General features: G+C 41.7%; 1 protein-coding gene and 1 pseudogene across 1 annotated transcript; one reads left to right on the plus strand and one right to left on the minus strand.

The window, feature by feature from the left end:
- Window positions 1–5,716: 5,716 nt before the first annotated feature.
- LOC147458467 (lysophospholipid acyltransferase LPEAT1-like) lies at window positions 5,717–38,249 on the minus strand. The gene is made up of 10 exons (XM_086513095.1): window positions 37,993–38,249; window positions 37,056–37,836; window positions 15,855–15,971; window positions 15,728–15,765; window positions 15,578–15,642; window positions 6,646–6,714; window positions 6,428–6,561; window positions 6,219–6,359; window positions 6,074–6,137; window positions 5,717–5,975 (listed from the first exon to the last, which is right to left on the minus strand). The coding sequence occupies exons 2-10, from the start codon at window positions 37,698–37,700 to the stop codon at window positions 5,947–5,949; spliced, it is 1,302 nt and encodes a 433-aa protein (XP_086369221.1). The 5' UTR covers window positions 37,701–37,836; window positions 37,993–38,249; the 3' UTR covers window positions 5,717–5,946.
- Window positions 21,975–23,185, plus strand: LOC147458468 (uncharacterized; annotated as a pseudogene).
- Window positions 38,250–72,089: the final 33,840 nt, after the last annotated feature.

A 72,089-nucleotide genomic window follows, 5' to 3' on the forward strand; every position in this document is an offset into this window, starting at 1 on the left:
CTATGAGCCTGTAAACCTCTAGGGAGAATCTCAATCTAACCACAAATGTCCCAAAATATTCCCCACCACCTCATTCAAACGACAAATGAACAAAAATTTACTCTTCTGCACGATGTCATTTTTATATTACATGTCCTGACCTGGACGCCTCTTGAATTTGAAGTCGTCTTGCATTCCAAGCTCACTAATACGAGCATCAATATCAGTAAAATGGGGCAATAATTCCACATGAACATTGCATTTCTCACTCGGTTTTACTCTTTCCATGCTAGCTTGAGCGAAATCACACAAGCTAGTGTTATGAGATCATCATCAGCAATGCAATCCTAATTCTGCGTATCTGCTATACACACAGAGACAGAGAGATGATGATGATGATATATTAACGTCTACAAAAGGCCAAAATGACCTATGAGACTAACTGATTACAATGATGAGTCTAGTACCAAGTCTGGGTACAAACAAAGAAAACTACAAACAAAGAACTGAGATAGGAGTGCTACCGACTCCTATGGGTGGCTGGTAGGCTGAGCAATGGTATCATGCCAAAAAGGTACAAAATGGGGATAAGTGTCACCATGGTATAATAAAGCAATAGCATGGAGCCTATCCTGGTCGACACTCTGTGTGTCGTGCTAGAATCCTGTGGATCCTCTGCCGCAATCTCCGCCGGTGCTGCGTGGCTCCCCTCCTCAGTCGTCGTCGTCTCGATCTCCCCAACTCTATAGCTCGGTCAATGAGAGTACCGCTGGTGTGTGTATGGGTGGGAACCGAGTTCTGTGATGGTGGTGTCCCCTTTGCTTCTGTGGTACTCAGACTGAAGAAATCTGAGATGCGTCTTTGGGACTATCTCTGTCTTTGCCCTCTCAATAGAGCGTCTCTATGTCTTTGTATCTCAAGTAGAAATAATCCGAGACACCTTTGATCCTGATATCTCATGACTCTATCTAATGAGTCAAAACCATCTCTTAATAAACAATGAAAGCGTCCCCGTATCTCATAGTAGACTGTGCAGTGACATATGTAGTGAAACTCTGTCTCTGGCTCAGCATGGCATAACTGACAAATCCTATTGTCTGCTGGTATGCCTCTCAATCTACCTGTCTCAATCCCAAGCTGGTGTGAAGATGTGCGAATCTGGCCTATGGCACATCGTAACCCATGAGATAGATGTGTGTCCATGTAGCTAGGCCGTGTGACAAATCCATCTGTCGTGAGTTGGAGAAGATGCTCTCTATAGAAAGCCCTCTTCGTACCCAACTCCTGTGATGGCTCTATCCATGTCCTCTTGTTATCAAGCTGGATAAGATCCTGTCGAATGAGTCTAGCACTCTCCATCCGTGTAAGAGCCAAAGATGGTGCATCAAGAGAATACTGGAAAGGGGGCAGCCTGTCCATGCTGAAACCATGCCTCTGAAACCATGAGCTCATCTGTGCATACCAACATGATGTATCTCCCTGCAATGCCAGCTGTCTGGATAACTCAAGAGCAAGCCTAGCATACCTGTCCCTGGTGGTGTCCCATAAGCTGTGTACAAATGATACTGATCTGGTGAGTGCCCAACCTCCATAGGTGGGGCAGCCAGCTCCGCTCGTATGATGTCATGTGGAACTGAGGCCTTGGGCTCTAATCAACCTAGAAATCATAAGTATCAAGGGTCTCTCCATATTACTCCATCCAACACTATCAACAGACGGTCCCCAAACCTGAACCCCGTAGTGCATAACTAGAGCGACCAAAGTGTCGAAGAGCTAGAGCTTTGTTCAAGGTTCTTGGAACTGAACCTGCGAACAAATCCTCTCCAAACCGCCTAGGGCTGACATAGGCACGAGTCAATCTAGTGTCTGCTGCCCCTTTCAGTGTGAACCTCGGTCCACTAAAGACCACCCCAAGATATGTGTATGCATCAGTGTACTCCATACTGTCCTGCCCATATGTGAATGTAGGTGCTGATCTCCTAACCCACTGTGGCGTGGTATTAAATACCATGACCTTGGTTTTACCAAGGTTGACAGACAATCGACTATCCGCTGCAAAATTATGCAATGCATCCAAATGTCTCTGCATACACTCTGGTGAGTCTGATATCAACACGATATCGTCAGCATACAATAATAGAGGGATCCATGTCCCCGCAAGCTGAGCACCTCTATCTCCTCCTCTGTCAATATAATCAGAGACCTCATCAACATACATACCAAATAAAGTAGAGGACAATGGGCATCCCTGTTTCACTCCGATAGTCGAGTGAACTATGTCAGATATCCCCTCTGATGTGCGTACATGACCCATCACTGAACTGTACAATGCCATAATCCCCCATATCAGCTCTGTGGGTACCCCCAATTCCATAAGTCGGCGCATCAATCTGGCCCTCGGTACCGTGTCAAAAGCTTTGTGGAAGTCTACAAAGCTGCAATAAATCCGTCTACCATGTGCTCGACCCTCCTCAATGATAGCTCTGAGTGTAAAGACATGATCTAGTGTGGAGAAACCCCTCCTGAAACCAGCCTGCCCAGGTGCCCATATGCCCATAATCTCTGCCCAACTGCTCAGCCTATGTTCAAGGATGGATGCATACAACCGTGCCAATGTGTGTCCTACCATGATAGTACGGTAATTCCCCGGCACTGTGGGGTCTCCTGTCTTGAAGATAGGTACAATAGTAGATAATCTCCAAGACTCAGGAAAGCCCTCACACATGACACGGTTGAATAACCGTACAAGCATCTCTGCCAACAAATCCCCAGCATGTATAATGTGCTCTGCTACCAAACCCTCATGATCCTCTGCCCGTCTGGTCTTCATCCTGTCAATGGCCTCCTTTACCATCTCAATGGTAAAGAAGGTGCTCGCAGCCAGACATGGTTGTGGTGGATCTGGTAGTGGTGTCTGTCCAGGTACAATGTATAAGGATGCTGCATACTGCCCCCATATCTCTGTAGAAGTAATCACTGGTGGGGGAGACTGCTCATGGAATAGACGCCAAGCCTCTCCTGAATCTCTACTAAGGAAGAGCTGATATAAATCTTGCTCCATCTGGACAAAGAAAGCTCGCTTCTTCCGTCGCACTAGTCGTCATGTAGCAATACGAGACTGTCTATAGGTGATCACTCCCAATGCAAGCTCCCGCAGTATCTGAGCTCTCCTCTGTCGACACTCCTCATCATACCAGCTGTTCTGAGGCATGTGCCCAGAACGACGTCTCTGACCAGGCTGAGTGTGTGGGTATGCCTCTGTCGCTGCCCCATGCAATGTCACTGTCAGCATAGATATGATCTCCTCCACTGTGTATACTGGCTCTGATGTGCATAAAAGCCTACGTATCTCCTCTGCATAGACTGAGTCAGTCTCTGGTGTAAAAGTATAGCGTGGATGTCTACCACCCCGTGAGGCCTGAGATGTATTGTAGTCAAAGGATACTGATAATGTCAAAAGTGCATGATCTACTGCAATCCCAATAGGCCTCGGCCTCACTGTGAAATCCTGAATGTGAGAGATAAAGCTCGGATGTGTCAGAACATAGTCTACAGTACTGGACCCATGTCTGTGTGGAAAACAAGTAAAACCTGTAGAAGATGGGAAAGGCGGTAAGCCATTCAGTATGGCTAAACTGTGAGTAGTCGTCATCTCCCTCAGGTATCTCCCATCTGTCGTGTGAGCATCTCTCAAGCCCCATCTCCTCTGGCTCTAGCTCTTTGAGCATCTCCTCTGAGGTGTCATAGAAAACCGTCTGTGAGTTGCCTGTACGGGCATTGAAATCTCCCAAAAGTATGATGTCTCCATCCCTGGAGAACTCCCAGATATCATCATCAAGTACAGAGTAAGGAGATTGTCCTCTGGGTGAAGCATATACTGAAGTGCTGGGAGGAAAATAGCATATGGCAATGTACAAGAAACATCCAGTCTCTGCCCTCAGCCTCACCCACAAGTATCTGGCCTGATCATCTCTCTGAACTATGTGCAGTAGTGGTTGGAGCTCCTCTCTGAAAAGAACTGCTACACCTCCTGATCCTCTAGTCCCATGCGCAGATCTGGTGTATGTCCGGCAAGCTGTCTCCCATCTGTATCCTGATATATGCGGCATCAACTGTCCTGGAGCCTGATGAGTCTCTGAGTAGAAAACAATGTCTCTGTCTCTGAAGTTGTCCTCAAAGGCCCCCACATCAAGTCTATACGAACCATTACAGTTCCAAACCGCCATCCTGAGAGTGGTCCCATAGGTCTTGCACCGTCATGTAGAGCGGTGCTCTGTAATCACTACTCGTCCATTTCTGTAGAAGGCTAACTTTCCCTTCTCCCTTGCTGCTATAATCTCCGGATGACCTCTCTCATATGTGCAAGCTGTGAGAGCGTAAGATCATCTCCTAAAAAGATACCTGTTTTCTTGAGGGTTTGCCTCTTCTTTAAAAAGTCTTTCTTTTCTTCCATGGAGGGAAAGCGCAAAATGAGAGCCCGTTCTTTTGAACTCTCCCCATTACCTTCACTCTTCTTGCCCACTCTCCAAGCTTATGTGTGCGAGGGCTTCTCCACCCCCATCGTTGACATGAGGCTCATCACCTCTTGGTCCACCTTATCTGAATCTTTTAGGCCGGTCACTCTCACGTGTAGAGCGCGTACCCTTCTTCGTTGTTCCTCTTCTAGTGTCTTGTTGATGATGTCGGGTGTAGTCGGAGTGTCCTTGCCCTTTCCCTTCTTGACAACTTCAATCCACTTTTCAGCCTCTTCCATCTTCTTTTGCGTGTGGATAGAACCTCCACCCACGAGGTCTTCTTTTCTCCTTCCTCCTTTATTTCTTTGACTTGTGCTCGTATATGATTCAACTCATCTATCATTGATGGTTGAATTTCTCCATCTTCAAGGCGTCCTCCCTCTTTGGTTTCGTCGAGTTCCTTCCTAAGGGTTGAGATAGCAACCTTTTAGAGCTTGAATTTCATCCCGGAACTCCTTGCGCTCTAGTTCCCTCGCCTGTTCCTCCCTCTTTTTCCATTCAAGAATTAACTTCTTCTCTTTCTTCCACTCATCCATGTGAGCCCTGCATTCTTTCAACTCCCTTTCAATGGCTGTCATCCTCTTGCTTGTGACCATGTAGTGCGCCGCCATCTTTTTCTTGCCTTATTTGTTTCACTTTCTAAGAGAGAGGAGAGACCAAACTACATTCACCGCATTATGCATACATGTGTTTCCACACTAAGCCTACATGGCATACATTGTCAATTTTGCAATTTCTGTGAGTTCTGCAGTTTCCAATTTTCTTGTAAATTCCCTGTAAAAATCCCTGTGAAATTCTGAAGTTTTTGTAATTTTGCACTCTCTGTTTTCAAATTCTTGAAGGGCTGAGTCAAAGGCTGTAAATTCCCTGCACCCGAGGGGGTGGGGTGGGGGGGGGGTGGCGGCGTGAGAAGACAGCGCGCAGAGAAATTGAAATGAAATGTTATATTAACGTCTTCAAAAGGCCATAGTGACCTATGAGACCAGAAAGTTACAAGGTAGTGGATCTGATACAAAGTCAGAGTAACAAAATAACCTAATCAACAGTACAAAACAAAGAGAGAGAGAGAGAGAGAGAGAGAGAGAGAGAGAGAGAGAGAGGCTATCTATGTCTCCTATTTGTGGCATTGTGGCTACCTCGCTGCTTCCTTGGAAACAGATTTTAAACACAATATCTGGCATACATGCAGAATAACATTAAACGATACATTATGTGCTATAATAAGTGATAAACAGACAACTTTTAAGCCTTGATTTCTTTATTGTCAACACAAAATGTGCTAGATATCAGCTTTGTTATGTATTAAAATTACAGAGAGCTGAAAATGTCAAGGGCACAAGAGGGGTTCAGAGCAAAATTGGTTCATGGGAAAGATCCTTGCCCACTATTCACATCCGAAATAGAACCTGTACAGTTCGTTCAAAGCCAGATCGATTTAGAGCAGTCAAATACTTTACTGAGAAACTCTGGAAGCCAAGTAATCTGCACGAGGCACCGCACCAAAACTTGTAAGGAATCATGAATTATACTTTTACCACAATTACGTGAGTGTGTCAAAACAATATATTGACTTTTATAACCATTTAAAAAAGAATGGTAAATTCGCTTTTCTTGCAATCCAATCTCCACTTGTGTTAGATGTCCCTGCAAAAAGTTAAGAATGATGTCACTCTATGAATTACAGTAGTTAGTGAAAAAAAGTCCAGAGAAACAGAAACAGAGTACCTCGGAAGCCATCAACATTCTGACATTGTTGGCATACAATCGTGGATCAGACTTCTCCTTCTCTGATGGAACATAAATGGGTAGCCAGACAACTTCCAAATGGTTTATGAACTGGCAGAGAAGTAAAATCACATGCCTCACCTGCAAAACTTTGCTCCTTAAGACAAACCCATCAAGCACAAAAGCCTAAATATGAGTGAAGTACTTACACCCGAAATTGTGTCCCAGGCAGGACTAAAACGACTGTAGGGATATTTTAAAATGACTGGCTGAACAGGAGTCCCTGCAACAAATGCCCCAGTCTTGAAAGGAAGAAGATAGTTACCATTTGTGGTAGTTCCTTCTGCTCAAGACACATATCAATCAGCCCAAGATTTGTGCATGATGAAAGATAAACATCAGAATGAGCAAGCTCACTGCACAATACCAGGGAAAAGCATCATCATTGGTGCCATTTTATTGTTAGCTGCAGTGCGCAACCTTTCACAAATAATCCCTGAAAACGAAACAGCAACCACTGGAGTTTTTTGTAAACAAGATAACACTTTCAAAAAGATGCACTCATCTGACATCTGAGCGATTTCATGTCGTGACTGGTTCTTCCACCCGTCTAGGTGATGAGCTTTAGTAAGATAGCCCATTTCTCTCGGACAATCTCAATCGTGCAGCCCATGCGTGAGGCAACAATGCGCAAACGAAATGATTGATTCAACACAAGAAAGGTAGCCACTACACACATGAAAGTGAAGAATGCAAGAAACTAAGAAGGTTGCACGTATTTTGTTGCTTCATCCTCCCCGGAACCGACAAGAAGTCTTCAAGCAAATAACTTTTCAAAGGGTGTTATGATGTAATTGCCACATAACGACTTGCCCTCAGCTTGAAATGTCATCTTGAGATCAAAAAAGCTTCCAGGCAATCATACAAATTGAACACCCCATTGGCATTTTCAGGTCGCCTTGAATGAGCACTCATAGACAGATTTTTTCACCTTAAGGTAACCCCAAGTCTGCCCCCCTTTTTCCTTCCCTTTCCACGGCTTTTGCCTATTGTCTGGAGGGGAACTCTAGTCTCCATCTTTCCCAGTGTCTACTGTTGGTGTTCTTCAAGCTCTAAGTACTAGTTCTGCAAATTACTCCGTAATTGGAGGCCTCTACAGTTGTGTCTGTTCTGCTCGTCCACCCTCAATCTCTAAGTGGTGGGATGACACCCTGAGCTGGCCAATAGCCGCTCAAACATTGAGTGGCATATATGAATTCGTTAAGTGATCCGGTGGTTGGGACAATTAGTAAATCATTTGTAATTAAGGTTGGCCAAGCCAGCCAAGAAAACCCAAGAACTGGGTGTCTTGAGGCCCAGCCTGAGGTTAAATCGTCTGTGGAGACCTGCCAAGCTTTAAAAGAAGCACATGAGATGGACGTACATATTGTCGCAGTTTCATTGCAAATGCCTTGTCTCGCGAGCCCAGATATCCGTTGTTAAATCAGTGCATCATCAGAACTTTGATGCAATGCGGAAGCACTCCAAGATTTTGATAGGGTACAATGTTACAAGCTTGGATGCCCGAGCACGAAATCAATAGCAACACACCAACAGAAACTGCAAAAACTGAACTTGAATAGAAGAAGAAGAAGAAGGAGAATTTTAACGTCATAGGAAGACCTTAAAGATTTACCTGACAAGAGGAGAGTTGAACTCAAGACCTGTTATTCAAGAGGGAAATGGTATAACCAATCTACCACACTTGGGTGATAGAGAGAGAGGGAGAGAGAAGAAGAAGAAGAAGAAGAAGAAGAGAATTTTAACGTCGTAGGAAACTATTCCAAGAGACCTCAAAGATCTATCCAACGAGGAAAGTTGAACTCAAGAGAAGAGGAGAGCTGACACGAAGTGACGGAGTTCCGCTTCGAGATGCATTGGCCCCAAAGTCTGGCACCCCTTCCATTATTTCTTTCTTTTTATTGCTTCACAAAGTACAACTTGCACAAGAGTCCTCTCTACAACTCTGCTCCCCTGCTACGTCTGTCAAAGAGTGACCCGAGGGAACAAAGGTACAAAGGCCCAAAGCATGGCGCCTCCAAAAGCTTGCCATTTAAATTTGCTAAAAAAACATAAGCCCCAAAAGCTAAGCCAGCACAAATCCTCCTCAAATTGGCTGTACCCACTGCCACGTGGCCCTCACAGGGACGAGCTCCACATACCAACAGAAAAGAACAGACTGAACAACTTTAAGTACTTCAAATGACAACCGAACTGAAAGAGATGCACGACACACGAGATGGGGAGTGGCGGAGTTCCACCCCAAGAGAGCACTGACCCCAAATTTTTTCGGTATTTCTTTATATTGCTTGAACTCAATACATCACTGGTACTCCATCCTCTGCACCTTCACACTAAAGCATGCCAGAGAATGAGCCCTTGGCTCATATTTAAAGGTCCTTGGCCTATGAAAAGTAGTTACATGAAAAGCTTCAAACTCAAAAGCATCTGGCCTCTCAAAAGCAATCAGCACAATTTTAGGGAATTCCGTACAGCTTGCCACGTCGTCACCCACCAACGTGAAACGCGGATTCCTATACACTTGCCATGTCAGCATGTCAGCACAAATTGCGGCGCGTCCGTACAACTGCCACGTAAGCACTTTTTATGCCAAGAAATACTGTGTGCACGCGTGGCACTTTTTATGCCAAGAAATACTTTGTGCACGCGCGTAAGTCCTGCTTTATTTTGATATCTTTGGGTCCCCTCGGCCCCATCTTACGGGGTCCCATAAGTTGGTGGGAACTAGTATTTAGAAATAGGCCACTCGGCAAGACTTTGCAAGTTGGTAAAACTTCTTGTGCTGCTTCTACTTCTTCTCTACTTCTTCTAAAGTTTAGGCCCCTCAGTCGGGATCTGCAGGTTGGCTCCGTTCTTCAGTGGCTTGAACGTCAGCAGTTTGTAACAGTGGCAGTCTGCAAAATGCAAATCCTTATACGTTGAGTGCTCCAACCTCATGGGCGGAAAGATTTGTAGCAAGGGCCAGTCCACCCTCTCCTTTTAGTGGCCATTTGGTCTATGCCATCACACTTGTGACATACCTCTCTCTTGAAAGAAGAGTAATCGCCCTCGATTACGCCTGCAAAATAGATGAAGGCCATAAACTAGCTCAGTAGACATTGACTTTATGTCCTCATGAACCAGACTGAAAACATGCATCACTTGCACAAAGACATAATCACTGAACAATCGCATCACATTTAAGTCGAGATTCCTATACAAATCATGATCATTGTGTCACAAACTGCTGACGTGTCAAGCCACTGAAGAACGGAGCCAACATACAAATCCTAGCTGAGGGGCCTAAACCCTAAGTAGAAACAATAGCAGAAGAAGAAGAAGTCCTACCAACTTAAGGACCCTGTCTGATGGGGCCCAAGAAACCTAAAGATATTAAAATAAAGCAGGCTACCACACACACTCACACTCTTGCGTAACATGTTGATGACATGGCAACTGTACGGACGCCAACAATTCGTGTTGGATTGTTGACGTGGCAGACAATTCGAAATTCTGCGTTTTACGCTAGCTGTGCTAACGTGGCATCTGTACGGATTTCCGTGATATACGTTGGGTAGCTTTTAGCGCCAGTTTTTGAGGCCAGATGCTTTTGAGTTTGAAGCTTTTCATGTAAACTACTTTTCATAGGCCTAGGGCCTTTAAATATGTGCAGAGGACTCAGTTTCTGGCACTCTTCCGAGTGAAGGTGCAGAGCATGAGTACCGTAGTTCAAGCAATATAAAGAAATACCAAAAGGGGCGCAAACGTTTGGGGCCAATGTTCTCTTTGGGTGGTACTCCGTCACTCGCTGTCTCGTGTCGTGCATATCTTTCAGTTCAGTTGTTATTTGAAGTGCTTAAAAGTTGTTCAGTCTGTTCTTTCCTGTTGGCACGTGGTGCTCGTCCCCGTGACACATTACAACTTATTTAGCAATCGCATCACATTTAAGCCGAGATTCCTATACAAATCTTGATCATTGTAACTTATTCAGCAATCAGATCAATACCATGTTGATATTGAACTTGTTTACATGTGCTCCGCCACTCCCCGTCTCGTGTGTCGTGCACTCTTTCTCTCTCTCAATTCAATTGTCCTTTGAAGTGCTTAAAAGTCTGCTCAGTCTGTTCTTTCCCGTTGGCACATAGTGCCCTCCCGTTATAGTAGCATCAGATCCTTTTGAGCTTTGATATTGTTTGAAATTTGTTTGAAATGGATGGTATCTGTTTTAAGACTGTCTTGGTGCCGATTTTTATTGTTTTACTCTGGTTTTAATACTCGTTTAATACTTGGTGATCTACTCCCGCGTAGAGTAGTGAGAAATGCTGGTTTGGTATTGTCTAAACCTCGGAACAACGCAGATGGGATGCTTGTGGAGCGTTTCGTTGTATGCTTTAAAACCTTGGAACGACGCAAACAGGATGTCTTGGAGCGTTTCATTGTACGCTGGAAAACCTCCGAACAACACAAACGGGATGTCTCGTTGTATGCTTGAAACCTCCAAGCGATGCAGGCGACGGTCTTGGGAGCATTTGGTTGTATCAGTCCTCTAACCTCATGGCCCGGACCTTTCTAGGTTATTTGTGGGGGGAGCGACGAGGTAGTTGTTGAGTAGCTTCATACCGCAGACCGCCGTCTATCTCGAAGGAGTGTTTAGCGGCGTTGTTCGTTGTGTCTTGTAACATGCATATGTGAGCATTTGCGTTGCATTGTGATGTGCCAACCACTCAATATTCCTAATTGGGTGAGATTGCTTGGGTATGTAATTTTAGTGCATAGAAAAGATCATCATAGTCTGGGTGTGATGGCTAATTTTGCTATGCCAGAATATCAAGAGCTCTGATGTGGAATGAGACACCCGTTAGAGAGCGCAGTTTGGGTGTGATATTGATTGTCCCTTGGAATGTCCCTCGAAAATGACCCTTGGAAATTTTTGAGCTAACTTGAGTTGTTTTGCAGATATATAGTAATCGTCACAGACGATTACTCATCTTCAAGAAGCGGAATGTCACAAACTGCTGACGTGTCAAGCCACTGAAGGACGGATCCAACCTGCAGATCCCGACCGAGGCGCCTTTGTAACAGGCTTGGACACTCTAAGCAAGAAATCAATAGCAACACACAAACAGAAACTTCAAAATCACTGGACTTTAATAGAGAGAGAGAGAGAGAGAGAGAGAGAGAGAGAGAGAGAGAGTCGACACGGCCAGCGTAGTTCCGTGCCCAGAGGTATTCGCCCCAAAGTCTGGCGCCCCTTTCAGTATTTCTTTATCATGAATCATTGCAAAGTATAGTTCCCGAGGGACCTCCGCTCTCAGACTCTGCGTCCAAATGCCCTACAGAGTGAGGCCCCAAGGGCTCTTGTAAACAATACAAGGGATGCCAAAAGCAGAGCCCCAAAAGCAATCAGTCCAAAAGCTTCAAGTTCCAAAAGCTGGCAGCACAAATCACGGAATTCCGTACAACTACCACGTCAGCATGTCAACGCAAAAAGCGGGTCTCTTCGTACGACTTGCCACGTCAGCAGCCTTCACATGATCTTTCTGTTTATTATTCTTGTGTCCCCCAAGGCCCCATCAGACGGGACCCTATAAGATGGAACAACTTATAATCTTTAGATCTTGTCAGTTTCCTGGCGGATCTGCCATGTGATCATTTTGTGACATATCCCCCTCTTTAAAAAATTGTAATCGCCCTTGATTACGTGTGCAAAAAGAGACATAAGCCATAAACCAGTTCAAAAGACACTGACTCTAAGTACAGACGCACTAGACGACACAAATCTAGCACTTGCACAAAGACGACAGTCATTGAGCATTCACATCACATTCAAATCATATCACATAAAAATCCACCCAAACTAGGACCATAATTCTTGGCAACGTGTTTAGCAATCGCATCTAGATCCACACCGGACCTCATTGATGTCGGATTTACTAATTCTTATTGCGATCCATAGATTCTCAAGGCCGAAATGTTGCAATCATTTCGTCAATCATTCCATCTTTCAATCCTGTACTCAAACACAGTCACATGAGAGAGCACACATAAATCACATTCATTTCGGGAATTCCCATGATGAAGTACTTCTTTCATAAAGTCATCTAGCAGAATACTCTTAGCCCATCAATATCCCTGAAATCCAAAGGAAAATCAGTGACTTTATTCCATCTAGGTAGCCTGCGACAAAGGAGCGGAGTGACTCCCTTCTTGTGCAGTCCCGTCTGCAACAGATTCAACCTGCCACGTCAGCAGCCTTTATGCGATCTTTCTTTTTATTATTCTTGTGTCCCCCAGGGCCCCATCGAACGGGACCCTATAAGTAGGAACAACTTATAACCTTTAGATCTTGCCAGTTTCTGGGCGGATCTGCCACATCATCATTTTGTGACACGCCTAAGCCCTAAGAAGAAGCAATAAAAGAAGTTCCCACCAACTTATGGGACCCTGTCCGATGGGGCCCAAGAATCTGAGGCTAATAATAAAGTAAAGTAGGACCCACACACACACACACAAATTATTTGTGTATGAAGTTGATGATGTGGCAACACTATACTGACACTCTATGATTCACACTGGCATGCTGACGAAAGCCTGTTATTCGCGCTGACAGGCTACTGACGTGGCAATACGGATTTCCGCGAAATACACTGGCTGCTTCTTAGCACTGGCAGATTTTTGGACCAGATGCTTTTGAATTATATGCTTTTCATGTACTGCTTCTAGAGGCCAAGGGCCTTTAAGTACGACTGATGGGCTCTCACTTTGGTAGTCTATCCGTGGAGATGTAGAGCTGAGCCAAGGGAGTTGTACCTTGTTGATGCAATATAAAAAAATACCAAAAGGGGCACCAGGGTTTGGGGCCAATGCTCACCTCGTGTGTCGTGCACTCTCTCTCTCTCTCTCTCTCTCTCTCTCTCTCTCTCTCTCTCTCTCTCTCTCTCTCTCTCTCTCTCTCTCTCTCTCTCTCTCTCTCTCTCTCACACTCAATTCATTTGTTATTTGAAGTGCTTAAAAGTCTGCTCAATTTATTCTTTCTTGTTGGCACGTGGTGCCCTCCTGTTACACTTCATCTTCCCACAAATGCCTAGACGGAGGGGTGTCGTCTCTTATTGGATTCATAGCTAGAACCCATGTGTGTTGCCAAAAAAGGATCGGAACCTCCGTACAAGAAGAATGATTTGAGCTCTAATACCAATGTTACAGGCTTGGACGCCATGACGTGTTTGGCCAAAACCTGAGCAGAAGAGGAGCCGGCCCGATCTGCTGATGTGGCAATCCATAAATAGCGGCAGGATTCACAGGTTGTACGGATAGGGTGACGTGGTAGCTTTTTGGACCCAATTATGAAAGCAATTGACCATGTAGCTTTTAGGGGCACATGTTTTTAGCTAGAGAGCTTTTAGAGGGTGCCTAGCTTTTGGGCACAATTGCTTTTGTGCTAGTGACTTCTAAATAAATGCCTTGGGGGTGTACTCTGGTAGATCAGTGCATGGTTGCACAATTGCAAAGTAGCCTCCCCGACAATTGTACTTTGTGAGATCAATACAAAAAGAAGTACCGAAACTTGAAAGGAGTGCCAGACTTTAGGGCCAGAGCATTTGAAGGTCAAACTAAGCTACTTCATGTCACGATTTCAGTCTGTTCCAAGTTCAAGTGTTAAAGTTTTTCTTTTACTCAAAAATTTATGCCTAGTTTCATAGATCTAAGAGACATGAAGGTTCTTCTTCAAACTTGGCTTGTACAAAACTTATGTAAGCGTAAAATTCTTTTCCATTAATTTGGAAACTATAGAAGTATTTTCTGGAGGCATGGAACCTCCCTTGATGCTGACATCCAATATGAACCATATATTTTTGTGAGGTCAAGAGGATCTCATGGGCACGAGATCTAAGCCAAGCATCATACTTGCCAAATCATGGCATGCCAAGCAAGGCATCACAACCGTATAGCTCCATTATGTGAAAATCGACTTGAACCACAAAGCCTTGGACATGAATTTGAAGTGTGCCCACTAGTCAAGTCATAGAGGAGTATGGCGATCTGAACTTGCATTTCATTCCTGGTAGCAAAGCCATCAATGCCAAGTTTGACGGCCAATTGAGAAGAGAGATAATTACGCATCGATCCATGATCAAAGAAAATAAGGGCTTCTTAATCGCGGACCTAAACTCTACAAGGATCAGCAAAGGTGTCTTGTGAAGTCTCTCCAATAATGTCAAAAGTTAGGCCAACTGATGTGCGAGGTCTTTTGTTGCCTTTGTTGTTGTTAGGGTTCTCACGAGGTGGTGGTCGTCTGTGATTGTTGTTATTGGTGCTGGTGGAGTTGTTGGAAGGAGTGGGAAAGTCATGGGTATTCTTGTGAGGAAAAGTAGAGTTGGGTTGGGGTGATCCATGTGTAGGGCAAGTGCAGGTAGTATGGCTTAATCAAAACATCGGCCTCGGGCACGATATCCAGCCTTCTTTTGAGGAGACAAACTGGATCGACGAAGAGGATATTGAGGTTGAAGAGGAGTGGTGATTGAATTGGGATATGATGGAGGTTGTGTAAGACCAAACCAAAAACCAAATTACGCTTCATGGTATGAGAGCCAATGCGAGAATGAGACCTAAGTCAATGCATATTGGGAACAACCTTTCCGATACAGTACTCCCACAATGCAAAACATAAACCACACATGTAATGCTCGATTTGCTCGGCCACAGTGTAGTCATGAAGAGTAGAGAGGCAGATAGACATTCCAAAACTGTTGGTTTGCATCAAGAGTATTAATGTGGTATATGCAAAAAATAGTCTATACGAATACGAGATCCATCACAAAAATCTCATCTTAAAAATCATCGCAAAAAGCAGTTTCACTTCTCGAAAACTGCGGAGTCAAGACCCTGTAGCATCCTCGCTGGACTCCAAAGCAAAAAGAAACACTCTTCAACAAGAAGGCAGATGCTTTGGATGTTTCCAGATAGGTCACACTCTCATCCACTGTTGCAAACGTACAGATATTTCTCCAACCGAGCAACCAGCCGCAAAAACAACTATTGGACTTGTACCTGATCTTTATGGCATCATGACTGCTGAGATTCCTCCAAGGGAGTATGCAGATCCCAAGGCAAAACCCAATATGTATCAAGCAGGCAGGCCCATGCCAGGAAGGCTCAATCTACCAAAGACACATACATTCTATAAGCTAGGCACTGTACAAGCCTGATTGGGAGAAACTTTGGTACAACAGAAATAAAACTCAAGGAAGAGGGATTATTATGAGCATGGCCACCAGCAATATTTCATAAGCTTTGTTAAAATCCTAATCCTTAGTCAATACCTGCAACCCCCTTGAAATCTGATGGTTTATCTTCCCGCTGTACATAGACACAACCTAAACACTTGCTGCAAGTCCCATGCACAAGAGTTAATGTCTTTCCTTGCATAAATGCTTCTTGAGACCAAGTAAGTTCAAGGTGACAAAGCAAACCTGATCAAACCAATAAGCGGTAACCTAGCTACCGATCTCTGCAAATAGAATCCAAGCACCAATGAACAAATTCAGGGTCAACTTGATTGAGCTTCCATCAACATAAATAAAATTGTTGTAAAAGCACCTTTGCTACAAAGCTGGGAAATGAGGCAGACATTTGATAGAGAATGTCTACATATGAGACATGATTGGATACAATGGCACTTGGATGCAGGTCCACCCCATCAGCAGCCTCTCCCTCCTGCACAAATAAACCAGCCAATGAAGAAGCCTCTAGTGACACTTCATCAGACAACGTACTATAGCACGAACAGTTGGATACTATGCACAGAAAATATCAATTTATCAGGGAATGGCTTTGCAGTATAGTATACCGTAGTGGGCTCTCTTAGCATCCAACAAAGCTTCGACCAAACGAAGGGCACAAGGTGTTTTGTTCAAGCACTCTAGTTCAATAACATAAACTAAGCCATCCAGTTAAGAAAACCATTGGAAAAAATTGCCTGCTCTCTCTCCACTTGATGCTATATAATGGGGGAAGGCATCCTATAGTTAACCAGTCTCTACCAGAGGATGGTAAAAGCCATGTACCACAGAATCTGTAACTCATTACTATACACAACTGCAAATTTAAACTTACCGAACTTGAAATAAAACTGGAATAAACAAAGAGCATATATGCAGAGCTAAAGGGCTCCAAAGAGAAGTCCACGGCCCTTCAGGTATTTGTTTATTACACAGCACAGCTGAATACAAATATGGCATGCCTATGCCTCTGGGCCTTGTGTGTGGTGTCTCCCAAATAGAATTGACTCTGCAAGTGAGGCAAGGACAACTTTTATACGCCTTCCCCTCAGGAGGCAACGCCATTCTCATGAAAATAAACCCTAGAGGGAAGGCTTGAGCTCATGTTGGGAAAAGCAAAGCTAGCAGTCTCAAGAGCCGAGAAAGTGAAGAGCAAAGCCATGCAAAAGCAAACCAGCCCCAAAGAAAATTCAGCACTCTAGAGAAGGAAAGGACTCCGTAGAGAAAATCATTCCCAAGAGGTCCTGGGACTTGTGCTGAGTTTCCAAAGATGTTACATACCAAGGAAGACACGTCCTAGGGTTGCACTCGGAGAATCTAGGAAGACAATCTCTGCTTGTCAAAGCAAAATCTAACCCTAAAATCAAAACAAGCGTCTTCAGACAAATACAGAGAAAAACAGAATATAAATATAAGACATTCACACAGTATGCTCACTTGCAACCATTCATGTTTTGTTAATGGGTATCTCCTGTTTTCATTACTCTTCATGTATATAAATGCACCCACTCCTCATGATCCTTCAAATTCCTGCATCGTCGTGCATCTGAAGTTGAATGTTTTCTGGACTTCACAGGGTATCATCAAGAAATCTTGCCTCAAATCTCCATCATCTTGTAAGCAAAAACTTGCTTTCGAGCTCTTCAACATCTAGTTGAAGGTTCAACCTGATCAATAGGCGACTCACATTTAAATGGTCCCAACAAACTCACATAAAAGCATGGTGGATCTTCATTGGACCGCTCATTAGGCTGCTTCAACTTCCACCACTTATCTCTCACTTTTCTAGGATTCTAAGTGTCGTCTCAAATTTGAAACATGGCGCCAATTCCTCAAACAATCAGGAAAAAGAGGAATATGAAGTCTCTGTGAGGGTAGAGTGAAGAACACACAGGTGCAGATCATATCTGTGAGGAGCATGCCTCTACGAACCGGACAATGACACTGAAAGAATAGAAGTTGACAATGATATGCTACACATATGCAAGAAAAGACCATAAAGACGGCGTTCAAGCAGCGGAAAGACTGGAGGCACCTGGTCACTCTCAAAGTAAGGCTACAAATAAGAGATCTCTGGTCTCTAAACAAGTAGTGCCCGGTTCCAGTTATGTCAGCCAAGACGAATGGAAGTGATGAGGCAAGTCAGAATTTCTTTGGGTTTATGGGTGGTGTACCTACCTGTAGATGATTGGCAGAAGGAGATGTTCTTGGCCCGAATCCAAATGGCTATGGTGCTCAAGGAGCCTGTCACAAACTGGTGACGTGGAAGAGCCACCCGGACATACACACACACAGCATGGTGGCAGCAGATACGGATGCTCGAAAAATGCACCGACAGGCTGACGTGGCTGTACGGATGTCCGCAATACGCGCTGATTGTGCTGACATGGCAGCAGCATACGGACTCCCCGCTTTTTACGCTGACTGTACGGACGTTCTGCGTTTTACAGATAGCAGAACGGAATTCCGCTTTTAGCGCTGGCAGCTTTTGGGACAGTTAGCTTTTAATTTTAGATGCTTTTGGGGGCTCTGCTTTTAGCAACCCTTGTAACTCTTTATAAGGACCCTAGGAGCTCACTCTGCAGAGGATCTGAACGCAGAGTCTGAGAGCGAGCACCTGCGGGCTCAATTGTACTTTGCTCAAAGATTAATATAAAAATAAATACCGAAAGAGGCGCCAGTCTTTGGGGCCAATATCGCTTGGCACGGAACTACGCCGGGCCATGTCGACTCTCTTGTGATCTATGAACTAATTTCAAGTGAATCTTTGTTGTGTCGCGGTAGAATCTTGGCTCGGGGTGTCCAAGTTTGTTAAACTGGTATCAGAGCACGGCCGATTTCTCTTCTACCGGGAAATCCGATCCCTTTTCTCGCGACACTTGAGGATTCTGACAAGAATCAATCGACTTCTTCTGCATCCGCTGATGCGGGAGGAGACCACACATAATTTTTTAAACGAATTAACAGAGGAAGAGTACGGGCCACCTCGGCCTACTCAGTATGAACTTCTAGAGATGCAGCGTTGACAGCAGGTTGACGAGTGCACAAAGCAGATAATTCAATTTGTGAAAGACCCTCAGTTTGCAAAATTTTTGTCTTAGTAATCTATCGTTGAAGTGCACACTCAGTGGTAGAAAGCAACCGAACCACCAATCACACCGGCAATCAAGAAACCTCCTCCTCCGAGGATGTTTACAGAAACAAGAACTTCAAGAGGTGGTTCATACTCGGATCAATCAGCTTTTGAACACGAAAAATCAATCCAAAAAGCAATTGAAAAAGTGCAAGAAGGGGACTGACTACCTTTGTTATTTGGGCCGTCAATCTTCTTTTGCATCAGCAAGAAAGCAGAATAAGCGTGTACGCTTTCGAGGACTACCCAGTTCTTCTTCTTCCTCTTCTTCTGACAGTTCTTCTAGCTCTTCTCACTCGAGCGAGGAGGACAGAAAGGGCAAAAAGCCAAGCAAAAAGCAAAGCTTCGGAAAGGGCAAGAAAAAGGCAAAGAAACTCAGATTCCATCCAGTTTCTGATAGTTCTATGGAGGAGTCATCCTCTGACAGCTGGGACTCCGATGACCATATGTTTTATGCAAAGAAGAAGCACTTCTACAGAGCCAACCAATATGACTTCCTCGAAGACGAGCAAGAAAGCAAAAGAATTTAAAGAAGGTGGACACTCGATAAAATTTAAATCCTTTTCTGGATTTTGAGATGCTTCGAGGGCTTTGGCCTTTATTCAGCAGTTTGACATAGCCTTCTCTAGAGGGCTGCATCTTTTCTCAAAGGAAATGCTCGAACATGGTGGTCCACTCTTCTTCTGAGGAAAGAAGCTCCAGTCAAGTGGTTGAAATTCAAAAGGCTCTTTATTTCTTCTTTGCTGACCCGGGAGTACGAACGGGATATAAGAACCGCTTGAGACCATCTTCGGATGCCCAAGGGAGATTCTTTGGACGCTTATTGCGAGAGGTTTTGGGACTCTTTTCTACCAACCTCTTCATTTAAGAAGGTCACCTTTAAGAAACGGATTGAGCGGTTTTGCTGCGGACTCCCTATATAGATCGGAGATTACAGCCTTGAACAAAAGTCGAATTCTATTCAAGAATTAATGGGTCATGCGAAACGGGGTTTTTGGATACATTCGGGAAATTTGACTTACCCCACTGATGAAATCTTGACTCAAAGAACCAAACAGACCTCCCAAAATGAAAGTAGAAAGAAAAAAAGTTCCCAAGAAAAGAAGGATACACAACCCCAACTGACTCTTCGAGAAAGGGCTAACTATATCAAAGAGGGGAAGTGTTTTGGTTGCAGGGAACAAAGGCACATCTCCGCAAAGTGCCCCAAAAAGGCACAGCAAGGACAGACTGAAGATAGGCCAAAGAGTTCGAGAGCAGCACAGGAACGTGGCAGAAAAGGCAAGATGAAAGCAAGACTGGTACCGGATGCATGGGTAACCCTCATTAGTTTTATCCTTTTCCGTAGCAGAGGAACGTGGCAGAAAAGGCAAGATAAAAGCAGAATTGGTACCGGATGCATGGGTAACCCTCATTAGTTTTATCCTTTTCCGGTGGGAAGATCACGTAAGCAAAAACACACTTCTTTATTTCCTTTTTAATGGACATATGGCTTACAACAATAGGGAATAGCCGATCCCCTACATAACAAAAATTTTAATGTTCTTGCCCTCATGCTCAAAGGCAAGGGTCTTTTCCGCATAATGTGGGACCGGTTGCATATGGTAATGCCATGGCATACCCAAGATGATATCACATCCTCAATTGGTGCCATCAGAAATGATTCGCGGTCCTTGTACTCACCAATCCGAAGATTGAGTTGTCCTTGCACGGGAGTTGCATTGGTGGTTAACCCCTCGAATGCCGATCAAGAAGTGATCGGAGTTTCAAGCTGAGCCGGTGTAAGGCCCAAGCGTTCTGTAGTTTCCAATGAGATAAAGTTCTATTGATCCAGGATCATGGCTGTCCACTTATTCAATGGGCAGCCGGTCAATTTTTAAAATGATGTGAACCTATTAAAAACTCAGTGAGCTGAAACTGGATGCTACACAATACTTCCAAGGAGACCCTGGATGCAATTCTCAGGCACCGATGCAATGCAGACACAAATTCCTCACGGGAAAGCATCTGCTATTGTCGGAAATCACTAAAGATATTCCGCTTTTTAGAAAAAACTTCTCCTAACCCATCTTTATTCTTGTGCCTGCGTCTTTACGCACATTCCTTTTTTCAGTTCGGATTTCCTGGGAGACCAATGGAATATTCTCTTTTCAATGCTCCAGTCACCCATCATGTGACACATTAGGAATATCCACTTCCCGGCCTCTCCCACTGAACTAACAGTACAACTCCTTCGCAATCTTAATTCCACCCATAATATGACACATCAGAGTTGTCTGTTCCTGATGGCTTTTATCAATTCCAGTAGATCTACAGTTCCTAACCTTTACAGTTCAAGTGTACATATTCTGATATTCCTAATTTCAATAAATAGAAATTACTTAAAAAATAAGAAAGTAGTCCATTTAGCAACATGCAGTTATATTCGACGACAGATCAGTTGCTCTTGTATGCAATGAGGGCGCTATGGATAGACGGCAGAGGGGGAATGTATATCTCCCATGTTCTTTATGTGCCTTGTCTCGTGTACCACATCTTGTCAGTGCATGAGCTTTGTAGACTTGGCATGGAATGAGGGCGCTATGGATAGACGGCAGAGGGGGAATGTATATCTCCCATGTTCTTTATGTGCCTTGTCTCGTGTACCACATCTTGTCAGTGCATGAGCTTTGTAGACTTGGCATGGTGGTCGTATTTGATGAGCACAGGGTGTGATTCGTGATAAAGCCCCTGACGTGGTAGTCAGAGGGGGTACATATATGTGTGGCTTATACCGGCATGATCATCTTTCTCATATTTAGACTCACACCTAGCAAAGACTACTCTCAGACAGGTTACTTTGGACTAGATGTTACATGGTGTGCTAGACAAGACTGGTTGCATTCGTGGGGAGCAGCATTGTGCTTTAGTTGGTAAAATGCAGATGTCGGAGATAACTGGGTGGATATGGGTTACTATTTGGGATTTAGGCGTGATGGATTTACTACCAAATGTGTGAGCGAGTGTCCACACTCCCATACACTAGTTACAGTTAGACAGTAGAGTTTCTGACGTGCCTTGCCTTGTTGTCTTCTCAAGCCGGGATAGATAAGTTGCTTCTTCAGATGTCACTTAGCAGCTCCACAACTATGTAGTCTAACTAGGAGTTGAGAGGGTGTTAAGAGCTTGTCACCTCTTTGGCTAGTCTTGACGGAGCTGCTAGTGCCCCAATATCTCCCAAGGGCTGATCATAGGGAGATTTTGCCCACCTTGTACTGTTGGCAGTGTCATAGTTTGCCTCTTGGTGGCCCTAGGTCTAGGGTTTTTCCTCATATATCCTGTCCCATTGGTTTCCTCCTACGGCTCCATTTTTATTTTTTCCCAATTTTAGTCCTATTTTCCTAGGTTGTGGGGTCTTCGGATGGTCGGTCAACCTGGTAGATCCCCTATATAAGGAGAGGGGGTGTCCACCCCTTAGTCATCTGTTGTTCATCAATTTAGTGCAGTAGTAGAGTTTGCCAACATTTTGGGTCTCTCTCTCTCTCTCTCTCTCTCTCTCTCTCTCTCTCATCTCCACCAGGACTTGATTAAGATGGACACCACGAGGACTTGGGTAGAGCCTACTCAGGAGTTGGGCACGAAGATGGCTTTTTACAGAGAACATTTTCTCCAACTCACAACAGATGGCTTTGTAGTCAGGCCCAGCTATATGGATACACATTTATCAGATGGGGTGCGGTGTGCTCTTGGGCAGATACACACATCCTCACACCAGCTTGAGATTGAGACTGCCAGATATAGAGGAGTTCCGGCTGAGGCCACGGTATGTCGTGTATGCCATAGGGAGCCAGAGCAAAGCTGCATTACATATGTCATTGCTCTGCATACTATGAGATTTGCGGGCGATTCCATTGCTTATTCAGGGAGGGTCTCGGACCACTTTCTAGAGTTATGGGATACCAGGATTAGAGATGCTTAGGTCTTTTCTTGCTTGAGTTGAGGAGACATAGAGATTGCTTGTTAAAGAGACAGTCTCAACGGCAGGTTACATACTACTTCAGGCCAGTCATTGACACTAGACAGCTAGACAAACAAGTCGTGTAGGAAAGTTTGAATCCCACCTCCACTAGAGGCACACTGATTGACCATGCGATGGACCTATGGAGATCTAAGCATCCACCATTACAGAGGAGGGCATCCCAGCATAGACGGAGATTACAGAGGAGAATTCGGATTATTGTGGTGCGCCATGCACGATATCTAGTCAGACTTTTGACCACGGAGGACATCGAGGAGATCCGACACCGACCGATGTTGGATTTACTCTGAGCTGGAGGATTAACCCTTTCTTTGTAGCTTAAATTTCTTGCATCCCTCATTATTTTGTACCTTTGTATTTGACTAGAGAGTTTCTAGTCTTTCCCGCACTTTCACTTTCACTACAACGTTTTGTTTAGGATGTTGGTCTTTCTTTCAGCACACAGACTTTCTATTCGATTCACCAGTTTGTAACTTGTTGGTCTCATAGGTCATTTTGGCCTTTTGAAGACGCTCTCTCTCTCTCTCTCTTTCTCTCTCTCTCTCTCTCTCCCCCCCCCCCTCCGAGTTTTCTCCCTCTAGCAATGTTTTCTCTCTCGTCGTTTTTCTCCCTCTAGCGTTTTTTCCCCAGATCGTGCTCCCTTTTTTTGGATCCCTTGCGTTATTGCAGATATAAGAGCTCAGGACGACGGGGTTGCTCTCGGAGGTTCCACATTCGAAGGCTGCTACTATCGCATTGGATATGAGGGGTTGTGCACTTGTTGCTGCTGTTTTCAGCCATATCCATGCATCTTCCGGTGCCGGGGACCGCTTGTCACGACGATGGACCACACTCTTGCTACATCACAGTCAGGAACTTAGGTTGTCGACAATGGAGCTACCACTCACATGACTCCCCAACAGTCTTGGTTTAGCTCTCTCGGGGAGACTCTTGGGCAGACCGTCACTATGGGTGACAACCATGAGATTCCAATGGCTGGTACAAGCCAAATTACCCTCTTCCATTCTACCTCAGACCCGAAGTTCAGTTCAGTGAGGGCGCTCAGTGTTTCGAACATGGCCTTCAACCTCCTCTCTGTGTTGAGTTCGGACTCTCAAGGAGCTGACATACACTTTGGGAGAGGCAAGGTGACTATTGCTGATTCTAAGATAGGTACTGTTCTTGCACGCGGTGAGCGCGATGGATCCCCATACCGCCTCACTGCTCTTCTGTCTCGGACCTCGGAGTCTTCTACTGTATGGCAAGCGCGATCTAGACATCTATGCTATCAATAGCTCCAGCAGACTGCTAGGACCTCCCTGGTGGAGGGTTTACCCGTGATATGCTCTTCACCGGGCGTGTGTGAGGCTTGCCAGTTGGGCAAGCAACACAAGGCTGCCTTTCCGAAGCAGGCATCCCAACAGAGCTTCGGCACCACTCAAACTTATTCACACTGATCTATGTGGCCCAATGAGCACTTGTTCATTTTCTAGCTCACAGTATATGCTTATGCTTGTGGATGATTGTAGCAGGTACACTTGGGCTTCGTTCTTAAAGTTCAAGTCGGAAGCTTTTAGTTTCATTCGAAATTGGAAGATGATGGTCGAAAAGGAGGAGGACTTGAGCGTCAAATGTTTTCGCTCCGACAGAGGGGGTGAGTTCACTTCAAAGGACTTTGCATAGTGGTGCAAGCCAAAGGGCATCCAGCGCCAGCTGACTACTCCGTACACTCCTTTCCAGAACAGAGTTGTTGAGCGGAAGAATCGGACTATCATGGAGATGGCTCGAGCGATGCTGCCACTTGCTTCTTTACGCCGGTTTTACTGGGCTGAGGCGTGTAACACGGCGGTTTACATCCAGAACCATTCTCCTACTCATGCTTTGCAGGGCATGCCTCCCTATCAGGCTTACTACGAGCGCAAGCCCTCGGTCTCACACTTTCAAGTATTTGGGTGTCTGCCTTTGTCCATGTGCCAAAGGAGAAGCGACAAAAGTTACACTTCAAGTCGAAGAAGCTCACCTCCTGGGCTATTCACCAGAGTCTAGCCGATACAGGCTTTATGATCCTAACACCAAGACCACCACACTTAGCCATGATGTGACATTCATGGAAACTTTCAGCACACCTGCAAAGGGGGTAGTATCCAAGCCTATACCTTCCCTACCTCCTCCACCTCCCTCACCTCATCGCACCCCTACACTTGTCCCTGTACCCTCTACACAACAACGAGTTACTTCACCCGATCATGCCATGTCGGATTCGGATTCTGATGTGGATGATGGTTCTCTTCCAGTGGAGGCGGTCCCACCTCGCAAGGAGAAGTTAGTACCTGGTTGGCTTTGAGACTCCCCAAAACCTGGACAGCCTCGACGTTCTGCACGCCTCAAGGAGAGGCAGGTTTATGATGGCTCAGAGTTCGTGAACTTTGCGCTCATGTCCCAGATTCAAGCTTCACCAGTGGAGCCTTCCTCAGTGGAGGAAGCACTCCAGCATGATTGTTGGAAGCGTGCCATGGAGACAGAGCTGGACGCTATCGAGCGGAATAAAACCTGGACCTTAGTTCCCAGGCCCAACAAGCGGAAGGTGGTTTCTATGAAATGGGTTTTCAAGATGAAGTACAACACCGATGGTTCCCTCAACAAACACAAGGTGAGACTAGTTGCTCGGGGCTTCACACAGAGACCAAGCATGGACTTTGACGGACCTTTGCTCCCACCACTTGCATGACTACCATACACACATTGTTTGCACTCGCACCCAATTTTGTTTGGCCTATCTTCCAGATGGATGTCAAAATTGCGTTTCTGAACGTAGATCTGGATAGAGAAGTTTATGTGGAGCAACCTCCTAGCTTTCAGATACCCAACAAGGAGGACTGTGTTTATCACTTGTGGAAAGCATTGTATGGACTGAAGCAAGCTGGACAACAATGGTACCTCACACTTGACCAATTTCTAGTGAAGCTGGGGTTACGGCGTACCTCATCAAATTCAAACTGTTATGTTGTCTCTGATGACTCTTTGGTTGCGATAGTGATTGTGTATGTGGATGATCTCATTTTCACAGGCTCATGGATCAGCAAGATCAAGTCAATCATGCAAGCTATAACGACTTTTCGAGATGACTGATCTTGGGCTTCTTCACTATTTTTGTAACACACTTGGACACTCCAAGTCAAGAATCTACCGCGACAGCACCAAATAACCACTTCAAAACAGTTCACAATTCACAATTGATTTACACTGGCCCGGCACAATTCCGTGCCTAGAGATATTGGCCCCAAAGACTGGCACCCCTTTCGGTATTTCTTTTTGTATTAATCTGAGTCAAAGTACAAGAGTGCGGGTAGGCGCCCACACTCAGACTTTGCGTCTAGATGCTTTGAGTTGTGAGAGGCCTGTCACATATTTAAAGTTACAAGGGATGCCAAAAGTAGAGCCCCAAAAGCTGAAAATCAAAAGTCCATAAATAAAGCAAAGGCTCTTTCTCTCTCTTGCTTATAAAATAAAGCAAGTTCCAAAAAACTGTCCAATCAAAAGCTTTTTCTCTCTCATTCTTCTATGCTTTCATAAAATAAAAGCAAAAGCTTCTCTCTCTCATCTCTTACGTGGAGTAAAAGCAAAAGCCAAAATCTGCCCAGCTTTCTGTAAATCACGCTGGTGTCCGTACAGCAGGCCACGTGTCAGCCCATCACGGCAGGAAATCAGGGTTAGGGTTAGGGTTTCGACAGAATTAGGGTTTTTTATTTTAGGGTTAGGGTTTCAAAAGAATTAGGGTTTTGGCCAGCCACGTCATCACTTTGTGACATACCCCCCTCTTGAAAGCATTGTAATCGCCCTCGATTACACCTGCAAAACAGACAGAGGCCATAAACTATCTTAGCAGACACTGACTGTTAGTACCTACGTACTAGGAACACACATCTAGCACATGTACCAATCGACAGTCACATCAAACGACATCACACGACATTCAACATTCATTCGGACCTTAGACCATGATTTATCGGCAATGTAGCTAGCAATCGCATCTAGATCCAGTCGGGACCTCATCGATGCCTGATTGACTAACCCCTATTGCAACCATGTCTATTCGAGATCAATTAGACCAAAATGCTGCAGTCATTTCGTCTATCAGTTCCTGCACTTAAAAACAAGTCAAGAACAAATCAGTTTCATATTCCGAAATTCCATTTCATAAAGTCATACAACAGAATACTGTCAGCTCTCAGTATCCCTAAAGCTCAAAGAGACATCGGTGACTCTAGTATCAAAAATCAAGGTATCTGTTGACAAAGGAGCGGAGTAACTCCCCTCTTGTGTATCCCACTGCACCAGATCTCCGGCTAGCTGAATTCTAGGTTCCATTTGGAGTAGACTATGCTAAACCAAAAGCTTCGAGGTAAAGTTTCACAATTTGAGGAGTATCTGCTAGGTCCTCCTCCCCCATCCACTTCGCATCCAATGCAGGATAGCTCTTGAACTTAACCAAGAACCGCCTTCGGACTTTACCATTATTCTTTGTATCCATATGTGCCAAACTCTGTTCAGGAACAAGGATCCCCTCGTTTTCTTCCACTTCGGGTTGCTCATCAGGCACATCACCCTTAAAAGGTTTCAAGAGACTCACATGGAATGCATTGTGAATCCTCTAAGTATCTGGCAGTTTCAATCGGAAGGAACATCATTTATCTTTTCAGTGATCTGGATAGGTCCATAGTATCGCATACTAAGCTTTGGAAAAAGCCTCTCCTTTTTCTTTTTCTTCTGTAGGCGTGCCTTCTCAAAACGTAAGAGCACCCAATCATCCTCCTTCAATTTCAAGTCACGACGATGGCGATCCGCTGCCTTTTTCTGTCGTTCTTGAGACTTCTGCGAAGTCTCGTGAACCTTGGCAAAAGCCGTATCCAAATCTCGTGTATATTCATCCGCTTCAAAGATTTTATCTTTCGTGCTTAGGAAGGGTGGAACCTTCGCAGCACCTTCAACAATCTCAAATGGCACCTTCCTCGTCGAAGAGTGTATCGTGTTATTGTAGGCAAATTCCACCAGGGGTAAGTACTTTTCCCATTGAGTCTTCTGATCAGAGATATAAGACTTCAATACATCTAGAACCACTGAATTTGCAATCTCAGATTGCCCATCAGTCTGCGGGTGGAACGATGACGAGAACTGCAACCGCGTGCCAATGTTCTCCCAAATTGCCTTCCAAAACAAACTTGTAAATCTGGGGTCTCTGTCGGAGACAATCGTCTCAGGCATGCCATGTAATTTGAAGATCTAGGCCACAAACAGTCTCGCTAAGTGATCCGGCTTGATTGTTTTCTTTACTGGAATGAAATGAGTCTGTTTGCTAAATCTGCCAATAACAGTCCAGATACTATTGTGACCACTTTGTGTTCTTGGGAGATCAAAAATGAAATCCATCGCAATACTTTCCGAGGGGCGGGTGGGTATGGGTAAAGGCTGTAACAATCCCTAAGCCTTATGCCTGTCAAACTTCACCTTCTAGCATACTAAGCAACTGCCCACAAACTCTTCCACATCCTTTTTGAGTCTCAGCCAAAAGAAGTATCTCTCTACCCCCTTCACTGTGGTAGCAATGCCACGATGACCCGTAAAAGGTGGACAGCAGTCATAAACTTTTCCCTCAACGGCTGTGTAATGCACAACATGGTTTTTCTCATCAAGTAGCCTTCCCGAATGGAGTATCCTGCTACTGTCTCCCCATCCCGTATCCATGTGAAAATATCTGCGAAATCTGTATCTGTAGCATACTGATCGACCATATCCTCGAAGCTCCTATGATGTATCGCGGAAATAGCCAGAACCAACGGCTTCCGAGACAAAGCATTTGCCACCACATTCTTCTATCCCTGCACATGGACAATCTGGAGGTGAAACTGTGACAAGATGTTCACCCACCGCATCTGCTTTTCCGAAAGCTTCTTCTGTGACAAGAAGTAGTGCAAACTCTGATGGTCTGTAAAGACAGTAAAATCCGCTCCGAGTAGGTAATGCCGCCACTGAGTAAGAGCATGGATAACCGCCAAAAGCTCTCTCTCATAAATCTGTGTTGTCATCTCCGGCCTAGAGAACAATCGGCTCTCGTAAGCAATGACATGGCCTTCTTGCATCAAGACCGCACCCAGACTACGACCACAAGCATCACAATATACTTCGAATGACTTCTGCAAGTCCGGCAAAGTCAAAACTGGTCCCGTAGTCAATTTCTCTTTCAATGTCTGAAAGGCAGTCACCTCTGTGGATCCCCACGAGAAAGGGACTCCTTTCTGTGTCAAGACATGCACAGGGGAAGCAGCCTCTGCAAACTTTCGTATGAACCGCCTGTAGTACGAACACAGTCCCAAGAAGCTTCTAACTTCATGGACATTCTTCAAATCGGGCCAATCACGGATAGTCTCTATATTGGCCGGGTCCATTTGCACTCTTGCTGCTGAGACAATGTCTCCCAAAAAGTGTATCTCTAGTAGGAAAAATTCACTTTTCTTTGCATTAATCACTAACTTGTGATCTTGTAATGCCTGAAAGACCTGAAGCAGATGATCTCTGTGTTCTGCCTCATTCTTGGAGAAAACAATGATGTCGTCAAAGAAAGTGCCAACAAATAGCCTGTACTCTTGAAAGATCCTGTCCATCATCCGGTTAAATGTCGCAGGAGCATTGGTTAAGCCAAAAGGCATCACCAAAAACTCAAATAACCCAAAAGTAGTCCGAAAGGCTGTCGTCTTGTAGACGTCTCCCGACACGATTCGGATCTGATGATATCCACTCTTCAAGTCAATCCTGCTAGAGCACGAGGATCCCTGTAACCTGTCGAGTATATAATCGATCCTAGGAATCGGAAATCTGTTCTTGATGGTGATTTTGTGGAGAGCTCTATAATCAATGCACATTCTCCAAGATCCGTCTTTCTTCAAAACCAACAACACTGGAGAGCAATACGGTGAAGTACTAGGCTTGACAAGACCCTTTTCCAAGAGGTCTTTCACTTGGTTCATAACCTCTTCATTCTATGCTCGGCTCACACAGTAAGGTGGCCGGTTCGGTGGTGTGCTTCCAGGTATCAGATCAATGGTATGATCTTCGGGACGAGCAGGTGGTAACTCTCCTGGTAGGCCCTCAGAGAAACAATCGGCGTGAGAGTGGAGAAAATCTTGGCGTTCTTTATCAAGTTTAGACATATTTGTCCTATCCTTATCGCTCAATTCTTTCATAAAGATCGAGTAAACAAACAGACTAGATTTCATTAATTTTGAAATGGCCGAAGCCGATACAATAGGGACAGACTCGCCCTTTAGTTTAATATCAAGTACAATTGTTCTGCCCTTTTCTATAGTCAAAGTCGCTTTTCTCGCCCGATAATCGACCACGGCGTTGTTCTTATGGTACCAGGGAATCCTTAAGAGAATATCACAACCCTCCAAAGGCATTATGAAGAAGTCCTCATGCCCCAAATACCCATGACAATGCAACCGAAGTTTGCCAATGACAGGTGTAATGGCTATGTCCCTGTCGGGTGCCGCTAGAGCTGCCTCCGCAAGTGGTCCCATCCGATCGGGAGTGATCTCGAGCCGCGCCGCCAATTCCGGTGAAATGAAGTTGGCCTTGGCTCCTCCATCAAAGAAGATCAGGGCCTCTTGATCTTTCACTTTGCCCCAAGCTCGACAAAGTTCTGTACTCTCGTCCATGCTGTCGGGATTGGTACCCACACAATCTGGAACCAGTCCTGTTTCATCTTGCCTTTTCGTTCACGTTCCTCAATTGCTCTCGAACTCTCACGCCTGTCGTCGTCCTTATCATTCTGTTCTTTCTGTGCCTTTTTAGGGCACTTCGCGGAGATGTGTCCATGTTCCCCGCATCCAAATCACTTTCCTTCCTTGATGAATCGAGCTCGCTCCTAAGGAGTAAGCTTGGGTCGTGCATCCTTTTTCTCTGGGTTGCTCTTTTTCTTTCTACTTTCATTCCCGGAAGTCTGTTTGGCTCGTTGTGTCGCCTCATCTGTGGGGTAGGTCAGACTGCCAGAGTGAATAGCAAAGCCCCGTTTCGCATGACTCATCAACTCCTGAATAGAAGCTGACTTCTGCTCCAAGCAGTGATCTCGGATCTCTGTAGACCCAAGGTAAACCGCTCAATCTGTTCTCTGAACGAGATCTTCTTGAATGAAGAGGAGGGTAGAAAAGAGCTCCACAATCTTTCACAGTAAGCATTGATTGTATCTTTCTTGGTCATCCGAAGATGGTTCCAAGCAGCTCGTATATCTCGTTCATATTCTTGCGTCAACCAAGAAGAAATAAAAAGCTTCTTAAATTTCAGTCATTTAACTGGCGCAGTCTTGTTTAAAAGAAGCGTGGACCACCAAGTACGCGCATTCCCCTTAAAGTAAGAGGCAGCTCTTCGAATCTTGGAGTGCTCTGAATAGCGTCCTCCCGCGAAAGCGATGTCAAACTGTTGTATAAAAGACAAAGCCGTCGAAGCATCTGAGTATCTTGAAAAAGTATCAAACTTGATCGAGTGGCCACCTTCCTTAAACTCTCTGACTTTCTTGCTTTTATCTTCGAGAAAGTCATACTGGTTGGCTTTGTAAAAATTCTTCTTGTTCGCATAAAAGTTTCCGTCATCGGAATCTGAGCTGTCTGTAGACGAGTCCTCAGTAGAACTGTCAGTCTTTGGGCGAGATTTAGCCTTCTTTGCCTTTTTCTTTGCCCTTTCCGAAGCTTTGTTTCTTGCTTCGCTTTTTACCTTTTCTGTCTTCTTCGCTCGAATCTGAAGAGCTAGAAGAACTGTCAGAAGAAGAAGAAGAAGAAGAACTGGGTACTCCTTCAAATCGAACACGCTTCTTCTGTTTCTTTGCCTTGTCAAATGTCGACTGACGACCCAAATCTCCCGAGAAGTCAGTGCCTTTCTTCTGCTTTTTGCCGTGCTTTTTTGCTTTCTTTTGCGCGTCAAAAAGCTGAGCAATCCGTGCATCAACCACCTCTTGTAATTCCTTCTCTGAATACTGTTTGTGATCAGAAGGTTTCTTGAGAGCGGATTTCAGGGGTGGTGTAGTGGTTTTCTGCCACTGCGCATGCACTTCCTGAAAAGAAGTCTCGCTCATATATTTTGCCAATTTCAGATCCTTCGCAAAACTGAGGATCATCTTTGTTGCATCGCCGATCAATTGACGACGCTTCATCTCTCTTTGCTCCGCCTGAGTAGGCCGAGGTGGGCCATACTCTCTGCCGGAATCTTTGTTGTGATCTCTGCCCGCATCTCTAGATGCAGAGGGAGTCGACTGATCCTTGCGTGAAGCCATAGGTGCCGCGGAAAAAAAATTGGGGATCGGATTTCTTGTAGAAGAGAAATCGGCCGTTCTCTAATACCACTGAAACAGACTTAGACACTCCAAGTCAAGAATCAATCGCGACAGCACCAAATAACCACTTCAAAACAATTCACAGATCACAATAGATATGCACTGGCCCGGCGTAGTTCCGTGCCTAGAGATATTGGCCCCAAAGACTGGCGCCCCTTTCGGTATTTCTTTTTGTATTAAAATCAATGTCAGAGTACAAAGAGTGGTTAGGGTTTCACTCTCAGACTCTGCGTCCAGATGCTCTGAGAAGTGAGGCCCTCACCGCGAATATAAAGATTACAAGGGATGCCCAAAAGCAGAGCCCCAAAAGCTTTCAAAATAAAAGCAATGAAAACTCTCTCTCTCTCTCTCTCTCTCTCTCTCTCTCTCTCTCTCTCTCAAGAGTAAAATAAAGCAATTTCTCTCTCTTTCTTGGCCAATCTGCGTCGCCCATGGGGCTGCTTTTCACTTCCGTAAAATCCGGAAATCCGTACACTGCTGCCACGTGGCATTAGCGCCTGCTTTTAGGGTTTCAGCCAGCAGTTAGGGTTAGGGTTTCAGAAATTAGGGTTTGCAAGAATTTTAGGGTTTCTGCTGTCAGTAGCCACGTCATCACTTTGTGACACCACGAATCTAGATTTTGCAAACATCTTTGACTGGGAGATAGTTGCAGGCCATGCTCTCAAGGAAGGTTATTTTATGCGGAAGACTATTGTTGTGTGTTACTCCAGGGTTGGGGAACAAGGTTTTGACGGAGTGCCATTGTCCACCTTTTGCGGGCCATCACAGCATTGACACCATGTTGAAAGGGATAGAGAAGTACTTCTATTGACCGAGGCTCAAAAAGGATGTGGACGAGTTTGTTCACAGTTGTTTAGTATTCCAAAAGGCCAAGTTTGATCGGCATAAGGCACCTGGTCTCCTACAACCCTTACCTACTCCTAGTCGACCTTGGGAGAGTATCAACGGACATCATTTTTTATCTTCCCAAGACTCGGAGTGGGCATGATGGAATTTGGACAGTCATTGACCGATTCAGCAAACAAGTCCACTTTATTCCAGTAAAAGAGACAGTTAAAGCCGACCATTTAGTTGAGTTGTTTGTCTCACAAATTTTCAAATTACATGGTATGCCTGAATCTATAGTTTCAGATAGAGATCCCCCTTTCATGAGCTTGTTTTGGAGAGCAATCTCGGACAATATGGGCACAAGGCTTGAATCCTCGTCCTCATTCACCCATAGACAAATGGGCAGTCAGTAGCCAATTCAATGGTTTTGGACTTGTATCTTTAATCAAAAGACTCAATGGCAGAAATATTTGTCCTTTGTGGAGTTTGCCTACAATAACGCAGTTCACACATCTATTGGGAGGGTGCCATTTGAGATCATCGAGGGTGTCAAGAAATTTCCGCCTATTTTGAGCACCAAAGATAAGATTTTTGAAGCAGATTAGCATACATAGGATCTCGACACAGCTTTTGCCAAGGTATCGGAGGTTGTGAAGTCTCAAGCATGGCATAAGTAGGCAGCAGACAAGCATCGACGTGACTTACACTTGAAGGAAGATGATTGATCATTGGCTACTACTACGGTTTGAGAAGGCACATCTACCAAAACAGAAGGGTAAGGAGAGGCTTTTTCCAAAGCTAAGTATGCAATACTATGGACCTTTCCAGATCCAAAAAAAGATAAATGATGCATTCTTCAGACTCAAGTTACCAGATACTTGGAAGATTCACAATGCATTTCATGCGAGTCTATTGAGACCTTTCAAAAGTAAGTGCCAATGGTCAAGGAGCCAGAGGAGCAGCCCGAAGTGGAAGAGACAAAGGAGATTCTCATTCTAGAACAAGTCTTGGCTCACAAGGAAAGAAAAGTGAAAGGTAAGCTAACACGTCAGAATTTGGTCAAGTTCAGGAACTAAACGGCTTTGGATGGAGGAGGAGGGCTTAGCAGATACTCCTCAAATATTAGAGCTTTACCTTGAAGCTTTTGGTTTAGTACTAACTATTCCAGGAGCTACCAATGAATGAGCAGTCTCTGCTCACTCGTAATTCGCGTGTAGTAGGATTGTAGCACCTGTACCCCTTTTGTTCAAGGGAATATCCCATTCTGCTGTATAAATTTATGTAAAGAGGTACTTTAAAATGGGCATTCCTAAAATGAATCTCTTACATGTGTATATTGTTTTGAGTGCATATTTGAAAGGCGAAATAACAGTTGTTTTAGAACAAAAGCGTATGGTGCAACTTTTCACAAGTTTGTTAGAGCTTGTCACCTCGCTGGCAGTCGTGGCGATCTTGGTATCTTCGAGGGTCTGATCATAGGAGGTGAGGGCTGTTTTGTGGCTATGCTTGGCTTATGTCAGGTAGGGTCAAGATTGAAGCAATAAAGAAGTACTACAAGGAGCGCCTACCTTAGGGCCCAATGGGGAACTCCATTCCACTCCACATATCTCGTCTCTAGTGATCAATTCTCTTTCAAGTTCAAGTTTTTTGTCATTTCAATTCGCTTCCCGCTATTGTTGTTTTGTTTCACAACCTTGTCAGTGACTTGCCGACTATCCAAGCAATGCGGATGATTGTTTTGTTTTGCTTCTAACCTAACTCTACAAGTTTTCCAAGGACCTCTTTTATAGGCCCTAGCTCTTCCAAAAAAGTAGAAAGCAACGACTATTGTAGTCTGTGAGAGGTTAAGCCTACTCTAAGAAAAGAAAAGCTAGGTATCCCATGAGAAAGAAAGAAAGAAAGTCATATTAACGTCCCATAGAGGCTGAACTTGACCTATAGGACCAATCAGATACATCCAGATTTATAATCCACTTCAGGTATCATCTAAATTTTTTCTTTTTTTAAGGCTAGCTTCAATGGCTTTTATAACTTATAAAAGCTCATTTTAAAATAGAAATGAAATGAAATGTTATATTAACGTCTTCAAAAGGCCAAAATGACCTATGAGACCAATCAGTTACAAAATAGTGAATCTAATACCATGTCTGGGTACAAAAGAACTAGGAAAGAACTAGAAGTGGAACAAAATACTACTACTACTACTACAATCTAAAACTAGAGAGAATCATCAATACGTTTTTACATGAAATAAAAAAAGAGATGGTTCAGATGTCAAAGAGAGAGAGAGAGTAAGAGAGAGAGAGAGAAAGAAGAAGAGAATTTTAACGTCGTAGGAAACTATCCCAAAAGACCTTAAATATCTATCCGACAAGGAGAGTTGAACTCAAGACTTCTTATTCAAGAGGGAAATGGCATAACCAATCTGCCACACTTGGGAGGGAGGTAGACGAACTCAGCAAACTTGCACAAAAGCAACCATCTGCACAATCTCACAATTAGGTACTTAAGAGAAGAACCCTAGCTTTTCAGGGAGAGAAACGACTCTATAGCGTAAAAATCACTACCAAAATTTCTCAAATTTTGTGCTAAGCTTTGTAAAGTCCAGATAGCGAGGGAGAGATCCTAGAAATGCATTGAAAGAGTCTAGGAAAACAATCTGTATTTCCTAAAGTGACCCCTAACCATAAATTTTCATACTCTACCAACCACGCAAATGTTGCACTATGCTCAATATATCTATTCAATATACAAAACACTTTCATGCTATGTTCTGTGATTGGCTGATTTGCAGTAAACAGAGAAGAACAAGAGCACCAGCGTGCAAATCAAAAGGAGAACCTTTGGGGAAGCATCTGATAGCTAATTTACACTCTTTTAAAGCCAAAACCAGACTCTTAGATCTGATGTTCCGCTTGGCACATTTGACTAATAAAGGAGTGATAAAAGTGGTACATGTTTCAACAATGGTTTGAACTTAGGCAATGATGGATGAGCCTTCCCACCCAGTAAGACCAGGTTAACATGTTATGAAGATAGGGCTTGATACTTTGTTCTTAAAATTCATTATAGTCTAGCACTCTCTATGACCCTTCCCTACATCGATTGTAGCAATGGCTTATTCTAATTTAAGAAAATGTCCATAAAACACGCACGTACTGTGTGCATGTGTCCATGATAGCAGAGTTGGGTATTAGTAAGACTGAAAATACAAACACATCAGCCTTCCTTAACTAACAATCTGTAACAAGTCAGTGATGTGGCACCACTAAGATCCGACCAATGGAATAGATACCAGCCGACAGTCTAAGAAGAAGAAGAATTAGAAGAAATCCCAACCTATGAAATCTTGCCGAGTGGCCCACTAGGTTAGGATTAATGATCCTAACCCCCGGGCCCCAACCAACTTACAAAACCTTGGGGGAGGAGCCTAAACCATAAATAAAGCAGATGCTTTTAGACTTCAGTGCTTTTCATGTACAGATTTTGATCTCGGCCAAGGGCCTTTAGATATGTAAGTAGGGGTCTCTCTCTGGCATTCTATTCTACCGCGTGGAGAAGCAGTGTAGAGCCCCAGAGCATTGTACCTTTGCGAATTAATAATAAAGAAATACCAAAAGGGACGCCAATCTCTGGGTCCATTGCACTCTGCCACTCTGTGTCTCACGTGAATTCTCCTTCTCTTACTCGTTGAGAGTTGTTTGAAATACTAAAAGTGTTGCCAAGTGTGTAGATTGCAATTATCTCTGTGTTTCCATCCGATTCCTCGATGAAAGAGATTACGCAATCTCTTTTAAGCTAATCTCCAATGAATTCTCCAAGAGAAACACTAAGTCGCCAATGCTGAAGGTTTCCCACTACTTCTACCACTCCCTTGGCAAACAACTACGGTATACAAGCCCAAGCACCACATACAAACAATTGCTTATATGCGACCGTTTATCTCCAAAAATTGGGGGGAGAGAGAGAGAGAGAGAGAGAGAGAGAGAGAGAGAGAGAGAGAGAGAGAGAGAGGTGGTGGTAATGTCGCGCACAAGTGTATGCGTGTTGGGGGGGGGGGGGGGGGGGGGGGGGGGGGGGGGGGGGGGGGGGGGGGGGGGGGGGGGGGGGGGGGCGCTTTCAAGGATTTTATAAATTATTGCCTCAATTTACATTAGTTTGCAGATTAAGAACTGATGCTCACCTTTCCCACGCGAACTTTGTCCCTTCGTGTCACCGTGATCCAAAAGAAACCAAGTACAAAAAGAATAGCCCTGGAAAGGAACCGCCCTGAATTAACGATTATCACCCTGCGCATCCCACTTATATGCGCAAAAGTCTCCTCATGCTTGGGTGAAGAAGTTGCTATGTTGGAAGCAGCTTGAGCATCACTTTTGGCAGAACCATTGTTAAGAGGAGTGACGCTGGAATCACCATTGCTTTCTTGAAAGCCATTGTGGATAGGCAACCGGCCCATAGTACAAAGCTTGCAGATAAGGTAGTACGTGAAAACAATCAAGAAGAGCAAAACCACCTTAATTGGCACGAACACCAGCAAAGCCAACACTAGAACTGCTTTCTCCCATATGCAAATATCTCCAGTGCCCATGATCCCATAAGTATCGCGGCGTACGTATGCGGCATACTTTGTCTCCATTTCCCTCAAAACCTTTTCCATCTCTTCTGCAGATCTCGTTGTGGCTTCACCTTCCTGCAAGGTATGATCCTTCTCCTCTTTTGCGAGCAGAGGGAACTCATCCACAGGCACTCTAGAATGAGTTTCACCAGTGTTGGGGTTATCTGATGTAGATGATGCCATTTCTGTCACGTCTGAAATTGAAGCAGCCATGTATTTACTGAGATGAACTATCTTGATTCCTGCCTGGAAAATTGGCTTGTTTCAGGTGGCAAATTGGTGCAAAACTGCGTTGGTCTGCAGCAGCCATGCCTTTGCAACCTCATCTGAAATTCCAAACCCGCCCAGACTGAAGATACACAAAAAAAGGGGTCAAAGGATGGCAGCTTCAAAGAGTTCTTCACACTTCATCTGCATATTTGGCAAGGGCTTTCTCGTGCACCGCAAATCCCAAGCAAGACCGCAAGAATACGTTAGCACAGGAAGACAATAGCGCAAGAAGTACCTGTGAAGGCAAGGACGCATGCGCTACAGACGACGATTTTACTGTCGAATTGGCGATGTCGGTGGCAATGGTCGTCCCGACAAGGTGAGAAAATTTTGCTACAACTTAAGATTAGTGCTGGTGTGGGCCCAAGCGATGGTTTTCTCAAACGAGACGAGTGGATTATGCTTTACACAACGGCTTGGCTGTCGATTCCATGAAAAGCAAGCAGCCTACGCTTTACATTAATTTAAAATGTTAGCTTTCGACTACATGGAAAGCAGTTAGCAAGCACACACAGCGTAGAAGCAGTAACGCGACAGTCCATACTGACAGAAGTAGCAAAAGAGAATGGAGATCCTAGGAGACATGATTGACACGATAATGGAGATCGCAGTAGACATGTTTGAGGTATGAAAGAAGAAGAGACTATGACAGAGAGGATGAATGTAGAAGGGTTTGTAGCCATAGGATGGTGATTGAAGCACTCAATGAGAGCATGATGATCGCAGGGATAAATACATTACATATGTTGGCAGTGACGACAATGATGAAAACAAAGACCAGCGCAAGAAGGATCGAGATGATAGAAGCCCTAGCTCTTCAAAAGGGCATCGACCATATGAACTTGAGATGTTCAATGTTTACCAAGGTAAGATTCCATGGATCATGGATCATGGCTATTTTGTACAGCTTGTGGGGTCTCGTGATCAAAAGGAAAGGATTATGCATGTGTTGCAAATTGCCGCCCATATGATTGATAATGCAAAAGATGTTGTGAAGAGAGACCAAGAGGTATAGGTTAAGGTTCTTTCCATGTGTGGGAATAAAATTAGCCTTTCACGAAGGAGGCAGACCAAAAGACAGGGTAAGAGCTTACTGATGAAACAAATCTCTTAGGATTTGATCCCTCTTGTTATGAATCAGCCTTCAATAGATCCCAAAGGGATTTCTAGGATTATCATCACAGTGTAGGATGAAAATGACTATTCTAGGTGAATAATACAGAGAATGAGTTCACTTGAGATATATATATATATATATATATAGAGAGAGAGAGAGAGAGAGAGAGAGAGAGAGAGAGAGAGAGCGAGGAAGCTCCAAGTTATGCATAAGCCTATCATAGCTAAAAGAGAGAGACAAAGACCACATGGTTGTATTGGTTGTATCCAATATAAGCAATGTAGGAGTTGTAGGAGGTCGTGCATCAAATTATTCTCACTGGTAGTTTTACCACTCTCATCCACCTTACAAATACCAAATGGGTTTTTCAATAAGAGCTTTCGGTTGGTTTGGTAGCTCTTGCCATGTAGTGCAAACCTATTGGTGGAGCGGGTGCAATGCCAGCCCCTCAACTTGATGATCGAGAGCCAAGGATGACTTTATTGAGTTGGCCATGCTACTAGGGTCACAACGGTCAAGCCCTCCACTCAAGAGTCAAGGGTGGTGACACCACAAGCCGCCTCCAAGACTTGCAACCAATATCAAGGTGTGGAACGGTGTGCTCTCAGTCAACTTGCCCCTACCTTGATCAGTTCCCACTCTAATCTCATTGCAGAATTAGCGAGAACCTCCCATTAATATCAATCCAAGGCGCATAATAGACATGGGTAGAGCATGGAGGCAACAAAGATGTTTCAAGTCATTGGAAAACAATATATATGCAAGCTACAGCAGGCTACTCTCACTCAAAATCATTAAAGGGTAGTCTAGAACCGTGAGTCAATCTCTACTATTTCATTGACTAACTGAAATCCAAATGTGACCAAACTTGTAGGGACCATCAAGAAGACTAGGATGGCCAATCCTATGGACCCAAAACCTTCGAACAACATGCGGATACAAAAACATTATTGGACTATAGCACTAATTTCAACAAGTTAGAATCAACATTTAAGATACCCTACAACTTAGGAATGATGAGAGCTATCCTACACAACTAACAGTTCGTCAATCGGATTCATAAATCTTGCGATACAACGCAAAATAGCTCATAAGCACTCATCAACAAACTTAAGAAACAAGGCGAGAGACTTACATCCACTTGAAGAACCTTCACCTAGCAATGTATTAAAGCAATCAAAATCAAAATGTGATGAACCTTACAAATACACAAACTGAGTGTCCTACGCTCAACAGAGTTCTTCTCATTCATTTACTTATCAAAATAGGTCACAATTTTCACCTTTAAACTTTGGTCAAAGTTTAAAATTTGGTCCTTGGCCAAAAATGACCCAAGACTTAGAAAAATAATTAAAATCAAAGGTGATAGATGCAATTTAGAAGCTTCTAGCTCAAACATGATAACAATAACTCATAATTATAGACATACGAATCAAAATTTACAAGTCAAGTTGACAAACTTAAACTAGTCAATATCATAAATCATTGGAAGAATTATGAAAGGCACAAAAGGTTTGTCAAAGCATCTAAATTTCTCATGCAACCATAGCAGAATTACTTAGTGAAAAGAGAGTTTTCCATTGAGAGGATTCTTAAGAGGAGAACCGAACATACAATGCATTGGGCAACGTAGTCTTGTATTTTTGCCTTCACAATTGGCCAATAAAAATACATTTCTACTCCCTTGAGAGTAGCTTGAATCCCTCTATGTCTCGCATAAGGGGGAGCATGAGATTCATACATAACTTTTTCACTCAAACTATGTGTAATGCATAACCTATCGAGAAGATAACCATCTTGCACATTGTATGAATCCTCCTTATTCCCTAGAGCAATTGTTGACATTACATCTTCGAAGTTTGGATCCGTAACATACACATCTATTATTGAGGATAGATCATTGTGAGTAGCTATTGATACAACATTCACCTTTGGTCTACGTGAAAGAGCATCGGCTAGTTGCTTGTGCTTACCAGCTATGTGAGCAATATGAAAATTAAACAGTGAAAGAAATTTTCCCACCTCATTTTCTTGTCACTAAATTTAGTTTTCATCATAAAGTACTCAAGACGTTGGTGACATGTGCACAAAATGAATGGAGTGCCTAAGAGATAATGTCTCCAAGCATCCAAGGCATGTAAGATAGATAGTAGCTCTTTTTTTTATATTCCTAGATTCTTTTCTTGATTCAATCTCCTACTTTCATATGCTATGGCCTACCCTTCTTGAAGTAGCACAACCTCAAGCCATTGTCCACCACAGACATCACATTGGACTTCAGAAGGCATTGAGAGGTCCGGTAATATTGTTGAGAGATAAGCCTTGCTTTAAGGTTTTCAAAAGATTCATTCTCTTTCGCAGCCCATAGAAATTTAACGTTCTTTTTAGTTAAATCATACCATGGTCCTGCTATGAGTAAGATTTTTTATATAAAGCATTTATAGTATGCATACATTCCTATAAATCTTCTTAACTCATGTAGATTTGTTGATATAGGACATCTTTTTACTACATCCAATTTTTTAGGGTCCATTCAAATCTCTTCTTGGGAAATAATATGGCCTAGATATTGAATCTCTTTTAAGATTTTTTGGTATAGGCCATCCTTTCACTGCCTCCATTTTTTCAAGGTCCATTCGGATCTCTTCTTGGGAAATAATATGGCCTAGATATTGAATCTCTATTAAGAAAAAATAAGTTTTGTTTTAATTAATACTAAGCTTATTATCTCTCAAAAGTTGAAATATTACATGAAGATGTTGCTTATGTTTGTCAATCAACTGGGAGTAGATGATAATTCCATCAAAGAACATTCATGTGAAGCTTCAATGAGGTCTAAAGAGTCTCTCCATCATTTTATTAAAGGTGACTGGTGCATTAGTAAGCTAAAAGGGAGTACTAAATATTCATATAAGCCAAATGTTGTACGAAAGGTTGTCTTATAAATATATTCAAGCACAATCTTTATATGATGATAACCACTTTTGAGATCTATTGTACTAAAGTAGGTAGACTCTTGTAGTCTATTAATTAGATCCTTCATGTCTATTATTTATGGTTATCCTATTAAGTGCATGATACTCCAGGCACATTCCATAAGTACCATCTTAATTTTTTACCAATATAATTGGTGAGCAAAATGGAGATGAGTTAGGTCATAAGGAAGCTTATTAAGACGTAAACTACTAAGTAGAAGTTATATGGTATGATCATCTTGTCCTCTTTTGGGAGGTAGCTCCTTTGGAATGTCATCCACAAACACATCTTGAAACTTGTTATGAAGGAGTGCATCCTCTTTAGAGTCTATGACTAAAACCATATAGCAAGAAAGAGAACTTTTCATTACTTTGTCAAAAGCTTGAGTCTGTACAAGTGATATAGTGCTACCCATGCTATGTACATTGAGTGTAACATCATTGCCCCTATAGTAAAAGAAGACTTTTGTTTTAGAAAACTTCTTACTGAAAGCGACGCGATCAAACCATGGTGCCCCAAGGATAACATCTTCATGATTGAAAGGGGAGATAAAGAAATCTTCTTTAGCTACGTAGATTTGCACATGGAGCCTTAGCTTCCCAATCAATGGAGTGACTATGACCTCTTGCCCCTTAAAAGCTCCATCTCTTGTCACAACATCCCCCATATCAAAGTCATGGATTCCAAACTAAGTAGCTAGCTTGATAGTATAAAATTGTGGGTGGAGCTAGGATCAAAACGTATGAAAGTGTCATGCTCTCTTACTTTTTACCAACCATAATAAAGTGGCGAACCTCTGCACAATGACCTCCCTCTTGTAAATCTTCCACCATGGTGTCTCTAGGAGGGTCATTACATTCATTTCTCTTAGGACATACGCGTGAAACATGAACTTGCTCCTTGCACTTGAATCACTTGTTATCCTTACAATAATGCTCTACCTCTTCAGGTGAAAGTTTTTTTTTTAACCTTTGTAACTTTTGTCCTTTACCTTTGCTTATTGTTGTTGTTATTATTAACCTTGGAATAATTTTGCATCACCTTGTTCTTCTCCTTTTTCTCAATTTGTTCCTTAGCTTCTATAGTCTTGGGGCCCTTCTTACTCTCTTGTTGGAAGTGAATCCTCGAGGCAACCATCGTGTGATGTATGATTGTTGAGATAGTTTTGGGCTTGTGTGATATGACTTACTCACTCATCTCCTTTGAAAGACCAACACAAAATTGTTCATCTGTTCTGCAAAGTCTATTTTCTTGTAGACAACGGCTTTAACATGTAACTCTCAAAAACTTATCCACATACTTTTGAATAGACTCATAGTGTGTCATCTTCAAACTTTGCCATTCTATAAGGACTTTGTCTTTGGTATTGGTTGAGAGAACTGCTTCATGATAGCAATCATCAAGGCCTTCCATGTCTTTGGAGCTTCACCTTGGGCACAAAGGCTTATTCACCATTGACGTGCTGATTTTTGGAATGCATGGAGACATTATGTAGCATTGAAGATTTTGAGAAATAATCTCCAAATGCCATATCAGATTGTTGCATAAAAGCCATCACTTCATCTGTTGCACCAAAGGTTCCATTATTATATGTAAGGAAAGTGATGTTCTTTCTTCCCTCTTTAAACCTTTTAAGCTTGTGTGACTTATTCCATGCTGCATAGCTTCTTTGTTTACCTCTTCTCTTTGATTTCTTGGGTGATGAGTCACTACTCTCTCCATAGGACGGATGAAGATGAAGAAGAAGAAGAAGAAGGGGAGGATAGTGACCGCTTTCTTCTCTTTATCCTTCTTGGGTTGTTTGGTCCCTTCTTAGGATGAGCATGGGATGGAATTTCTGATGACTTCCTCTTCTTGGGAGGACTTGGTGACCGCTTTGCCAGCCGCCTTCTTGGGGCCACATCACTTTCAGAGGTAATGGGAGTATCACTTCCATACCTCTTTCTTGAAGGTCCTTGATGTGTAGCATCTTCTTGGACAAATTGCCATGAAGGCCCTTCTTGCATTTCCTCTTCATTACCCAAAGAGGTTCCTCTTTTGGAGGTCTCACTAGGAGGCACTCAAGTATCCACACACTTTGTTTATTGTTAATTGCAAAGAGAAGTGGAGTGGGTTTAATAGTGCTAAGCTGACACCAATTCCTTTTGAGCTTGCCAATAGCTCAATGATGGTTAAACTATACACGTCTAAAAAGACTCCACTATTAAGACCACAGTTCTCAATGGTGTACCCCAAACCCTACAAAGTAGGCATGCCAACCGAGATAATAAAGCCCAATCCCACTTACCCTGTTGTAATGAACAACTGCAACCTTCCATAGATTACTCAAGGACCTCTCTTCTTAGGCAAGAAAAGGAAAACCTAGGCTATGATACCAATGTCAAAGTATCTAAATTTCTCATGCAATCACAACAAAATTACTTATTGAAAAGAAAGTTTTCCATTAAGAGCATTCTTAAGAGGAGAATCAAAGGAAATGCAGAGCGCTAATTTCATTGCATCTTTTACACAATAAAACATCAAATCATGAAACATAACTTGAAAAGAAAAACACATTAAGATTGACAACTTGTTGTGGAGTGGATTTTCTTAGAATTGGTCCCTCGTCCAAAAGGACTTATGTACTATGTTTCTCTCAATGATAGATTTGACTACAATACAAGCTTGTGCTCTTGTGTATCTTCCTTGAACCAATGAATATGGTAAGTTTCACGGTTTGATTAACTACACATTGTGTAACCTTCCTTCCCAACACATGCCCTAAACACCCCAGAGGGGATAAAGAACTACGGGGAGGGAGGTAGATGAAGGTGGAGAAAAAAATTCTTTGAATAAGGAGATCTTTTTTTTATATGCTTACGTTATGAGCAAGCTCTTAGCATAGATAGAGTAGTAGAGAAAAAGAAGAAGAGCTTTCATGTATATACTTGCTTGGATTTGCATCCATAGCCAAGTGCTTGAGAAAGGAGGTTAACTCTTGAGCTCCCATGTGAGAGGGAGAGAGAAAGTACTTGCTTGGCCACCTTGGGCACTTGAGAATGAGAAAGCATGAGAGAGAGAATGCCCAAAAAACCCCACGAGTCCCCTCTTTTCCTCTTTCCTCCACTTGCCAAAATTCCCAAAGTGGAATACTAGCTACATGGACTAAGCATAAGCGAAAACTTAAAGAGAAACCACATGCATGAGCTAACACCATATCCCCCCCTTGCTATCTTGAGAAAAACTTACCCCCTTCCCCTTGAATTATCTTTGAATAAGGAACACATGCACATACTTTCTCTCTTCCCGTTAAGCATTTGTGAGCTACTTGGGACATATGACCTACCCAAACTTGAAAGAGAAGATCTAGAGTCAACTTTATAAAATGGGAAGGGTTGATCTGGCCTTAGCCTTTTTCTTTCCCCTTTTATTAATTTAAAACCATAGTCTTACCTTCAATTTAACAACCCCATGAGCAAGAACTTTGCACTATCCTTTGAAAGCTTTATGAAGTTGACTCGGCCTAGAGTCTACCTGCTAATTTAGAACCTGCAAAATTAGAACTGACTCTAGTAAAAATTAAACTTAGCCCTGGGCTTTGGATCTTCTCCTACCATGAAAAAATTTGGCACAATCCTTGGAGGAGACTTCGAAGCTAGTTATGAAACTTGCTAAATTTAGACTAACTTTGGTAAGTTTTAATTTTTACTCTAAGACTTCTCAGACTTCATGCCTAGAATCTAATGAGTAAATATGATTGATTTACACAGTCAGTTTTTTATTTTTAGATTCTTATAATTGCTTTAATTAACCCCTTTGTCTTGTACCTTTGATCAAGGTTGCTCGGGATAGATTTATCCTTCCTTGACCTATACCTTTGACCAAGATAATTGAATAGTAATTATCCTTGCTCTTTTATAGACTTCTTTCCTTTGGTCCCAAGCCTTTGACCGAACTAAGTCTATAAGCACTTTAATCAATTTCACTTGTTCTCTTTTATTTTCCCTAGAATTAAGTGGCCAATCTAAGATGGAAAATAAATTAAGAAGGTTAGAAATAAATTATCATGACATTACCTCTCCCCTGAAATCATAGTCATCCTTGACTATGCTATGGAGCAAGGAAAATAAAGTCATAGCTAGTCCTTTTACTTTGGGTAGAGGATCCCTTTTTACCCATCAACATCCTTCCACAATGGTGATTAATTCCACTTGGTGCTTGGAAGACACAGCTATTGCAATCGTGTCTTTATTTAGCCCTTAGATCTTTCAGAGTAGATTGGCAAAGTCTACTTGGCACTTGAGAGAGTAAGCTGACACAAGCATGATTTATTATATGCATACACTTTAAAAACACTTATGAACATTAAACAACTCATGGCACTCATTGACAAACTTATGTCTCAAGAAATAACACAAAACAACTCATGGCACTCATCAACAACCTTTAAAAACAGCATGAGAGACTTACATCCACTTGAGGAGCCTTCACCTGGCAACACATGGAAGCAACCAAAATCAAAACGTGGCAACAAATGTGAGAGAAGGAAGTAGATAAAGCCTACAGATACACAAACTTAGTGTTGCAAGCTAAATGGATTTCTTCTCATTAATCAATTCATTAATTTAGGTTACAAAATTGGCCTTTATACTTTCATCAAAGTTTAGGATTTGAGCCTTGGTCACAAGTGACTCAAGACTTGGCAAAATAACTAACATCAAAGTCGATAGATACAATGTGGAATCTTGTAGCCCTAATTTAGTGCCCATGGCTCATAATTCCATCCATGATAATTAATATTTAATGATAAACTAAAAGTTATCAACATCATAAATTGATGCAAATATTACAAATGGTACAAAATGTGCCACATAGTCGTCTATTTGGCAGCATTTGTTATCTTTGCTAGTAGCCTTCCCCCCTCCTGAACCGTGTAATCCCATGACACGATGGTCAGGGAACAAGCCAATGGTTTGGCTCTCGGGATTTCTCTCTCCTTTGTAGTTGTTCCAGAGCTTCTTGATATTTCATTCGTAGCTTCTTTCCTTCTTTGACATGAGGAGCTCAATGGCGAAATAAGCAGGAATTATGGCATGAAGATTCTTCAACAATGGTCCCAATACACTCTCCTTAAGGTGAAGGATCCGACATAGGAAGATTTTGCTACAGGTTTAAAAGTAACCTAATAACATTGTGCAAGCATCTTCTTGATAAATTGCACCATTTTTTATTATTATTTTGGCTTAAATAGCAACAATCAAACTAAAAAACGCTATTATGTACATATTTACATACACTTAGCAGCTCGTATTTGGCTTTTGTCTCCATATTTTTGTTTGGACTTAGTATTATGGGCATGTACAAAATTTGACAAAATTCAATTCCGTAACTAAAACGTTTGTCAATTTGGTGCAAAAAACAATGTGCCCATATCTACCTGTATTGACCTAATTGGGTCTACAATTGGAATGCCTCCCCCTCTTAATCCGAGGTCTTCAAGATGACAATGAGCCATTGGAATAGAGTAGTGTATGGGTTGAAAGTTTGTCTGTATACACAACCCTTATTAGCTCTACCATACAAGTGACTTCAATGCAATTCATAACAATATGCCATGCAAGAGGAGGGCCTTGATGATTTTCTCAAGGGTGTTTGATGTTCTAGCTTCTTGTTCATTTTTCTTGTTCTTTCAAAGAGCAGATTTTGCTCTCATTGATGGTTAGCCTAAAGCAACAATTTTAACATTACAAAAACCTAGTCTTCTAGACCTTTGTTGGTGTAGATGGTTGATGGTTGGATTGAAGTTTGGATTCCTTTTTGCGTGCTTTGTGAATCACCCCAGGTTGGCCCAATACACTACAATAGTCAAAATCCACTACTACATAGAATTGGTGCCAACAAACGATTCCCTTCATTGTGATGTCTATATGAGCTTTTCCCAATGCTTCTAAGAGTGAATTGTTGACAATCCAAAAATTGACATACAATGCTTCCATAATCTCCACGTGCATCTTGAAAAAGGTAGAACAATTTATCACATTTGCACAAGCTCATGTTTTCAATAATGCTCTTTCCATGTAACCTATGGAAGAACCCACTAGAATTCATACATATATGCCCCTTACAGACCTTCTTCAAGTTGAATTTGATACATATCTACAATAGGTAGGTGTGCTTCTTGTTGTAGAGCCTTCCACTACATGTTTCTTAATCAAGCACCTTCATGTGCTACATGTGCTTGCCCCACAACCTATCGTGTACACTTCCATTCCCTGGTTGTACGTAGTTTGCTTAACATGTCACCAGTTTGGCAGATGATATTTCCTTAGCCTACAACCACTAATCCAATTGGCCATGCCATCTCTGTCTAAAGTGGATATATTATTGCTCCACTTGCTGAGATATTTTCTATAAAAAACAGTCCATTTTTTTCTTTTTGAACTTTGGGATTTACTGTTTTAGGGAAATACTAGCACTAGGTCCCCCTTTTTACTCATCTAGCAAGTGGTCAATCACTTTATTCAAGAAATGCATACCCTAGTCACTTACTATCTTTCTAGGTAGGCCATATATTATAGAGACATTCATTCAAGAGTAAGGCTACCATCCTTACATCAATTTACCTTGTGGCCTTTGCCTTAGTCCACTTTGTCAAATAGTCCATGGCTACAATGATATATTGAGCGTGTCTCTTGTACATCAATGGTTCTATGGGTCCCAAAAAATCTATACCCCATTTGACAAAATCTCTTTTCCCCATCATCAGTCTCAATGGCATATGATCTCATATTTGTAGCGTCTTTTTCCACTGGCTAAATTACATTCTTTAATGTACTTTTTTGCATCAGAAAATAGGGTAGGCCACCAAATTCCAACCATCATAATAGATATAGCGACGACTTCAGCTAAAAAGTGTCCTCTTGCTAATCTTGCATGTGCTTGCTCTAATATAGGAATGTATTTGTTTTCACTCGCACACAAGGGAAGTTGTTGCTCTTACCCCACCCATATTTATTCTCCACTAAGAGAATAATCTTGACCCCAAAATCAATAGCCTTTTGTTTTCTTTACTCATGGTTCTAAGAAAGGTCTTGCTTGAAAGGCATTCCACCAGATATTGCCCCCATTTTGGTAGAACAATAGTGTGACCGAAGGTATTGGAGACATCCCATGACATTGTTCACAATTGCCAAAATATCTATGGACACCCATTTTCATTGATGGCCAATATATGCCTAACCATTTGGGCCGCTTAATATTTTGATCCTTTGCAAAATGTAAACTTGTTATGGTTTTGTGAGCTTGATTGGAATAGAAGTGATGTTACTAAAGTTCTTTGCATAGATTCATGTTTCCATCAAGACTCTTCATGTACAATCTTCCTACAAGAAACTTGTATGAAATATAGATGGTTCAATAATCTTAGTGTTTAAAGGAATAGGAAACTCTATGTCAAACTATGATATGGTCATTACTGTCACAATTCTTTCAGAACATCTTGGTATCATCTCCATAAAGAAAGGACAAATAATCATCTACCCCAATTGGTGCTTCTCTTGATGTAGCCCTGAGGAAGGTGATCAATCCTAACATGCGTGGTACCCTTTTTTTCTATGATGATAAAGTCCAATTGCAACAATATTATGAACCATTGCACTATTCTACTAATGTCACATGGCTTGCTCACTAAATACAGTAGAGCTTGGTGGTCTAAAAAGAATGTAAATTTGTTTACCAAAAGAGAATGTCCAAATTTCTTTGCAGCATATATCAATCCCAACTATTTTTAGTGGGGGTATAATTCTTCTCCAAAGGATTCAATGATTACTACCATAACAAATTGGAAAATCCATTATGCCCTCATCAACTTGAGCTAAAACACAACCAATAGCAAAATTGGATGCATCCATGTGCACATGGAAAATCTTATTTCAACTAGTTGTCTTTAATATTGGTGTTGATGCCAATGGGTCCTTCATTTTTTGAAATGAGTCTTTGCAATTATTAGTCATATTGAAGTTGGTAATCAAAACATAGAGAGGCTTTTCTATTATGGCATGCATGTAGATAAACCTTTCATGGTATCCACAATGTCCCATGAATGCTTGTACTTCCCGAACCATTGTTGGTTTAGCCACTTCTATGATGGCTTTGGTCTTTTCTAGATCCATTGAAATCCCATTTCTAGAAACTATATGCCTTAAACCATTTCCTTACACTACCATAAACACGCACTATTTAGGACTTAAACAAATTAAATATAAGCAAAAAAATTGAAAGACCTTTCTCAAAAAATCAAAGTAATTCCGTGGTAAAGGAAAATGAACATAGAGGCCATCCATGTACTACTTCAAAGAAAATTCTCCGATATTATTTATAAGCATGATTCATTAATCTTGAAAAGGTGACATGAGCATTGATCAACACAAATGGCATGAACTTGTAAGCAAAAATGCCCCTTTTAGTTGCAAAAGTTGTTTTTTGCTGGTTGTTAGGGTGTATAGCCAATTGATATACCCTCAAAATCCATACAAATATTTGTATGCTTCTTCACATACTACCCTTTCCAAGACATGTTTGTGATTGGAAGATGACAATTGTTGCTAAATTCACTTTTTTGAGATAAACAAAAACTCAAAATTTGCCATTGTCCTTGAGCACTACCACAATTGATGAAACCCAATATATTTTTTCAATGTCATTGATGAATTCTGCTTCCTTGAGTTTCTCAATTTCCTCCTTAATCTTCTTTGCAAAGGTCTTCTATTGTATACAACCTTTGTCTTAATGGTTTTGCATCCTCTCACAGATATATTGTGTGCTAACATATCTTAGGAGCCACCCTCTTCAAGTCTTTGTAAGACCAAGAAAATAAATCTTTGTATTCTCGTAGGGTTTTGATCAAAGTCTCTTCTTACTTTGGATATAAGTAGATAACACTGCAGGCCAGCTTAGGATCTTCACCTGGTAAGGCAAGAATTATTTTCTTAGCATCTTCTAGGACATCATAACATTTTCTAGGATCCTTCAACTCCCTAATAGGTTGTTGAATTGCAATCCTTTTATTTTGAAGTGTATACTTTTTATTATGGGATGGCACACTTATCGCATCACTTGGCGTATCCTCATCCGTTTCCATTTCTATTGTCCATGCCTCTTTCAAAGCCTTTTCCAAGTCACTTTATCTTCTATTTTTGACAATTTAGATTTACCTTTAACCTCAACTGTCCGTTTAGGTTTATTTTTTTTGTTTTTTTGTTTGCTTTCTTTTAAGGTTCTCTTATTTATGACAAACAACACCCAATTATTTGGTCTTTAACACAATAATCTACCTTCGCTAGCATCCAATAATGAGATTTACCTTTCATGGTTATCATTAAACTTGTTCTCGTTTGTTTAACCTCTTATTTCTTCATGTTGACGTGAAGATTCTTGAGCTTTTTACTAAAGTTATACCTTAGTTTTTTTGGCTTATATGCAGTTTCTTAGGCACTTAAATGTGAGAACTACTTGTATCTTCATGGTAAGTGTGTCAAGACTCTGGGAATCTTGTGTATGGGGTTGAGAATGTTCAAGGGAAGGTGAAGGAATGAAGTTCTTGGGCATTCTTGATGCATTCTAGCCATTCGTTTAGGCAGTTTCCTGAATCGGACACCCAAACTACTTCTCGATGTTTGTAACTCAATAATGTAATGAGAAATGAAATCATTTTGTGTATCTCTAAGTGCATTTCTCTGACACAACCTTATTCCTCCATATCTTTGTGTGTAAACATGTAGATGGTGAGCCTCTACACTTTGTCAATCCATGGTTGGGTTTCATTCTCTCAAGGATGATTCAATGCGAATCTAGAGAAGGCCTTTGCGAGGATGGGGGAGCACAAATCTACAAACAAGAGAAGGCATCGAGAAGGTTGAATCAAAAGAAGAAGACGATGTGGAGATGGAAAAACTTGAAAACAACATTTAGCACCATAAAAAATGAACTCAAGTGGTACCCTAAAAATTGAATCAGGCAATTATAATTTAGGAAAGAATGTACCTGTATTTTTGCACCTAATAATCAAAGTGGACATGTGGAGTGAAGAGAAGTTTTTGAATTCGTGAAGTTGAGTTCTTTCAAATTGGATTTGATTTCAAATTAGTGTTGGACATGATTGTTGAAGCAAAGTAAAGCGATGAATCATGAACTTTGATGGGGAGCTTCCAACTCAAACCTGTTCAACCTAAAATGCATTTATTAAGGTTTCACGATTGAAAATTGATCAAAGTAAGCCATATTTCAATTTTGCAACCAGCTACCTAAATTATTGATTTTAGAAATCCTAAAGCATGAATAAGCAACTATTAGTTAAGGTTGGCATGGATCTAGGTATTGTATCATATGCTCTCCACTTCAAGCTTGCATATAGTCTCTATTCAATGTGGTGCACTAGGGGTGAGGGCTAACATACTATTTGATTTCTAATCTTATATTGGGTAAGAAGAAGAAGAAGAAGAAGAAGAAGAAGTGCTCTATTTGTCAAAAACATGACACTATGCAAAGCAATGTCCTTACATATGTAAGCCTTGTCAGAAAGAGGAGATTTGTGTCAGGTATTGCATGCCAAAGTTGTGCAAGGAGTTGTAGTGAACTATGCAATGTTTTGCATCATGTCAACAAGACACATGTGATGTACAAGAGGATTTGGAATGGTTCTTTGATGTTCTTGATGATGCACACAAGTGGCATAACAATCATGTGGGAAAGAAGAGGACGTCATGCTCTACAACACGACAAATATCAATGTTTCAAACCCGATTTTAATGTTCTTAATAGTGGTAGCAAAGTTCTAAACATACAAATTATTGAAGAGAAGAATTTGATTCAAGAAGGAGATGTTGTGTAGAGTAAAGGAGATGGAATGGAAAAGATGATAGAGGAAGAAGAAGGAAGCCAAGAGCCAAAGGAGCCAAGAAGACTGCCAGCTATCTCCAGATCTCACATAAAAAAGACTCACCTCTTTGCCAAAAGAGAAAGCAAGTTACCCAAAAGAGAAATTCATGATTGAGAAGAAGGGAGTGCAAATGGGGTTCAGGCAGAGAAGCCATGGATATCCCATACAAACCCATATACCAACATTGGGCATCAATCTTGAAGAGGTTGAATTTCAGGCAGACATCAGATTACAATTTACTAAAGTGAAAGAGATGAAGATTTATGAAGACATAATGTGTATTGATGATGAGGATGATGTGAAGGATCATTTTCTTATGACTCTTGCTGAGGATTATGTCATCAAGAGTATTCAAGAGAATGTTGTTGATGAAAGAAGTGTTGGCTTTGGAGTCTTTGAAGGCTGAAAATCAGTTTCCAAGCTTGTTTTGGTAATATTCAACGTTCAAGATAAGGATTTTGAATTCAAGTTTATGTCATCAAGAGTATTGAACAGGGTGTTCTTGATGAAGGAAGTGTTGGCTTGGGAGTCTTGAAGGCTAAAAATCAATTTCCAAGATTGCTTATGCAATATTCAAATGGTCAAGATAAGTACAAAGTTCTAGAATGCGGTCTGTGATCTACAAATTACTAATTTGCAAAAAAGTTTTGCATCTCAATTTATTGAATTGCAAAGTCTTGTTGTTTCTCAAGTTGAGATGACCCATAAACTTTCTTTGGCGTTGGATAATGAGAGATATTCAAATATAGTTGTGGTAAATGAAGCAGTTTTCAAGATCATTCAACTTCAAGAAGAGAAGGCATTGTTGACAAAGGAGTGTTCTCGAGTTCAAGTTGAAGCTAGCTTGAATTTTTGTTATTGTTGTGAAGTTAATGATGCTCTTAAGAAGATATTAGGGATAGTGAGATTGCAGATTTGAGTATGCAACTTACTCGATTCAAGATGAAGGAGATTGAATCTAAAAAATTTCTAAGGGAAGTTCAGTTTCCTGATGATAATCTTGAGGATTTATACCAAGTTCCTGATGTCAATGGTTTTGTTGATGCTCAGAAGATGGTTTTGACTAATGCTTACCTGATTCTTTTGCAAGTTCTTGATGATGATCAAGTGGTTTTTCCTGAAGATGGTTCTATATTTCTTTGTGATGTAGCTGGTGGAGGAGGGGAAGTTGATATTCTTATATCTCATTGATTTTATGTCTTCATTCTTGATGACATAAGGGAAGCTTGTTAAGAAATGTCACGAATAGTCCTTTGTGTGGATTTGATGAGAGTGTCTTTCAGGATATACAATTGAAGTGGTGAAAGAAACAATTTGGGTGGAAAATTATGTTTCATGTCCAAGGAGTCAGTTAAGCGAAAAGATGGAACTCGAACGCAAACAAGAACATGAAGTTGAACCTAAACCTAAACATGAACAAGAACAAGAATATAAAATTGAACTTGAACCTAAATAAGAACCTGGAACCCGAACCTGCTACTACTGAAAGTGAATTGATACTTGAATGTGTACCTAAATCTAAAAATGGACCTAAAGACCTGAAATTACTTGAAAGAGACTTTAATTTGTTGCTTTGTAGAAGGGATTTGAAGTAGAATACAAGAAGCAACGATCAATTTGGCTACTTTATGATTGATATGAGTCAAGAAGATCAAGGAAAGCTTGCTTTTTAGGATGTGGAGATTTTAATCTTCCTCCACAATTGGTAAAGAAGCAATGATTGATGGTTTGCAAGTTTTTTCTTCATATTTAATCATTCATCTCTCATTTTGAACTGAAACCTGATCTATCTGAAAGATTATATGCTGCAAATTGGTGGTTAACATTGATTGTGGAGGTATTTCTAAAGTATGTGATGATGGTTACCGAGCTTAAAGTGTTGTTAGCAGCAAGCTAACTCAGATACCATTTTTTGGAGCTCTCATTGTAAAAACATTTATTATTTTGATCAATCGGGAATATTGTAACTCCTATTTTCCAGATAAATATTGTAACTGATGAGTTGGGGCTACAAGCTTCCAGATTATATCAACCTTTCTTTAGTTAGAGCTCCCAAATTATTAGTTTTGACCACCAAAAACCTTGGCTAAGGTATAAAAGCCAATTTTGTAAAGTTTATTATCAAGTTTTTGGATAATAAAACACAGCGTGAGCTAACGACACTCACTTCTCTTCTTCTCGCGCTTCCTGCTCCCATTGTCACATTGCAGTCGCGTCTGTTGCGTTGCAACCGCATGTAAGAGCTCTACGCATTGATGTAAGCATTTCATGGTAATTTGTAGCTTTTGGCATCGCCGATCCGCGGCCTAATCTCATCATAAGTAGAAATTTTACACTTCAAAATAAAAAACTAAGTATAGGTGGGGTATTGGGGCATCATTGCTAAGCATTAAGATGCATTCTTGGTCGAAAACAACTAGGTAAAAAATCCACTGCTGTTAATAATTGCAATTTTTGCACTTGACCTAAAGTGGGATTTGAGACCATAAGCATGTGTGCTTAGGTCTTATAAACATGTTTTAGAAGTTTCATTACGTTTGGATGTCATTTGATGCTATAACGGATGTGATTTGTTTACCGATGAGCAATTGGCTTTTGGTGATTTCAGTCATTTGAGTGTAGCTTGAGTTAGATGCGAGTTGTTTGTTGTTTTCCAAAAGATTGATAACCTCTTGTAGTTTCTATGCACTAGTCAAATCAGCTTCGTCCCATGGATTGACAATTCATTCGTGGTCCTCGCTATGTCTGCAATAAGAAAGGAGTGAGGTTAGACACCCGTCCCACATTTGGCACCGCTACCGGAGAACGAAGAGACCTAAACTAACAAAAAACACGAGTGTCTTGTGAAGTTATCCTTTAACCTCCTCTTAGATCTCTTAGAGTAAAAACTTTCTTTTTTTAAACCGCAAGCTTAAGATTGTCATCTTCTGCTGTGTAGAGGTAATTTGGAAGTAATCGTACTTGCTAAGTGCATTTAGGATTGTAGGATTAGATTAGGATTTTGAGAATGATTGATGGACGAGACAAGCATTAAGATTATGGCTCAAAAAACCATAAAAAACAAGAAAACGAGTGTTTGTGGACACTTTTCACAACCCCATTGTAGTAGAACCTAGGAGTAGGGTAAGTAGAATCTGAGGTGGATTTCAAAACATTGCTCTCTCCCAAAGAAATTGTGAGTTGTTATGTGAAGTTGCAGAATTTAAGGTCTACGGCTAGAAATAGCACTAGAAGACTGTCAACCACTCAATCCGACTAGAGAGTATGCTTTAAAAGTTGTATGAACCAGTGGGTAAGCTCAAGGACACATTGAGGTAAAAATTTCAAGAGTTTGCAAAAACTCAAATTATTTACTTTTCCTTTACATTTTAAGCCAAATTAAGTTTTGACTTGACTCAGAGGCTTAAAATAGCTCATGAAAAGACTATCTAGTGAAAAAGTTCAAAAAAGTGTTCATTTTGGGCCTAAAGTAAATAATCGTGATTATTTACTTCTGGCTCAAAACTGACAAGGGTTGATACCCTAGACTCTATGCATGTGTACAAACAACTTTTGTAAAGGCCCATAGAATTTGGATCACCAAACTGACCAAATTTGGGTTTAAAAAACTAAATTTTGTACTGACTTATGAGAACTTGAGTGTAGATTAGGAAAAATTTGTTCAAACTCAATGAAACTTGACTTATAGGCTTATATTGATGTGATAAACATGTGTATATGCTCAGTTGACCAAAAAGATGCAAAAATTGGCCAAAAGTCAATAATCGCAATTATTTACATATGCCCCATTTTTCAACTTTTTTGACCAAGTCAGCATACCACTAGCTTAAGCATGTTATAATAAGCCCACATATCAAATTTGGTAAGATTTGGATCATTGGATTGAAAATTGTGGCCAAATTTGCAAAGTCAATCTGTAGATACAAAATTGATGACCATTTGAACAACAATTGTCCAGACTTGATGAAACTTGGCTAGGGAGCTTAAGTTGAGATACTTAACAGAATTGTGTCGGTTGGGACAAAAACTTGCAAAAAAATAGCTGGAGTAAATAGTCACGATTATTTACATCTGCTACAAAAATTGATAATCTTGCACATCTGAGTATACCACAAGGTCAAGCATATCAAGTAGACCACATAGATCAATTTTGGTGAGATTTGGATCACAAAAGTCAGATTTAAGCCAGATTCTTGAAAACTGAGTCTACGGACACAAAACAGATGATAACTTGAACAAATTTTGTTCAAACTTGGTGAAAATTTTCAAGAGACCTTAACAAGTTGCATGCTTGGCAAATCAAGCCAAAAAGTACAAAAAAACTGAGAAAAGTAAATAATCGCGATTATTTACTACTGCTACACAAAGACACCAATTTTGACTTTTGAACTTGTACAGTGCTAGACCAACATAATACAAGGCCACTGGGCAATTTTGGATTCAATTGGATCCAAATTGGTACATGTTCACTCAGTTTCCAAGTTGCAGATTAGTCCTTTGGCTTTTTGCAAAAGTATAATCAGAAAGTCTCAACTGCTAACTCATTTAGCTCAGTTTGAAGAGATAGACATAGGCCAGTCACAATAGTTAGCAATAATTGTATAGTCTTTGTGAAAGAATAGCTAACTTGTTAAGAATTTAATACAAAAATCAGGTTGCAGACAAGGAATTGATAGCTTGACGAAGTTGCAATCAAGTCAAGTGAGAAAAGTTGACAATAAGTCAATACGAGGGCAAGTACTCTATCGAGGGCTTCACGAGTCTATATGAACCTTAGATCAGGTCGTATACTAGCTAATCAAGGCATATTTGGAGAGACCGCTAGTAGACTATCCACTGAAGAAAGTGTGAATCAAGGCAATCCCTTGCACACTATCCTTGAAGAAGTCTCAGACACTTTTTCAGATTCAACATCTGAAATGTCTTCCTACTCAACTCACTCAGAAACCGGAACGATAGTGCACTATAAGCAAATACTCTCTTTTTATAAGACTAATCACCATGGAGCTCAGGTTTATCTCGATCCTAATGAAGAGTATGTTATTTGCATTGATGACCATGGTATTGAGTTTGAAGAGGAAATCATGGCAAACAAACAAGGACAAATGTACATGGATAGAAACGGAACTCGGTATTTACAAGCCAAAAACCCTGACATGATAGACATGGGGATTAGAGGTAAATACCATAATTCCATATATGGCAACAAAAGAAGGACCACCAACTTTAAATTCGGGGGATACGATCAAGTTGATTTGAAGCTTTTGAAACGGATTAGTACAGATAATTCTAGGATCGGAATCTATTGTTGGGAGGATAGAAACGTCAAAGACCTTCTATGGACTTCCCATGCCAAGTCAGGACAACTAACACCCATGAAGATCATTTATATCTTCAAAATCAAAGATAAGGGTTCAACAGATCTATCGACCTACCTGTTTAGGGATTGTTATAACAATAACTTTGTTATGATGACTCTTGAAGAGGTGTAACAAACCAAATATCAAGGGTACTCCATAAGGGATTGGATATTGGGCCAAGGACCATAAACTATTCCAAGAGATGAACACCGAGAGAGATCTTCTGAGAGTAATGTTACGAAATCAGAAACCACTTCATCACGAAGAAAACCGAGTGACACTAAGGCCAGTTCAGGGCTACATGAGTCACTATTTCCAACAGACTGGTTTGAAGAACTCGGAACAACACCAACTGCCAGGAGACCAGGAGTTGAACCAAATAGACGTGTCAGACGAGCTGATTTTCAAAAATGGGTCAGAAAATACAGTGGGTTTGGGGATCCATACGACCACTTAGCAAGCTTTAAACAAGTGCTAAGAGCAGAATGCATATTTGATTTCCATACTCAATTCGAGGGATTTGGAAAAATGACATTAGAAGGAAAAGCATTGACATGGTTCCAAAACATTCCACCAAGGTCAATCATGGACTGAATTTGTAGTTGGATGCTCCAAAACGGGGATCAAACACAATATGGTAGTTGAAATCTATAGCTTTAAACAAAAACAAGGTGAGCCTGTTAAGGATTGTGCAACTCAAATGAAACAATACATTGCAAGATGCCCAGAGCTAGAGATACCTGCATAAGAAAGACTAGTATCATTGTTTCTAGAGGGACTGCTAAACAAAGAACTTCATGCTATATTGTATATCAAGAAGCATGTGACCCTAGAAGAGTCATACCTAGGTCTTTATGCAAGCCACAATGAGGCTAAAATTGCTTTGCTGCGTAAAGAGCTGGAGTCGAAGATTATGCATGAAGAAGATGATATGGACACTTTCCTTGCTAGTGTCAAGGATATCAATGAGCAACTTATTTCTGCAGGTGAAGTTATTTCAGACAGTTCCCTTGTGCAGACTGTTCTTGATGCCTTACCAGATTCTTACCAGACTTTTGATAGTACTTGGAGACTTATGACCCAAGGAAATCCAGAAGTTGTCAAGTTTGATGCATTATGCACATTGCTGTTGCAAGAGTCACTTTCCAAAAAAAACAGGACTAGACAGCGTGCAGTTGAAAAGGCTTTTATTGCTTCTCAAAGAAAGGGTGGTAACAGCAATGCAGCCACTTCTTATGGTTCTGCTGCGAGTGGCAAAAATTCTGTTCCTAATGCTTTTGCTGGTAGCAATTCGTCTAGAAATTCTGGTGATAAGGGCAAAAAGAAGATGCGTTGCCATTATTGTAAAGCCAATGATCACTTGATCAAGTCGTGTCCTAAGTTGAAGGCCAAAGAGGCTAAGAAGAAAGAGGGTGGTTCCACTGCAAATGCTGGTTCCACTACAAATGCAGCCATTGTTGAGTCTTCTGTGAAAGGAGACTGTGTTGCTGATGTTGATGCAGAATGGGCTTTTAACGCAAAGTGCACTTACAATCCTGTTGTCCATGATGCATGCTTGTCAGTTGCTGCAGATTCACATGTGTGGTATTTCGACAGTGGTGCTACAAAGCACATTACCTCACATCGTGAATTGTTTACCTCTCTCGAGTCTGTCCCTCATGGGAATTCAGTCATTTGTGCCAACAACGCCTCTTATCCAGTTCAGGGAGTTGGAAAGATTGTGCTCACTGCTGCTAATGGCAGTTCCTTCACACTTGTTGATGCACTTTACCTGGGATCAAGAAGAATCTCTTGTCTGTATCCGCACTTGCTAGACTTGGACTTGTAGTCAAATTTGTGGATGACAGATGTACAGTTCATGACCTCAGTTTTGGTGATGAAATTGTTGCATCTAGGCTTTTGTGCCGTGGGCTGTATAAGCTCACTTTGTATGACAAGTGTGGACAAAATTTTGCAAATGTTGTTGCAGATTCAAGGGCTATTTCAGATGAAAAACTTTGGCATGCACGTTTTGGTCATCTAAATTTTTCCAGTTTGCTGCGTTTGCAGAAATCTGATATGGTTGCTTCGTTGCCGCCTCTTGAAGCACATGTCAAACATGTTTGTGAAGGCTGTATTCTGGGTAAGATGCAGCGTTCTAAGTTTCCAAAGGATGGTTCAGTTAGGGCCACATGCAGGTTGCAGCTTGTGCATAGTGATGTTTGTGGGCCCATGCAAACTCCGTCCTTGAGCAATTACCTGTACTTTGTGACTTTCATTGATGATTACTCCAAGCATGCATGGGTATTTCCGCTTAAAGCGAAGTCTGAAGTTTTTATGTGCTTCAAACAATTTCTGTGTTATGGCTAAAAATGTCTCGAAATGTACTATGGGCACCCTCCGTTCCGATCGAGGGGGGGAGTATATGTCTCATGAATTTAATGCATTTCTGGCTAGTCGTGGGATAAAACACCAATGTACAGTGCCTTATACACCTCAGAAAAATGGTGTTGCTGAGAGGAAAAACAGGTCACTGACGAAAATGGCACAATGTATGGTCAAAAGTCAAGCTTTGCCGCATTCTTTTTGGCTTGAGGCCATCATGTGTGCCACTTATGTACTTAACATGTGTCCTACAAAAGCTTTGAAGTCTATTACTCCATATGAAGCATTGCATGATAGAAAGCCTTCTATTGAGCACATGCGTGTTTTTGGCTGTTTGGCGTATGCTTTGGTGCCACAAGTGCAGCGCAGAAAATTGAATGATAAGGCTGTCAAATGTATTTTTGTTGGTTATAGTGCTTAAAGCAAAGGTTACAGGTTGTATCATCCGCAAACAAAACGTATTCTGGTTTCTTGGGATGTAGTGTTTGTGGAAGATTCTGTTCAGCCCTTGCTCTCATGTACTAGAGACAATAATGTAAGCTCACAGGACATTTATGACACTTTGTTGCCTCTTTTCAGTGGTGGAAATACGAATGTAAGTTCCAATGAGGCAAATGTACAGCCTATGGGGGTTTCTAAGAATGTTACAGATCAGCCTATTACTGATGCAGATGTACATGATGTACTTGATGAGGAAAGGGCTGAAAATAAGCAAGCTAGAGGTATGCCAAAATGGCTGGTGTACACTTTGCATGACAGTAAATTGGATGCACCTTTGTCTAGTCGTACTCGTTCAGGCTCTCGCCATGCATCTTATGCATCAGATTGTTATGCTTTGGCTGTGTCTAGTTTACATGATGTTGAGGAGCCTCTATCTTTTGATGAAGCACAAAATTCAGAAAATTGGATGGCTGCCATGCAATCAGAATATGATGCACTTATAGAAAATGACACATGGACTTTATGTGATTTGCCTCTTTGCAAAAAGGCCATTAGTACGAAGTGGGTTTACAAGTTGAAATGCAAGCCGGATGGTGAGATCGATCGCCATAAGGCTCGACTTGTTGCAAAGGGTTATGCACAACAAAAAGGCATTGATTATGAAGAGACTTTTGCTCCCACTTGTCGTATGACTACTGTACGTTTTCTATGTGCATTGGCAGCTCATTTTGGTTGGGATGTACATCAATCAGACATTGTTACTGCTTTCTTAAATGGTGACATATTTGAGGAAGTTTATGTAATGCAGCCTAGCGGTTTTGTCATAAAAGGACAAGAGGACAAAGTGTGCAAATGTAACAAGGCTTTGTATGGGTTGAAGCAATCTCCTCGTGCTTGGTATGAGAAAGCTGACACTCATTTGGTCAAACAAGGCTTTCGTAACAATCCAACAGAAAGCACATTGTACATAAAGCGTGAGGGTGATGTACTTCTCATTGTGGTTCTTTATGTTGATGATTTGCTGATCACTAGACCAAATGAGAGACATATTGCTGAATTTAAGGTTGATTTGAATACTACTTTCAAGATGAAATATTTGGGGCTGTTGCATCATTACTTGGGTATACAGTTTAAGCAGTGCGATGGTGGTATTGCCTTGTGTCAGAAAAGTTACATAGAGACATTGCTGTGTAAGTTTGGACTTGAGGATTGCAAACCTATTGCCACTCCCATGGAAACAGGTTTGAAGTTGAGTCTACATGATGCTGGCGATCTTGCTGATGTCACTCTTTATCAAACTGTTGTTGGCTACCTCATTTATGTATGCAACGCGAGGCCGGATATTCATTTTGCAGTCTCACAGGATAGCAGATTTATGCATAGCCCAGGGTCTAAGCATTGGCAGGCTGTCAAGAGGATTTTCCACCACCTTAGTGGCACTTTACATCTTGGCTTGTTTTATCCCAAGGGGGGATCATTGCCGCCAGACTTACATGCTTTTTCGGACTCAGATTGGGCTGGTTGTTTTGACACGCGAGTGTCCACAAGTGGTTTTTGTTTCATGCTTGGCAGTTCATGTATATCATGGTTGAGAAAGAAGCAACCTACTATGGCCACTTCGAGTTGTGAGGCTGAGTACAGGGCAGTCTTCACAGCTACGGTTGCGTGTGTATGGCTCAGACGCCTTATGGCTGATTTGGGTGTTGGACAGGACACTGCCAACACTATCTACACTGACAGTCAAAGCGCATTGGCAGTTGCGAGGAACCCAGTTTTTCATGCTCACACAAAGCACATTGAGGTGCATTACCACTATGTCAGGGAGAGGCTCTCAGGAGGAGAGATCAGCTTGGCTTATGTGCCAACACAGGACAACCTTGCATATCTTTTCACAAAGGCATTGTTTCGTGAGAAGCTTGAAGCTTTCCGCAAAGCTTTGGGCTTACTCCCCTTTGTGGACTGATCCTATCCTCAGGGCATGGCATTTCCCATTACTCATGTGCCAGCTCTCGTTCACCGCATCACTCCAGGGGGGATTTGTTACCATATACATGTGGTAGTGATGTGTGTGAACACACTAGGACCGCCGGGGCATTTTTTCCCTCTTTAGGAGGTTTTTTCCCCCGTGCATTGTATATACGGCCATCACTCTAGGGCTATCTATCTTTCCATTGCACACTAAGTAACACACTCTCTATTGTGTGCTTTGAGCTTCCTTCGTCTTCTCCAAGCTGTGTGTGTTTCTCTGCAACCCTAATTCCAACACATACAATGTTGCAAAAAGGGAGGACAATTCACTGAAGATTGTCCCAAAAATCCTTTAAACAAGGGTAAAATAGTAGTAAATGTAGTCCAAGTGATACCTAGTAGCTCGTCAGAGGGTGAACTGATTGTTCCAATCAAGGTAATCACCAGAGCCCAGGCTAAGAAAAAGAAACATAACTCCTCTGATGATTCGGAGAATACAAAAATTTCCTCTCAAAAGACCAAGAGAGCAGAAACAAAAGGTATGAGATGAGAAAACAGAAACAACGGGCTGAAATTGAGGAAAAAGCAAAGAAGCTATTCCAAGAAAAGGTGAAAGAAACTGGAAGTGAAATCAAGGAAACCAACTTGAAATCTGGAGGATCAATTTTGGTAGACAAATTTATTGAGCCAATTAATGCAGCCTTGGAAGCTTACCAAACAGGACTTAAAGCAGGCCAAAACATGGAAAACAAATGGAAAAACTATCCTTCTCCAGACATGGAAGCAGCTAAGCTTGAAGCTTATCAAAATTTGGTAAGAATTACTCAAGAGATGCTGGAAAAACAAAAACTCAAGTTTGAGAGTATGGCAAAACCTGAGGAGCTTGTGATAGGAACCAGCAAAGAAAAATACAAAGTGGTGGTAGAAACCCACCTTGAAACAAAAGAGACAGAACTTATAGTGCCGGATAGTGAAGATTCCTTAGACGGAATTCCATTCGTAGAAGAAGACTGCTCATGACACTTATGGGAAAAAGTTAGAGAGATTAATGATGGGAGCCCGACTCTGAAGGCAGCTCCTATAAAAGAAGTTTGATTAGACAATCTACCTCCTGATATGGACATGGATGTACAATCCTTGTATGGGGATTGCGGATCTGAAGCTTGACCCCAAAGATCAGCATAAAACTGCCTTTGCAACTGAATGGGCTTTTTTTGCCTATCGGATTATGCCTTTTGGGTTAACTAATGCTCCTGCCACTTTTCAAAGATTGATGAGCCATGATTTTAAAGAATATCTTCGGAGTTTCTTGGAAGTATATATGGATGATCTATGTGTACATTCATCAAACCGGGCTGATCATTTTGAACATCTCAAAAAGGTATTCGAAAAATGTAGACTTTATAGGATTTGTCTAAATCCTAAAAAGTGCACATTTATGGGTAGACAAGGAAAAATTCTTGGACATATAGTGTCTAAAAATAGCATAGCTACTGATGTGGATAAAATTTATGTTATTGCTGATTTGCCTAGACCGGCAACAATAGGTCAAAATTTGTCAAGTTTTGCAAAAAAAAGTTGACTGCTGTAAATAATCGCGATTATTTACTTTTGTAAATTTTTGGCTTGAAAATGGTACCATCACCTCACCTATCACTTGTACACACCTATTACATGCCACATTTCGAGTATGAGTCAAATTGATCAATGATAACTTGAAAAATTGCCAAAAAATGCAAAGAAGTCCTTCCAATGCAAATTTTGAGTTATCAGTCACATTTTTTGATCCAAATCACCTCAAATCTCATACACAGAGTCTACACCATGCCTAGAACCAAGTTGCTTCAAAAAATGTCCATTTTGATGAAAAAGTTAGAAATCACGATTATTTACTTTTTGATTAAGATGGGGGGAAATTGCAACTTTGACTTCATGGAGCCCACTGACCAAGTTTGAACAAATTGGAGCTCAAAATCTCAAAATTCCTTTATATCTACTATTTCAGAGATTGAAAGCCTAAATCTGGCACCATTTTCACCATGTGCACTCAAATGAGCCTATATTTCACTCAGAGTATCTAATTGATGTATATTTCAAGCCTATGATGTCAAAATTGCAAAAAGTTGAAAAAATTCATCAGCTGTAAATAGTCGCGATTATTTACTTTTGTTGCAAATTTTTGTTTGGACTTGATGATTTTGATCTTTACATGTTTTTATGCATCTATGCATGTTCAAAAATTAATTTGGAGCAAATTGGACTCAATTTGTCAGTAATTCAGACTGAAGGGTATTTCAGAGCGAAGTTACAATTTTTTTTTAACTTTGGCACTCTATTCACTTAATAGGAGCCATGCAAGCTGCGAAAAAGGCCAAGAAGAGGGTCTCTCAAAAAGAGAAGCTACAAGAGCTGCCACCCTACCAACTGGATCCAATTCATTAAAAACAGCCAAGGCAACATATCTATCCAGAGAACAACTTAAAGAAAACAACACCATAGTTTTCACAAGAAGGTTTAAAAGTGAGGAAGGACACCAGGTTGAGCTACAGCTATTGCCAAAAGAAATCTATGATGTCGCGGCAAATCCAGACACAAAAGAAGCTAACAGAAGGCTCGGACTCAGAGAATTCTATGACCAAGAACCGTGTGGTGTAGACTTCCAGAACGCCTATGAGCTCTTGTCTACAATCAAGGAAGATGGATCAGCCCAAATAACTGACCAACAAGGGCAAAAGGTAGAAGTGGTGATAACAAAGGAAATTGTGGCCAAGGCTCTCAAGTTGCCAACAGAGGGGATGGCAATGAGGGCCAGAGACAGAAAAAAAGCAGGTAGTTTCACCAAGGAGACTGATGTGGCAACCTTTGCTGATTTCATCCAGAAGCAAGTGGAAGAACCCGCACGGTTGTATCATCAGCACTTCCACTTTCTAGCAAAGAGACCGCCAAGATACACAACACCTAATCATGCAGTTGCAACTACGTTCGCACAAGTGTTGAAGTCGACAACCAAGCAACCCATCGATCACGTGTAGTATGTGCTATCCACGCCGAAAGGTACCAAGAAAAAAGGTAAGATCATGTATCTGGGTGCACCTGAGGTACTAACAAGAAATGTATACCATGCTATCAACATGGCAGACAATTTTTCGCCTACCCCAAATCAAAACACATGGATTGTGTCAGCACAGCCATCTCCAAGTACCACAAGGTCGACAAAAAGAGTTTACAAATCTGATGAAGAGTTTACATAAAGCTCACACGAAGCACATAGCAGCAAAAGCTCAGACAATAAGGAAAGAAGAGCCAGAAGAGAGGAGATGAAGAAGAAGCCAGTGGCTGCACATCAGAAAGAACCTCAACAAAAGAAGGCGAGGTTTGAAAGGGAAACAGAGACCTACGAAAGAAGCCGCCAAGCTGCAGGTGAGGATCCAGCACAGTGGGTTCCAAGAGATATAAAAGGCCCCCGAACCAAGAATCATGCCAGGAGAGAACCAGAAGATCCCAAGGACTCTCTTGAACGCATGTACTAGGAAGCAGAAGCCTTAAAGCAAAAAGAAGCTCAAGAAGCAGAAAGAAAAGTAAGGGAAGATACAGTGGAGCAACAGAGACAAGTTGAAAGAGTCCCAACAAAGTAAAAGCCAACACGAACAAGGTGAGATGTCTCCCAAACCTACCTCACCATATACAGAACATGCGGAGGCAACAAAACAAGGAGAGACAAGGCACGATCAAGAAGAGATGTCTCCTAAACCTACCTCACTTGCTACAGAACAACAAGACCACCCCATGCCAAACCCTCCACCTTCACCAACATTTAGACCCACTGAGGGAGAGCAAACCAAGGAGAAGGAGCCTGAACCGCAAAAAGCAGCAAGATTTGAACAACAAATAACAACTACTTTTGAGCAAGCCAAAGCAAAAGAGCCAGAACCGCAAAGAACAACAAGTCCTGAACCACAAGAGACTGCTAGTTTTGAGCAACCAAAGGCACAAGAAACAAAAACCACACCGTCTACAACCACCCAGCAGGAAACGATCGAGGCATCCACAAAGCTTCAAGAAGACAAAGCAGCCAAAGCAACCACAACCCCACCCAAGGAGCCACACATGGAGATTGCTAAAACACCTAGGCAGCCGACAGATCATGAAGATCGGTAGACAAATGATGAGGTTATTCTACAAGTAAACGAATATGACAAGCAGCTACTGCAGGAAATGACAGAGAAAATGCGAACAATCGCACTTAGCCGCAGTGCTAAGGCTAGAGAGCTGGAGATGGTTATCGACACTCTCCAAGGAGAGCTTGAGGACAGAATGAATGTCATCACAGACCTGCAAAGACAAATCTAAGAGTTGAGAGCTGAAGTTGAACAACACTAGCTAGCAAAAGAGAAGCAACAAAAAGAAATGGAAGAGCTAGGTGAACTTCTCACGCAGTTAATAGATGCCTTTAAAACAGAAGACGAACAACTGGCAGAGGTTACCAATGAACTCTTAACTACAACTCTGTCACTTCAAAAGATACAAGTGCAGCTTGACATAGCAAATGCTTCACTGTAATAATCAGAGCAAAGGATCAATGATCATGCAACCTTCTTGCGACAGATAAGAGAAAATCCCGCAGTTGCCTTGATCAAAGGTACAAACGAAGTATATAAAGCACTGGAAAAGAAGAATAAAGATCTCAAGCTAGAGCTAAAGCTAGAGCAGTCACGACCTTGCATTGATGCAGGTACAAAGAGAGGAACAGATGCTCAAGTAGATAGCAGAGCTCAAGAGATTTAATCAACTGCTGCGAGACGGACAACAAGAGACACAGGAAGAAGAAGGTACATCTGAGCAACCACACATTAAAATTTCCTCAGTCTCCTTTGCTGAGATGGAAACACAACCAGCAGAAGGGCTGGGACAAGAAGAAGACTTTCAGGTACCAATAACAAATGCTGATCAAGTGCCAATGGTCCAAAAGTCAAAAGCTAAAGAAGATGCACTTAAGGAGTAGCTTGTTCAAGAGCCAAATAAACAATGGATTGGGAGTTGAGAGTTCTTCGTTCAATCAATGTTACTCAACTTACTCTCAACCTAATCAATGCACAATGGCATCAACAATTATTGCCATATCCCTTGATCAAGGTAGAGTTGCTATAGGTTAAGGAAAGATTATATAAAGAAATGCAGGTAGAAGGCACAGACGAAGTCTACCCCCAAGTGGAGAAAGAGCGGGTTGAACAAGAATCCCAGATACTTGATTCTGTTCACAAGAGCACGTGCAGCACTTTAGAAAGACCCGACCTTTTGTCATGTACCAAGAGTAAGGACATGGCAAGCACATGAAGAAATGATAAAGAAGCGGCCTACATGGCTGAATTATCCGAGATTGCTAGCTCCAAAAACGGGAACACTGACAGAGGAATACATGGTGAAAACCCTAACGGGCACCATGACATTCTTCAAAAGTCTCCCTGATCTCTCATGTGCTATGCTCTACAAAATTTACCAAATGCTGCTCACATGCATTGAAGCTTTTCATGAGCTAGAGTAAGCAGAAGCACCGTGGATGTCGTTCCTTGAGGGAAATAAAGGTCTTTGCTACGACCTAAGCGGTAAAAGTCCTTTATGGCTTCTACGCGCGGTGCATGTTCTTACATTCTAGCAATATGTTACCGTTCGAGGAAGCGTTCTATACAGAGTTCTTCACTTGGCGAACGAAGATTTTTAGGCCAGTGATCAGCAACCTACCCTCCAGATTCGTAGGCTACTCAGTCATTGAGCTAAAAAACAGGGTCACCATGCAATTTTTACAGGTTCCAGACAAAGAAAGAAAGATCAAATATGAGAAGGCACTCCATGCACTTAAAGACCACCTCGCCAGCCATCAATCCAAAGATTACTTTGGTCCATAAAGCTGTGTCAAGGGACGACACAGGCAAGGAGGGGGAGAATGTTAGCAACAAGCTAACTCGGATACCATTTTTTGGAACTCTCATTGTAAAAACATTTATTATTTTGATGAATCGGGAATATTGTAACTCCTATTTTCCAGATAAATATTGTAGTTGATGAGATGGGCTACAAGCTTCCAGATTGTATCAACTTGTCTTTAGTTAGAGCTCACAGATTATTAGTTTTGACCACCAAAAACCTTGGCTAAGGTATAAAAGCCAAGTTTATAAAGTTCATTACCAAGTTTTTTGGATAATGAAACACAGCTTGAGCTAACGGCGCTCACTTCTCTCCTTCTTGCGCTTCCTAATCCCTCCCCGGTTGTCACATTGTAGTCATGTCTGTTGTGTTGCAATCGCAGGCAAGAGCTCTACGCATTGACGTAAGCATTTCATGGTAATCCGTAGCTTTTGGTGTCGCCGATCCGCGGCCTAATCTCATCATAAGTAGGAATTTACACTCCAAAATCAAAAACTAAGTATAGGCGGGGTATTGGGGCATCATTGATGAGCATTTAGATGCATTCTGGGTCAGGTCAAAAATCCATTGCTGTTAATAATCGTGATTTTTGCACTTGACCTAAAGTGGGATTTGAGACAATAAGCATGTGTGCTTAGGTCTTATAAACATGTGCTAGAAGTTTCATTAAGTTTGGATGTCATTTGATGCTGTAACGGATGTGATTTGTTTGCCGATGAGCGATTGGCTTTTGGTGATTTCAGTCATGTGAGTGTAGCTTGAGTTAGATGCGAGCTATTTGTTGTTTTCCAAGAGATTGACAACCTCTTGTAGCCTCTATGCACTAGTCGAGTGAGCTTCGTCCCATGGATTGACAATTTATTTGTGGTTCTCGCTATGTCTGCAATAAGATAAGAGTGAGGTTAGACGCCCGTCCCATAGTTGTAGATGCTCTGAATCTTGAAGTGTCTGAAGCGGATGAAGCTCAATTTGAAATGAGTTCTGTAGGTTTTTTTAGTTTTGAGCTTGGAAATTGGACTTTTTAGATGAGAGTTATTGATTTTGAGATTCAAAATTGTCAGTCTCATGTTGTTTGGACCAGATGTTGCAAAACAATGATCAAGAGATGAAGGTTTTAATCCTGATTTTGCAAAATGCATGTGGAGTTCATAGGGATTTGATGTTTGGAATGTTTATCTTATTATGGTTGCAATTTTGATAAGTGGAATTGTTGAGCTACAAAGAGAGGACTATTTTGAGTTTTACAAAATACGATGGATGTCAAAGAGGAGATGTTTGTTGGACAATTGCATTATATTTCTTTTGATTCTTGAGAGGAATTTGTTTTCTTGAGAGGTTGTTTTGGAGATCTTTTTGCTAATTTTCAAATTTACAACAACTTACAAACTTCAAGAGTGCAAATTTTAGGGATGCAAGGGATCTGAACATGAATTTGGCTATTTTTACTGAAAGCTTAATCATTAAGTTATGGTTCTACAAGTTGCTATTGTATGATCTTGCTTGGATGTATTAAATGCTTTTGGCGACTCCATCGTTTTTTTGGAAAGTCAAATAACTTTTCTTTCCCAATCCTTGCCAACAACTGCGCCCTTGATCGTTCTTTTTTCGAATGAGATCTACTAGAAGTGATTGCATAATCTTCTACCTTGTATGCAATGTTCTAAAAGCCAACTTTGTCCTCTTGATCTTTCTAAGACAAGTGATTTGTGAAGATCTATTCTTGTAACTTAAATATAGGCATCTCCCCCCCATCTCCCTCTCATTTTCAACAAGCGCACCCTTGATTGCTCTTTTTGTGAATTAGAAGTGACTACATTATCTTCTACCTCATATGTAGTATCATAAACGGAAACTTTGGCCTCTTGATCTTGCTCGAACAAGTGATTTATGAAGATCTATTCTTGTATCTTAAATACATGTATCTCCCTCTCATTTTCGCTATCATGTTGTTGAAATTCCTCATTGGGTTCTCTTCGCTATCATGGACTACACACCGTCTAGATTGGGTTTATGTCACACTCCTCTTTGTTGCAAAATATAATAGAAGTATATTCATTCACACATATATCCATTGTTGCCAAAATTTGTGTCCATTCAAATTGCTCAAATAAGTGTGTAGGAAATGGTTTGGAGTGTATGCTCTACTACCTGATCCAAAATACAATCTTCTCTCAATAAGCTACCATGTTTAGAAACTCCACACATCCAAAGTTATGGTCTTGCATTCAACCATGATGGTAAGGATAGGAATTTATGACACGTCTCTAAAAGACCAATCTTATAAATTGACCCTACTTGTTTATGGTATATATATTGATATCCCTAGTTTTTAATCATTATAACTACTTCATAAATAGTCTCCCCAATATGATATCATAATTGGGTTTCTTTCCAAAAATTACAATAGCAAAAGTGTGTTGATCGTCAATGCGATAGGAACTGACCTAACACCTTCTAGCAATCTCAATGTTTTTCACATGTCCATTAGGAAGCTGTAGCTTTGTTCTTATCTTTCAAATAGTTGGTTACCCGAAGATTCTTGCACTTTCTCGATGGAAATGGGAATCCTTGCCCCACGTTCAGTATAGCCATGGATTTTATCCCAGCATACTCCATCGACAAGGTGGTGTTACCCTGTTCACCTTTGCAATAGCCCTGAATCTTATTCATTGGAATGGGTTTGATAGTATTTTGTGGAGATTATTCTTGTTTCAATTCCTCAACGCTCTCTTGTGTTAGACCCCTTACATCCATTTTCTCCAAAATTTCATGCAAGTCACTCCTTAGGTGATCTAAGCTTTAGCAATTCTCCTAGTGTCAATGTACATTTGATTTCACTGGATTCCCTTGGATATCCAAAGATTCTTTTGCTTTCATCCCTTTAATTGTCTTGAAAACCAAAGATCTTTCCTCATGCTCTCCTCAATATGATGATAGTGTTTTAAGAGTATTTGCTATTGAATTCCCTGATTTTTCTAAACCCTTATCCCCATACAAAGATTGCATATCCACCTCCATGGGTGGATAATCTAAGCACAAATCTTCAAACGGTGTAGAAACTGAAGTTTGGTCTACCATCATTTGCTTTTCTTACTGCATCCCGTAGATGGTTAGGCCAGTCTTCCACCACAAGTCAAATTCCATCTCCATCGTCAATCTTTGGCATGATAAGAGTTGGTTCCCTCACAAAATCAGGCACACTCTCTCTGCTCGCATAAGTTGCTTAGATCTAGACAGATGATTGTGAGGATCTCCATTTTTACTAAAAA

This window comes from Adiantum capillus-veneris, chromosome 5 (genome assembly GCF_014529385.1).
Source record: "Adiantum capillus-veneris isolate H3 chromosome 5, ASM1452938v2, whole genome shotgun sequence".
NCBI lineage: Eukaryota > Viridiplantae > Streptophyta > Polypodiopsida > Polypodiales > Pteridaceae > Adiantum > Adiantum capillus-veneris.

Coding starts and splice junctions, on each gene's coding strand:
- LOC147458467 (XM_086513095.1), bottom strand. CDS start 37,700: ATGGCTGCTTCAATTTCAGACGTGACAGAAATGGCATCATCTACATCA. Junction 15,972..37,055: donor ACAAAGTTCGCGTGGGAAAG/GTGAGCATCAGT, acceptor TTATTTGTGCAG/GAGGGAGAGGCTGCTGATGG. Junction 6,360..6,427: donor CCTGGGACACAATTTCGGGT/GTAAGTACTTCA, acceptor AAAGTTTTGCAG/GTGAGGCATGTGATTTTACT.